Source organism: Solanum dulcamara, chromosome 1, assembly GCF_947179165.1.
Source record: "Solanum dulcamara chromosome 1, daSolDulc1.2, whole genome shotgun sequence".
Classification (NCBI taxonomy): Eukaryota; Viridiplantae; Streptophyta; class Magnoliopsida; order Solanales; family Solanaceae; genus Solanum; species Solanum dulcamara.
The window spans coordinates 6,291,079-6,351,322 of NC_077237.1; the positions used below are offsets into that span (position 1 = coordinate 6,291,079).

The following is a 60,244-nucleotide window of genomic DNA, read 5'->3' on the forward strand; positions in this document are numbered from 1 at the left end:
ACATGCTTAAGATACACAGTTTGGCACCCAAGGGTGTAGTCTAGTGTTCAGTGGATTGAGAACAATGATGTCTCGGGTTTAAATCTCAACAGAGACAAAAACAGTAGGTTTATTTCTTCCTATCTGTCCTAGTCTTTGTCTAGTGGAAGGATAAAGGTATCATGTAGAATTAATCGAGTTGCATGCAAGCTGGCCCAGACATCACGATTATTAAACAAAAAAATACAAAGTTTGACTCAACTAAGGAGAGAATCAGTCATTTAACATTAGTTGATTAGGAGAGAATCGCATACCAATGTCATACACAGTGATGTCACTAAGGAACTTTTTGTCAATTAATCCTCCGAACACCACAATTTTCGATTTCCCAATGTTAACAGCAGTGTGTCCACTGATAATTTGGTAACAAAATTAACGAAATTAGCTTCAAATCCAAATAATCCAGACAAAAATGAAAACAAATTGAACTAAAAAATCTCATCATACCTTCTAGGTTGAGGAATTGCACCGGCGAAATCTGCCGGAGTTGCTCGAACCCAGTAATGCATTTTCGCTTCTTCTTTTTGAGAACTTCAATCACCTGAATTCATATGAGCTGAAGATGTTCCCCTACTGGATCCGAATCCGACCTTTTTTCTTTTGTACCCGAATCCGACTCCGATTCCGACTTTGACTTGCTAATTGGATTCGGAGAGGGCGTGTGCAAAAATAGATTTAGAGCCCGTTTGGATTGGCCCCTTTTTAGCTTTTGGACGTGTTTGCCTAATGCTGACTTTAAGCCATAAAGTTCTTAAAGTCAGTCAAAAATGAAAAGTTAGGATTCCTAACTTTTTTTTTCCAAAGTGCTTAAAGTCATTTTCTTTGACCATGTAAATTACTTTTATATCCCTTGTATTTTAATTAAATTCCCAAACTACTTTTTTTTTATTCTTTTAACCTTAAAATTCACATCATAAGCACTTTTATCCAAACACTCAACTGCTTATTTATAAAAATAACTTTCAGCACTTCAAAATTCTAAAAGCACTTCAAACATAAAAGTTACTTTTTTAAGCCAATCCAAACGGGCTCTTAATTGATAAATGTTGCATATTAATGGATGTGGGTATCATCTTTATGTTGCCACTAGTTGTTATTTCTGAGCTGAAGACTCAACTTGTACATGATTTTGACAATAAAATGAGCCATCAGATATAGAAATTAATGAGATATATACGGAAATAAATTTTCTCTCAATCTCTCTCTTTCTCTTATTCTGTCTGTCTTAATTTGCTAAGTTAATTTATTTTATAACACGTTATTAGCATGAATCTCTAAATTTTTTTCAGAAAATTAACTTATGTATCAGGTATATCTACTGAAGAAATTTAATTTTATTTGTCTTTGTTATTTTTGAATTAATTTTCATCATGTCAAACTTGTTAAAATTGAATTTTGTGGCACTTGATATTTCTAGTAAAAATTATTTGTCATGGGTACTTGATGCTAAAATCCACCTTACCACTAAGGGTCTTGGTGATGCTATAATCAAAAAAAATAAAGCATCAAATCAGGATAAAGCGAATGCTATGATTTTCCTTCGTCATCATCCAGATGAAAGCCTGAAGGTTGAATACTTAACAGTGAAAGATCCACTTGAATTGTGTAAAGATTTAAAAGGGAGGTATGACCACCTCAGAGCAACGATATTGTCAAGGGCTCGTTATGAGTGGATGCACTTACGGTTTCAAGATTTTAAAACTGTAATTGAATATAATTCTGTTGTATTTAGAATAACTTTCCAATTAAAATTATGTGAAAAAACTATAAATGATGAGGACATGTTGGAAAGACACTAACAACTTTCCATTCCTCTAATGTGATATTACAGCAGCAATACCATGAAAAAGATTTTCAAAAATACTCTGAATTGATCTCATTCCTTCTGGTGGCTGAGCAACATAATACTCTTTTAATGAAAAATCATGAAGCTCGTCCCACTGGAACTGCTCCGTTATCGGAAGCAAATATGGTAGAAGCACATGACCAGCCTGAAAGAAGACAAAATAAAAATCAAGGCCACAATAATGTGCATGGACGTGACAATGGCAGAAGACGATATAAAAATCATCGTGGCGGTGGTCAACATAAAAGAGAGAACAATATAAGTTCTCAAATTGGCCCTTCAAGACTGTCATCGTTGTGGCATGAAAGGCCACTGGAAAAAAATGAATGTTAGACACTTGAGCATTTTGTAAGGCTTTATCAAAATTTCTTCAAAAGAAAGGCAAATAGAGGTGGTGCATCTTCTTCTAATGCTCGGATAGAGTCACACTTGGCCTTTGAAAATAATGTTCAGGCAAGACCTTCGCATAATGATAATATTAAAGCAAATCTGGCTTTGAAGAATGACGATTTTAATGATTTCAATGATATTACTCATTTGAAGGTTGAAGACTTCTTTAGGGATTATAATTGATGTTTAATTTCATTATATTATTTACAATATGTTGTCGGTTTTTTTATGTACTTTTGATTATCACGTTTTTACTTTTATCTATTTAAAAGAAAAGAAGAAAAAAAGGATTTATGTTTTTCTGGCAATATTGTTACTTATTTTATCTCTTATAATGTATTTTTATTTTATGAAGATAAATAAATTTCTCAGTCTTCAATTGGATCCAAAATGAGTAATGGAGATATGTGTCTTTTAGATAGTGTCACAGCTCATACGATATTAAAAGAAAAGAAATATTTTTATCTTTTGATTATGAAAAAGGCCTATGTGAGAGTACAATATCCGGTAGTACAAAATTAATTGAATGCTCTGGAAGAGCGGCCTTATTACTATCTGGAGGAACGATATTGGTAATTGATAATGCATTATATTGTAGTAAGTCTCAAAGAAACTTGATAAGTTTCAAGGTTATTCACCAAAATGGCTATCATATTGAGACTGTGAATGAAGGAAAGGTTGAATACATTTATATTATTACAATGAATATGGAGAAGAAAATTGTTCACGAAAAATTACTTGCACTTTTTTCTGGATTGTACCATATAAATATTGAGACTGTTAAATCGCATGCCATAGTAAATGTAACATCCCCTAAAAACGTTGTATACGATGTTTCAATTTTTGCCTAAACATGATACAGCCTCTGTATTTTGGTCATAACTTTTCATAGGAATATCCAAATTAAGTGATTCAAATTTCTGAGTAACCACAAGATCATTACCTACAACTTTTATGAAGACCATATTTTAATATTCGGAGGTTAAGTAGGTCAAATAAATTAATCTTTGTAAGGTAGGATGCTGTGACGGAAATGAGTGTTTATAGAAGAAAAATCATATCTCACTGTAGGTTTATCCAAATTGGTTGATTCTTGAACTATATGAAACTAGACTTCCATATCTACAATTCTTATGAAGACACCAAATCCTAATAAGGAATTTATCTTATTCAAACGTAGCTCCCAAAACGAGTATTCTGTCAAAGATAACTCATTTCACCTACCATAGAAAGATCTAGATACATTTGACATCACTCATGACATAAATTGTCCTCCATTTAACATCATCCATGACATCAATATATTCTACTAAATTTTCAGATTTTTATTTATAATTATTTTATTTATTGTTAGGTCCTCTTTCCCACCTATAAATACCCACCTTATTTCCTCATTTTATTCATCAAGCTTTCTCAAGCAAATCTTCTCTCTATACACTTCTTTACACATTCTCAAATATAGTTTTAGTTCTTAGTAGTGAAGAAATACTATTCCGGTAATTCATATATTCCGGGTAGTACACAAAACGTTCCGGCAAGGAGAAAAGCTAGGACTCAAGAGTGGTCATTAAGTCTTCCGGTACCAACTAAAGCTTCGGTTTCTAGGTATGTAAGGCTTTAATGAGAGTATTCCTTTCACTCTCATGTCTAAATTATTTTGATTATATGATAAATTATATTTATTCTCTTTAAGCTCTACTCTAAGTTATGTGTGTGTTTATCCATGGGTTCTTCCACCCATGTAGTCCAAAAACTCTTTCAATTAAATATTTTGATTTCAAGTAATATTTTCTTATGTTAATTCTTATTTTTACTTAATAGTATGAATCATGGTTAAACTAATGATTATTGCTCTATTTTGATGCAACATAATTTCATATGTATGAATTGATGATTTACAAGTAAACCCTCTAATTATCTATTTAAAGGTTCTTGAAATTCATGGTGGGTTGTTTAAAGCATGATTTTTAATTAATGGATTTCAAAGTATTTATGTATATTTATTTACATACATATTTGAAAGTTGAAGTGATTTGAACCCACCTAGTTTTACTATGTTTTTAATAAAGTTTGACTTGAAAGCTTTGACTCCAAATAAATATTTATGAAAGCAATATCTATGATAAAAAAGGGAGTCTTATGAAATGAAAGAATGATGAAATGATATATGGATTCTTTATGCAATAAGGACAATTCTTGCATATTTGAATTATCAAATGTTTTAATGAGCTATTCTACCGAATATGATGTTTAAATTCTCAAGTTATATGCTATGAATATTTTGAAGTATTAAACTATTCCGTGGGATTGACTTAGCACCGAATGAGACATTGAGGTGGGATTCGGTAAGGGAATCCTAGTAGCAACCCCTTGTCTCATTAACTATGTGCCAACATAGGAGCCCTTGTAGGCTTAGGCTAATGGATCCATAAATAGCCCTTAAAGTTAAAGTTAAAGAAACGAATGAAGTTGACGGAGTTCTACCCGGCAAGTAGTCTCCTCGGCCAACGTAGGGGGTTATGTTGGATTCCATGTAATAGCTCGCATGGTCTTAAATGTCGGTTATGGTTAATTTCCCACAAAATGAATGTTTTAAATGATATATATATGATTTATTATGCATACATTAAATTATGTTCCATATTACATAAATGTTTTAATGTTTCCTCAATGTTCATGCATCCTTACATACTTAGTACATTCAAAGTACTAATGCATACTCTTTTGCCTACATGATATCACCATGTAGGGATCAGTGCTCCTCCTCATTCTCCTCCACATGGCTAGTTGATATTCCATTGAAGACTACTTTTGGTGAGTTCCCATGTTCCGGGAACAATACTCCTTTATCTTTCTAGTTTATGATATGTTAAGATATTTTACTATGGAATTTCTTCTATTATGATTGAGGGTGAGCTAGGGACTTGTCTTAGCCCCGTTAAATCTAATAGTTAGAGGTATTGTTGGACATATGTAAGTTGAAGATTTATTATGATTTCCGCTTGTTTATTTATCATCATTACCTATGAAAGGCTAAAAGAATGCTAAGAGGCTTGTTTGAGGTACTTTCGGGTTCCTCATTCGCCATGTCACGTCTAGGCCCTAGGCTTGGGTCGTGACAGTAAACAAAAGGTTTACTGATTCTAATGATTTTATCATTTGGCATGACCGGTTGGGCCATCCCAATTATAATATGATGCGCAGAATTATTGAGAATTCACATGGACACACTTTGAAGAATCAGAAAATTCTTTAATCTAAGGAATTCTCTTGTGTTGCTTGTTCCCAAGGAAAACTGATTATTAAACCATCAGCAACTAAGGGTGTGATTGAATCCCCTGCGTTTTTGGAGCGTATACAGGGTGATATATGTGGACCAATTCACCCTTCATGTGGATCATTTAAATATTATATGGTCTTGATAGATGCATCTACAAGATGGTCACTTGTGTGCTTATTATCAACTCGCAACATGGCTTTTACGAGATTGTTAGCTCAAATTATAAGGATAAGAACACAATTTTTAGATTATGCAACAAAGACAATTCATCTTAATAATGCTGGTAAATTTATATCTCAATCCTTTAATGATTATTGTATGTCGATTGGAATAAAACTTGAGCATCCGATCGTTCATATTCATACTCAAAATGGTCTAGCAGAATCATTGATTAAACGTCTCTAATTGATAGTTAGACCGCTAATGAGGACAAAACTTTCTCTTTCGGTATGGGGGCATGCTATTTTGTATGCAGCAACGCTTGTGCACATAAGGCAAAAAAAATTCTTGAATTTTTCCCATTACAGTTAGCTTTTGGAAGAGAGCCAAATATATCCCATTTTAGAATATTTGAGTGTGTGGTATATGTCCCAATTGCTCCATCGCACCGTACAAAGATGGGTCTCCAAAGAATGTTGGAAATATATATTGGTTACGAATCTTCTTCTATTATAAAATATTTGGAACCTATGACTGGAGATTTATTTACGGCAAGATTCACTGATTGTCATTTTGATAAATCAGTATACCCAACATTAGGGGGAGAACATAAGCAATTGCATTATCACTATCTCATTTAGATCCTCGAACAAATCAATGTGAGCAAGAAGTTCAAAAGATGATTTCTTTGCAGAATATTGCAAATCAATTGTTGGATGCATTTACTAACCTTCCACGAGTTACTAAATCGCATATCCCAGTTGCTAATTCTTAAGTTCAAGTTGATGTACCGATAGGACAACTTGTTTAGGCAAATGATTCTATGGCACACCTAAAACGTGGAAAATCAATCGGTTCCAAAGATAAAAATCCTCAAAAAAAAGGAATAAATGATCAAGATAATCATAATTTGGGGACAATTGTTCAAGAAGAGTCAAGAGACACAACAAATGGTGATACCACCGAGGAGGCCCAAGTACCTGAAAATAATGAGAATGAAGAAATCTCAATAAGTTATATCTTGATAGGAAAATGTGGAATCGAAATGACATTGTGGTCGATAATATTTTTACTTATAATATTATCATTGAAATAATGCAACAAGATAAGGATTTTGAACCAAAATCTGTCGATGAATGTAGACAGAGAAATGATTGGCCAAAATGGAAGGATGCAATTCAAGCAGAGTTAACTTCACTTGAAAAATGTGAAGTTTTTGGATCAATAATCCGAACACCTGATGGTGTCAAGCCAATAGGGTACAAATGGTTTTTGTGCGTAAACGAAATAAAAAAGGTGAAGTCTTATTGAAACATATTCTCCTGTGGTGGATGCAATTACCTTCAGGTATCTAATGAATTTGGCAGTTCATGAAAAACTTAAAATGCACCTAATGGACGTGATCACAGTCTATTTATATGGCTCATTGGACCACAATATTTTTATGAAAATTTTCAAAGGATTCAAATTGCTTGAAGCATACAAGGATTCTCGAGAAGCTTGCTCAATAAAGCTTCAGAACTCCTTATACGAGTTGAAAAAAATCAGGGTGCATGTGTTACAATTGTCTTAGCGAATATTTGCTAAAAGAAGGATATAAAAATAATCCAATTTGCCTTTGTGTCTTTATGAAAAAGTTTGGATCTGAATTTGTCATAATAACAGTATATGTTGATGATTTGAATATTATTGGAACTCCGGAAGAACTTTAAAAGGCAGTAAAATGTCTGAAAAAGGAGTTTGAAATGAAAGACTTCGGAAAGACAAAATTTTGTCTTGGTCTACAAATTGAACATTTTACAAATGAGATATTTGTACATCAGTCAACATATACTGAAAATATTTTTAAAAGGTTTTATATGGATAAAGCACATCCATTGAGTATCCCAATGATTGTGAGATCTCTTGATATTAATATAAATCCGTTTCGACCTCTTGAAAATGATGAAGAGCTTATTGGTGCTGAAATACCATATCTTAGTGCAATTGTTACATTAATGTATCTTGCCAACAATTCTAGATCAGATATAGCTTTCTCTGTAAGCTTGTTATCAAGATTTAGTTCTTCTCCAACACGAAGACACTGAAATGAAATTAAGCATATATTCAAATACCTCTGATGAACCATTGATATGGGATTATTTTACTCAAATGAATCCATGTCATAATTGATTGGTTATGTAGATGCGGGATATTTGTCTGATCCCCATAAAGGTCGATCACAAATAAGCTATTTATTTACATGTGGTGGTACAACTATATCATGACGTTCAACAAAGCAAACTATAGTTGACACTTCCTCAAATCATGCAGAGATAATAGCCATCCATGAAGCAAGTCGAGAATGCGTTTGGTTAAAATCAATAACTCAACACATTCAAGAAACATGTGACCTTTCTTTGAAAAGAGACGTTCCAACAATATGTATGAAGACAATGCTGCATGTATAGCTCAATTGAAGGGAGGATGTATCAAAGGAGACATAACAAAACATGTTTCACCAAAATTTTTTTTTACTCATGATCTTCAAAACAAGGGTGAAATAGATGTCCAACAAGTTCATTCAAGTGACAATTTAGCAGATATGTTTACCAAGGCATTGCCGACTTTAACCTTTGAGAAAATGAGATACGAAATTGGAATGCATTGTCTTCGAGATTTCAAATGAAGTTTTCATCAAGGGGAGTAAAATACACGCTGCACTCTTTTTCTTTTAATCAAGGTTTTTTTCGACTGGATTTTACTGGTAAGTTTTTTAATGAGGCAGTACTCAAGGCGTATTACCAGATGTGTGTACTCTTTTTCCTTTACTAGGTTTTTTCTCATTGGGTTTTTTCTAGTAATGTTTTAACGAGGCACAACATCTATGGGTGTTCAGAGTAACTATATATATTATTTCTTGTTAAAAAAAAATTATTACACGTAGAGATCCAAGGGGGAGTGTTGCATATTAATGGATGTCACTATCATCCTTTATGTTACCACTAGTTGTTGTCTCCAAGTTGAAAACTCAACTTGAACATGATTTTGGCTATAAAAGGAGCCATCAGATATTGGAATTAAAGAGATATACACAGAAATAAATTTTCTCTCAGTCTCTCTTTCTCTTATTCTGTCCGCCTTAATTTGCTAAGTTAGTTTATTTTATAATAATAAATTGAATTTAAGAAAATGGAAAAAGGGTTAAATATACTCCTATATTATTGAAAATAATTTAAATATATCTCTCGTTATATTTTTGGGTTAAATATATTTCTCCTTTTATATTTGTGGTTCAAATATACCCCTTTCGTTATAATTTGGTACAAATTCTCCCTTAATTTTAACGGAAGAACGCTTGAAAAACTCAAAATTAAATACTTCATTCTCAATTTTAAATATCATATTTTTCTAGGAATAAATAAATTTTCAAGTACTAATTTCAGTTTTTTTTCATAAAATTGGAGATGAGGTATTTAATTTTGAATTTTTCAAGTGTTCTTCCGTTAAAATTATGGGTGAATTTGTACCAAAATATAATGAGAGGGGTATATTTGAAATGAAAATATAAATGAAGAGTATATTTAGCCTGAAAGTATAACAAAGGGTATATTAAAACTATTTTCAATAGTACATGAGTATATTTGACCATTTTCCATTTTCTTAAATCAATTTATCGGTTAAATAATTATAATAAAATAGATTTAACTGATAAATTGAATTTTAGAAAATGGAAAAGGGTTAAATATACTCCTATATTATTGAAAATAATTTAAATATACCCCTCGTTATATTTTCGGGTTAAAGATATCTCTCCTGTTATATTTTTGGTTCAAATATACCCCTTTCATTATAATTTGGTTCAAATTCGCTCTCAATTTTAACAGAAGAACACTTGAAACTAAAAATTAAATACTTCATTCCCAATTTTAAATATAATATTTTTTTTAGGAATAAATAAATTTTCAAGTACTAATTTGAGTTTTTTTAGAAATGGCAATGCAATACTACTACATGAATTTTCTAAGTACTAATTTGAGTCATTTTTCTTACAAAATGAAAATACAGAAAATGGTGTAAAATAATTTTATGGCATTTTTTGTCTTATCATTTTGCAAGAAAATAGACTCAAAATAGTATTTAGAAATTTCATGTATTAGTATTTTAAATTATGCAATACATTTAGTATTGTCATTTCTAAGGGAAAAAAACTCAAATTAGTACTAGAAAAATTTGTTTATTCCTAAGTAAATCAGATATTTAAAATTGAGAATGAATTATTTAATTTTGAGTTTTTCAAGTGTTATACCGTTAAAATTATGGGTGAATTTGTACTAAAATATAATGAGAGGGGTATATTTGAAATGAAAGTATAACAGGAGGGGTATATTTTATTCGAAAGTATAATAAGGGTATATTTAAACTATTTTCAATAGTACAGGGATATATTTGACCCTTTTTCGTTAAGAAAATTATTATTGATTTATGAGAAAAAGGGTCAAAAATGCCCTTAAACTATTTAAAATGAATAAAAATGTCCTCCGTTTATAGTTTAGTCCAAAAATGTCCTTGCCCTTTTTACTTTGGTCCAAAAATGCCCTTATTATTATTTAATGGGTCAAAAATATCCCTATTGTTATAAAATGGATCAAAAATATCATTTTTTGAAAAAATCTTGTTCCTTATAAAAATATTACTTTTAAGTAGGGGTGTTCATAGTCCGGTTTGACTCAGTTTTTGGCTAAAACTAAACCAAACCAATTAAGGCGGGTTTTTTTAATATTCAAACCAAACCATACCATTATAGTATAAATTCTATCGATTTCGGTTTTATCAATTTTGTCGGTTTGGTTTATTTTTTACGGGTTGAAATAATATATTTTATAATGCAAAAAAATTGACTAACTTATTTACTACCTTCATACTGCAAATCAATAAAATTTCAAAACAATTGTCATTAATCTTCAAAGATACCTGAATTCGTTCAGATCTAGTGAGGACAAATGAAAAGTATATAAGCTAAATAAGTTACCATAAAAAGTCGAGGCTGGAGCTATAAGAGAAAAGCAAATATGGTTTCAATAATATTAAACTTGAATATGTCGTGACTGGAACTATTTCTGATGTTCTTATAAAGTATATAAGCTAAAATGATAAGTTCTAAAAAGAAAAAAATATGAGCAACATAAATCCATAAGTTGGTGGATTTTTCAACTCCTACGGTCCACGAAGGAAATAACTTCAAAAATATAGGATTGACAGCCTGTTGTGACTGTCCAAGTTTGATACCGTATCTGAGAAGAGGAACCACCAGAACAAAAAGAAGTCCTTCAAGAAGCATAATTTTTTTCACTATTGCATGAAGTAATTGAAACATGATGTAATTGAAGCAATCCAGCCATGGCCAATAGAAAACTTGTTACTTTATCTTTCTCCAAGATGAAACTATTTGAAAGAAAACTGAAAGCACAGATCAACATAGAAGCATATGCCAAAATAGTCTCGAAAGAAATTAAAAAAATTTCACCACGAGGAAGATAGCAACTACTGCATAGTAGTACAATCTCCACAACAACAAAATTAAGAAGGCTAGCCCATAAAAGGTTAATATATACATTACTTTTTCATTAATCAAGTTGAGAAAAATAACAAGGTCTTTAAATAGTCCTCTGAATGATCAACATTCAACACAAAAGAACCATAAACCCAATTGTCACTAGAGAAAGATCACTTAATTGCTTGCATAAAAGTGTGATTAAATACAGAAAATAAGTCAATAGCATAATCCAAAAGTACTTCAGATGAAACAGCAGCAAAACCCTGAAAATTAACTATCAAAAAGCAAAATAGTTGTACTACGAATTTCAATTGCAACATCCAAACTAATCAATGCTCAAGGTTGTGCCAGCATATTCTGAAAAAAAAAAAGTTTAACAAAGTAGGCGTTAAAACTTTTTAAAACATAAAAGACATATTCATAGAGAGCTAAATGTGTAAATTTACCTTTTTCAACTATCTCAAGTTTCTGAATTTCTTCTAAAAGATCTTCAAGCTTGCATTCTTTGGAAGTTGATCTTAACCATTTTTGAGTGCAAATAAGAGTTTCTACTGTCTTTGGAGATAAAGAACTTTGATAAGAGTCAAGAATCCGACCACCGGTGCTAAAAGCTGATTCAGAAACAACAGTAGAAATAGGAATAGAAAGAACATCTCTTGCTATCCTAGAAATAATTGGATATCTAGCCGAAGAAACTTTCCACCAAGCCAAAATATCTAACTCTTTGGTATTTTCCAAATCATCTACCAAGTACTTCTCAAGTTCTGATTTATTTTCAATATTGTCTTCATCTGCCAAATATTTTATCACATTGTGATTGTCATATCTTGTCACTATGCATGGTATCAATTTCATCATTCAAGCTTGTTTGACCACCAATTTTATCGGTATGAGTCCCACAAAAAGAACTCATGTAGTAATCATACAAGCGACTTAAAGTATCCATCACCTTTTTGAATTTTTCGGCTCCCACCAAACAATCATAAGAGTTTTTAAACAGATATTCTACATATTTCAACTTGTATCGAGGATCCAAAACAACAACAATGAATAATAACTTGTTCATACTTTCAAAAGTATCCCAGTATTGATTAAATTTAAGCTCCATTTTTTTAGCCATGCCACTCAAACTAGAATCTTCACTACGAAAATATTTGCAAATTATCTTTTGAAGATTAAAGATCTCATGGAAGAAAGATTTAGAAGTAACATATGAAGTTCCTGAGAATTTCAAAGTTACCTGGTAGAAAATCTTAAGGAACTTAATGAAAACTTTAACATTCTTCCAATCATCTATCGATGGATGCCCTCCCACATTATTTGTTTCTAAACAATACTTGAGGTACTTGTGATCATCATCATATATTCTTGAAAATGCCCTTTCAAATTTTACAGCTGTATCTAGCATCATATATGTGGAGTTCCACCTAGTCTCAAATCTAAAGTCAAAAGACCATGAGTGTCAATCTTAACCTTCTCAACAAATGACTTAAAGGAATCAAACCTTCCAGCTGAGGACTTAACATATTTGATAGCATTTTTTACCCGAGAAATAGACTCATTTTGTTCACCGAGTCCTTCTTTCACGATCAAATTTAGAATATGAGCATTAAATCTATCATGTAAGAACTCATTTTCTAAGATGCCTCCTTTCCAATCCTCAATTCTTCCCTTCAAGTGTTTAATTGCAGAATCATTAGCAGTTGCATTATCTAAGGTCACCATAAATATGTTATCAATTTCCCAATCAAATAAGCATGCCTCAATCCCCTTAGTAATTGTTTCACCCTTATGATCTGATGTTTGGAAAAAGTTGAGAATTTTCTTTTTCAGATTTCACTCATCATCGATTCAATGGGTAGTGACAACCATATAAAATAGATTTTGAAGTGATGCCTATGTATCACTAGTAATACATACATGTTGATTATGAATAAGTTTTTTAAGCTTTTCTTTCTCTTCTTGATATATTTTCAAACATTGTCTAGCAACAGTCAAGCGAGAAGGTAATTGAAAATTAGGCAAAACAACTGCCATTAATCTCCTAAAACCTTCCCCTTCAACAACTTTAAAAGGTTGTTCGTCAATAATGACAAACTCAGCAATGACTCTCCTAATATCATTGACGTTAATCACAACCTTTTCTACAATACATGTATTATATGCTTGTTCCCCTTTTTTAATTATCTTGATTGATTTCTGTCAATAATTCTAAGAGGGGAATTAGGACAAACCTCATTTAAATGTCTTCATAGCGTTGATGTCCTATTCGTACTTTTACAAGCAAAATTACTAGAAGAGTAGTTACATTTCACCCTTTTCTTAGCCCATTTATCAAGATATTCAGTATAGTGTTTTCAAACGCCAGATGTTTTTCTGTCACTATTCACAAGGCTACGATCAGGGTCGCAAAGAGTTGTTTGTTTCTGCTTTTTAGCCTGATTGGAAGTAATAACACGAATTTTATCACCGTCAAGCTCAGGTTCCAACAAAGTAGTTGGAGATACTTTGTTGGTTACCTCTATTGGCTCCACCTCTTTTTGAGTAGTTGTAGTTTTCATCTGAAAAAAATATCTGAAAATCTAAATAAATAGAGAAATCCAAAATCATTAAATAAAAACTAAATCAACAGAAAAAACCTAAATCAGTGGAGAAAATCTAAAATAACAGAGAAATAAAATAAAAAACACATACAAGATGAAAGACTAGAGAAGCAATTCATTCAAGTAAAACTTTAAAGACACCAAAATAATTACACAAACAAAGAGTATGGAAAGTACAAAAAGTAACCAAAAAAGTAAAAGGAAGAAAAAGTTACAGACTTACAGGGATTAAAGCTTCTTGCACTCAATTGTTATCGTGAGAGACTGAGAGCAGGATAGAGGTCTACAGGGTTTGGGAGGAAATAAGAAGGAACTGAAAATCTAACAAGGAAAAAAATTATTTATGCTAACTATTCAGTAAGGCCTTTTTATTTTACTTTAAACGTAAATGGGCTTGGGGAACATGGACTTGATTTTTTTTCTTGGAATGACCCTAAATTATGAAGAAGTTAAAAAATAGATAAAGTTTAATAAACATATATAAATATATATAGTATTTTAAATATGTACATATTTATCGGTTCGGTTTGGTTTAGTTCAATTTTCTTTATGGGTAACACCAAACCAAACTAAATGTTATCGGGTTTTTAAAAATCTAAAACCAAATCAAACCGAGCTGGTTTTCGGTTTATTAAATCGATTTGACTTGGTTTATCGGTTCGGATAGATTTTTCGGTCTCGTTCGAATACTCCTGCTTTGAAGGAGCTTTATTCTTGTTTTTTTAAACCACTTTAAGTAATAAAATGTATGAAACTATTTTATTCTTCATATCTCATTTGATCAATTAAAAAGGAATAATTTCATATACTCTAAATTTTAACGGATAATATATGACATATAGATATGATCATAATAAATTCATCATTAATTTTATTCAAATAACCATAAAAAATAATTATAATAAAATAAAAAATATTTTTTAATTTTTTAATTTTTTCTAATTGAAGTAGAATAAACATTTGCTAATAAAAGAAATATTATTAGAAAAAAATATGTTCAAAAAGAAAAGAAATAATATGTTTATTTGAAAAAGGGCATTTTGACCCATTAAATAAGAATAAGGGCATATCTGAACCAAAGTATTGACGGCTAAGGCATTTTTGGATCAAACTATAAATGGAGGGCATTTTTGTTCATTTCAGATAGTTTAACCCTTGATTTATTAATATTGAATTATTAAATTAATGGTTATTAAATGATTTTGTTAATTTTCTTGCTGAGTTATTAGTTCAATTTTAAAGCTTTATTTAATGATTAAATTGATAATTCAATAATATTATATTAAAATTATTATTTCATTTCAAATTATATAATCGTGGCTATAGATTTTAAGTACTATTCTTATTTTCTTTTGTATTTTATAGTTGTTGGTGGCGTTTTACCCATCAATATGAATTGTGAACCGGTGTTGTTTTCTTTTTGAGAAGTTAATGTGATCCTACTTCGATCATCCAAGTTTTACTACTTAACAAGAAAGAAAATAAGTTTGTTTTAACAATAACTTATTTATATTTGTTTTTACTTATAATTTGTGTAGGCTTTTATGCATGAATAGAGTGTATATATGAACAAATGAACAAAATTAGATGAGCATTTTCATATATGTTAAATAGTAAATCAAACTGTTAAAAATTAAAAGTCAACTAACTGAATCGATAACAAATTATTGATTTAGTCATCAATATAGCATATTTACAAATCAAATGCTAATAAATCAAATTAATAATACACATAATCAGATCGAATCGATCAATAAGCATCCCTAATAGCCTATTCTAAATTCATATTGAAGTCAAGTAATAATCTTGACTCAATATTATTGAGTGGTAGGATCTCCGCAAAAAAATAAAATGTTGAAGAAGAGAAATTCATACTTTTATTTATGACGTTTTTATGTGTTCTCCTCTTTTAAACATAATATTAGATATATGCGATTGAAATTACAAAAAATTGTGTGTGAAGTTACCAACTAAAATTTAGCATATTGATTGTGCAAACAAATTTTCTATATACATATTTTAAATTCAATTTGTCAAGGTCAAACTTTTAACATTTTTATTTGAAATTTGATATGGCAATCCACAACATCCTTTAAATGAATTTTGGCCTAAAAATTAAAGATTTCTATTTTTTTTTTAAAAATGGCATGATAATTTCAATCTTCAAATAATCAAGTCTGTATATGTGAAGTTGAATTATCAAATTGCTTGGATTTGAATTCTAGCATCACACATGAAAATCTAAAAGTAAACTTGTCTAATGCCTTCGTGTACTTATCTTCTTCACATATTTTGCTTGAAATCCTACACAGAACCTTCATAGGGAAGGGCGTCTAGCCAGATCGAGTATCAAATGATAGACTAGAGTCGGGAGCCACATAGATAGGCACGATAGAATTCAAAAAAGTCCCGCATAGGCGCATCGTCGTAGAGGCGGTCAACCCATTTTTTATTTAGACTATCAATCATTCTCTTTCTGTTTTTGAGGTTTTTTCCTGTGATGTACCTCTGTCTTTGAAGAAAGAGAGGAGGGGGACTAGTTTTGGAGTCTTTCCTTTGCTTTTATATTCCCATGTTTTTAACTTTTAATTCACGTCTATTGTTGATATCATCGGAGTATATATTATTGAAGAGGAAGAAATAGTGCTTCAATGAAAACACTACTCAATTACTCCTTAATACCATTAGAGTACTACCAAATTACTGTTTGATACCATAAAAAAAAAATATACTCCGATGGTATCCAGTATGAAGAAAAATATTTCAGTGAATAGAACAAGGGGTAGTCGGATAAATAGTTTGGGCCGTGGGTCTAATCAGGATAAATAGTTTAAATTGAGTCTAATTTGGATAATATATTGCCTAATGAGTCCAATTTGTGTAGTTTAATTACTAAAAAAAAAGGGACAATTTGGAAACTTGTCTAATCTTTTTGAATGTGTATGGAGTTATAGCTGTGAATTCTTTTATTTCTTATTTAAATGACATGACAAATTATTCAAATGTCTTTTTTATTTTTGGGAAATTACATGAATGTACTACTAAATGAGTAAAATATTTTATAATCTATAATTATTAATTGAATTACAAAATTTACAATATATATTCTGCATATACAAGGTATATATGATTTTATACCATAAATCAAGAAATGTGTTATGAATGAAAGGTTAAACATAAAGATTTTTCTATATTAGTAATAACAAAATTTAATTAATATTAAAACATATTAATTATTTTTCTAAAAAGTTTCAACATATTTAGCTAACATTGTAATCCATAAACAAGTATACTACTGTTTATATGGAATATATTATATAGTTTTTTGAACAAATTTAATGAATTGGTTATGTATTAAGTCATTATTTTTCGAGCTCTTAGGGCTTTAGGGGACGTTTGGTTGATGGGATAGGCTAGACAAGGATCCATGAGATTATCTATTCCACATTTTATATAAACAGAGTTGTTCAAAACAAAACTAAACTTGATAACCCAAACTTTTTTTTAAAAAAAAGCAGTCGATTTATTGTAATGAATTATTGATTTAGTGGTTTGATAACAACTTCGTTTATTTTTCTATCGAGTTATCAATTTTATAATGATTTAAGATTTTTTCTTTACGAAGTAACCGATAATTCAATAATAAGCTAAGGATAAATAGGTTCATTATGTTTTACTACTCATGTTGTGCAAATAATTCAAAATCTGATGGTTCCTTTTGTATCAAGTGTTATTTTCTAGTTGCAATTATTATTATTTTTATTTCCCACTCGGTGTTCGTACCACATTGAAGTCTGACTAAATTCAGATTCGCGTCGAAAAATTCCACATTGGAGGGGAGGAGGGGGTAAAGTGCTTCCTAAGCAACTCCATACTCAAGGGACTCGCACCGAAAAGTCCACATTAGGAGATATAGTGCTCCCTCACAAAGACAACTCTGTACCATTGACTCAAATCCGAAACCTCTAATTAAGGATAAAGGGTACTTACCACTTTATCATAACCCTTGTTGGTACTTGCAATTAATCTTGCCCTAATATCTTACGCATGTGTTGTTAATACTTATTCTAAATTGGTAGATCATATTGAATTTAATAAATTGGTTTCATTGCAAATTACTTGATAATTTTTGGAATACCCTATTAGATTCAGTTCTGTCACATTGTCTGTAACTGATTTTGAATAATGAGGAAAAAATTTCATATTTAATCTTAACAACAGTTAATTTGATAATCAATAAATCAAATCGAGAATCTTCAAAATCAAACCAAATTGATCAATATGCAACCTTATACATGGGATAAAATAATTTTGAGGCTAAATAATATCCATTAATTAACTTAGAATAAAATAATCTCACGAGATATCTCGAAATTATTATCTGTATCCCTCTAATCAAATGACATCTTACAACTTGTCTGGATGGATATTACCTATTGTATTTGTATTGTGGTGTTGTTATAAATATCATATTTGTTTTGACTACTACTTAAAAATTATTGTATCATTTCGTTAAAAAAGTTTCATTTTGTATAACATTCGATTTGGTATGATCCTTTCGTTACCTCCCCCTTCTCATTTTCTCCTTACATTTTATTCAATAAGCTCATTTTATCATTTACCTCACCTTTTTATAATATAAACTACCTCACACTTCTACTTTTCTTGTAGATTTATACTTCAAATCGTTGATATGTGACATTATATAATGACAAAAATGATACAATTTTTCCAAATATTGGATTCATGCAGTAGGATACAAGATAATAAGAGAGTGTTATAAATTAAACATATAAACTCTCTCAGTTCATTTTTACTCGTTACGTTTCGCTTCTCGAGAGTCAACTGCATAAACTCTGATCAAAATTTTAAGATTAATATTTTCATCGTAATAATATTTAAAAAATTATAACTTATAATACTTTTCGTATAGTTTTTAAATATTTAAATTTAATTACTAAAATAATGTAATTCAATTTAAGTCTAAAAATGAGTTAAATTGACTTAATGTGAAAGTATAAGAGAGGAGGAAAGCAGAAAGACGAATATAATTTCCATTTTAAAGAGGCACAGAGTGAAAATGTTCCCAAATTCTATGGCATTGAGAGAGTTTTCCTCAAATCCTCAAAACAAATTCTCTGCATTACCAGTTTGATACACACAACTCAACTAGATCGTTCATGGCGGTCTCAGTTTTGCTCTTCCTCCTTGATTCGTGCATGAAGTAGTAAGAAAGCCAACGAAAATGGTAGTAGGGTTAGGGCTTGAATAAACAAACATCTTTTAGTATACAGCGATAACGATAACGACTACGTAGATTTGTAGTAGTACTAAGTTTCTATTTCCAGTGATTAAAGTTGAGGAAAAAAAGGGAAAGAAATGAACGGGCAATGCTGATGTCAGAGAAATTTGGGTGGTTAATGTTTGATTCTGTAGATTTTTTTTGTAATTGTGGTATTGAAGTTATGTACTAACCGAAGAGTATTTTGGGTGAGTCGTTTTAGGGTAGTACTGAAAGAAACAAAAAAGGGGAAAGAAGAAGAAGAAATGAGGCCGGTGGAGGATGATGTTAATGTAGAGCGAGTTTATAGGGATGAGAGATTAAGAGGGCATGGAGTTGAATTGGAGTCTGATCGTTGCTTTATGCGTGATAGTGGGGTAATGGAACAGTCTTCACATAGGCAGAGGAGTTTGAGCCCTCGGAGAGAGGGAGAGTCTCCGCGAGTTAGTTGGCAGAGGAGGGAGGTGATGGATAGAGATCAAGATTTTAGTGATAGAGGTGATATAAGGGAACCCCAGTTGAGGAGGGAGGTGATGGATAGATATCAAGATTTTAGTGATAGACCTGATAAAAGGGAACCCCAGTTGAGGAGGAGTGGGTTAATGGTGAGAGATGAAGAATTTAGTTATAGAGGTGATATAGTGCAGCGTCAGTTTAAGTCGAAGTCGCCTGTTTATCGACAAGTGCATAAAAAGCCTCAACATCATTATCAGGCTTCTTTGAGTAGGGATGAGAAAGAGAGGAGAAGATATGATTTATTTGATTACGAGTATAGATATGAAGCTGCACATCGCACTGGTGTGGATTATGATTATGAATATGTCAGTGCTAGAAGTGTTCAAAGCCATAATATGAATAAAGAGAGAGGTGGTGTGCATCAATACGGATCGGACAGACATAAACTGTTGGTTTTAGAAGATGGGTCAAGCCGAGGAGCTCATAGTTTGCCCTTTGATTCTCAATCTTCAAAGTATGTGGAGGCTGCAAGGAGTCCTTTATCAACCCATGTGCAACCTCGAGAGATTAGGTTTAGGGATGAGATTGCTCGTTACCCTGATCCTTTCCTTGTAGATAAATTGTCGGCAATTGAAATGCTTGAAAGAGAGGAAAGAACTAGATTTCATCCTAAAGATGTTTCGCGCTACATGGAGTCAGTGTCCCGGTCTAAGGATCTTGCTGCCCCCTCTCAGTATAAGGAATGTTCGGCCACATCCTCTGGAACCTCTAGGATGAATTATGCTCCTATGATTCAAGATGATATGCATTTGCTTGGGGATATTCATTCAAGGAGTTCCACGAAGCATAGACAACCATTATATCTCAATGAATATGGTGAAAATCAAATTTATAACACCTTGGAAGATTATGCAGCTGGGCATAAGGAACTGACAAGCTACCAGTATGATAAAGTTAGTTCTCCTAGGGCTGACAATATGGATTATGTATATCCGAAAGGGATACCGAGAGATACTAGTGATTATGTTCATTCATATGAAAAGATGCCTTTTCTTGAACAGGCAGTACTTGACAAAAGGCATGCTCGGGCACAAATTCTTTTGGTACCCCTTAGAGAGAATATCAGTGACGATGAGTTTGCTCGAAGAGATGTCATCAACAGTAGTTCATGGGATCACCATTCATTGAACAAACAACCAGTTTCAATGAGCTTTTCTGATGGCAGATCATTAATGAGATCAAGCCAAGGTCAGTTTTATGTGGATTCTAATGATACTAATGTTGATACACAAAATGTAAGAGAATCAGACAGAGAAAATTTGGATGTTCCCTGTCATGAAGAGATTCCTCTAAGGAGACTGGATTACCATAGAGAGAATATTAGTGACAATGAGTTTCGTCGAAGAGATGTCATCAACAGTAGTTCATGGGATCACCATTCTTTGAACAAACAACCACTTTCAATGAGCTTTTTTGATGGCAGATCATTAGTGAGATCAAGCCAAGGTCAGTTTTATGTGGATTCGAATGATACTAATGTTGATACACAAAATCTAAGAGAATCAGACATAGAAAATTTGGATGTTCCCTGTCGTGAAGAGATTCCTCTGAGGCGACTGGATTACCATAGCAGCAAGAACGAACATTCTAATTCCTATGCTGAAAGGTGGAGGAGATCACCCCGGCTTGAACATGAAATGGAAATGCTTGGAGATAGGATTCGACCAAGGAAGATTGAATCGGGTGTAATTGGAGGCTATGGTCATCTAATAAGGTCAGAGAAGAGGAAGTACATTTTAGATGAAGAAAAGATGGAGCACAGTTCTGGACGGATTGTGTTCAGTGAATGGAAGAAAAACATCAATAGAACTCAAGATATAGATTATAGGAACGAGGTGTGGGATGATCAAGATGCTAGTGGCTTACTGTCTCTGGAGAACTTTGAGGATGACGAATGGTTTGGAAAGGCAGAAAGGACATACAGCGGGGATCTTTATGGTAGAGTTGCTGCCACTGATGGCTTATTTTCATATCGTGGTTCAATAAATCAGGGGCAAAGGCACCTTGTTAGACCATATAATCCTGGTAAAAATCAAAAGGTGCATGAGAATTCCAGTTCACTGAGACAGTACGTTTCAACTCAATGTAACAAGAAACATCATCTTTCAAAAAATGTTTGGATAAGAGGCAATGATGATAAAGAAACAGAAGCATCTGACCATGTGGTCAAAGAATTAAAGGATCAGGTAGCTTGTGCAAAAACTGAGTTACCTGAAGATTCAATTGAATTTAAGCAACGGGTACATAATTTCTCCCTATCTTATACCAAAAAGTTGAATGAGAGTGTTGCAACTCAGAAAAGATACAAGGAGCAAGGCAGGGCTGGTGGCTTATACTGCATTGTTTGTGCCAAGAGGTCTGTCTTCTTATTTGTGTTTGAATGTTAACCATATAGCATGTTAGTTACATATTATCCGCTGCCACTTGGATGATATCACATTTTCTGAATTTCTTTTGGATTTACCCTTCTTTGACTAGCTTATAGTTGCTTCTCTGAAATAGTAATGCGTGCCGAATCAAGTATGGTTGTAGTTAGTGCCTGCAAAATGAGCCCATATTTTGGCAAAGTGGGTTGGGTGAGTAATTTTTTAAATGGGTAAAATTTGGGTTTAAACCCATAATCAACCCATAAAAATATGGGTACTTGTGTGTAAAATATGGGTTAGCGGTAATGGGTTTAGCACTATACTAGAACCGTTGGTTATTCCCCTCAACTTCTGCTTCGTGAATTATAAGTTCTCTTCTTAACTTAGGTATTGGTGTTTCTTGTCTATTCGTCATTAAAAGAAAATTATTAGTTGTAAAGCTCTAATAGTTCATAGTAATACTTTCACATATATCAATATTTGTTTTTCGATATATAGAACTTAATTTTCATTAATTAATGGGCACGAGTGGCATAACTGTTGGATCACATGTTTGATTCTTCTTGTTTGATCACAATATGATGCATATTTGCTTATATAATTCACCTGCTTCCGAGGTTTTTTTGGAAACAACTTCTCTATCTCCATGAGGTAGTGGTAAGGTCTGCGTACATCCTACCCTCCCCAGACCCCACTTGTGGGATTTCACTGGGTATGTTGTTGTTATTGTAATTCACTTGCTTTGTACAAGATCAAAGCTATGAATTATGTTTGTTTTGAATATTATTGTTTTCTTTTGCTATGTGCATAGATGGCATGAAGTGAGTAATATTGATGAGACTAAAATTTCAAATGAAAAAGTATCTGATATTCTATTTTAAGTGTTCTTCAAAGAAAAGAAAATCCATGAAACTAAGATCGGCTGCTTGACAATATTTTGGAAAATATTAAGCACGTTTTATTCTAATTTTTTTTTTTGTAAAGTTGTAGGATTTTTTTTATGACTTTATGATAAAATAAAAATAAACTAAGTATCTTCAACATTTCTCATCTAAAAAATAAAAAACTAAGTATTTTCCGGTTATTGAATTCTAAAGTAAAGTACTATTTACTCATGAAAATATGGGTCAGCATGTCTTTTACCCAACCCATTAGTTACCCAATCCACTTTTACCCATATGAAATATATGCAGGTTGAATTATTACCTATGTTATGTTGACCCATTTTACCCATTTTCAACCCACCCAAATTTGACCCACCTAGCCCTTTTGCTACCACTAGCTGTAGTTGAACCATTGTGTGGCATTCACTGTTCCAGAATAACGTGCCATAAGTTTATTTTGATTCTCCTTATTGTTTTTGCTATCTTTTTTTGTATCTTATTTGGATTTCTGTTAAATAGAAACACAAATGACATTGATACTTATGACATGTGTCCAAAATTGGAAATATTCATGTTGTGCTTGTCATTTATTGAGTTCTTGTTATGAAGAAAATAGAAAACATTTATTTGTAGTGTTCTCTGGTCAGATAAAGAGTACAAGGTTATGGAGATACAGTGCCGCCAAGGTACAATGAAGGAAATGAAATACAAACATCGTAGGAAATAGCAATAGAGTAAACAAAGTACTGAATATAGTTATAGGCCTCTGAGGAGATGGTTATTTAAAGCTGAACTTGTGTTGGTTAGAACATCCTCCAGAGTCCTCAATATGACTCCCATCTTAGTTTGACTTTGTAATGTTGGTATCACCTTGTCAATCTAAGGATGCTTGATAACCTGTTGTCCTCTTGACTTTTGAATGTTTCCTTCTTGTGCTGGAGTAGGTTGGTGATTTCACTTTCTGTTCTTCTTCACATGGACAGTTTTGCATGGCCCAACTAGTTATTTAAATTTATTTCTTGTGTATTTGTCCATATACTTGTGTTATCTTTGCAACTGCTAAATAATTTTACTTTTTCAGTCAATTGAAAGAGTTCAAAGATACTCGATCCTTGGCAGTACATTGTTTTATGTCGCAAAAGGTATGGTTGAAAGCAAAACACTTGGGTCTTCACAAGGCAATATGTTTCCTAATGGGGTGGAACAGTGATGCACCCCCCGAGGGCAAATTATGGGTTCCGGTGGCTGTTCCTGCCCCAAATGCGTTAGCGCAGAAGGAAGATCTTATTCTCTGGCCACCAGTGGTTGTTATACATAATTTCTCTGGATTGGTAACTGGCCTAGATGGGCAAAAAGTTACGACTACTGAAGCTGTTGAGAACTTTCTAAGAGGTGCGTGTGTTGTACCACCTTTTTGTTTATCTGGTTTTGAGTTCTATCCTTGGGAGGGGGATGTAACTATGAGGAGGACTGCCTTGCTTCCATCTACTGTCAGTAGCAGTTCATAAACATATCCTGCAGATAGAAAGTTTCTTTCATTTGTTTTCTTAGAGCGCTTGCCATTGTGTCTTGCTGTAATTGATGACAATATTCTTTTTTTTTCTCTGTAATCTTCAATGACAGGTAAAGGTTTTAGTGGTGGTAAAATGAAGGTTTGTATGGGGAAGCCTGGTAATGGCAGTGTATTACTGGTGAAGTTCTTGGGCACTATCCCTGGCATTCAGTATGCAGAAAAGCTTCATAACTACTTCATGGAAGAAGAGCGTGGAAGGAAGGACTTTAGAGTAGTAATTTCTACCAAGGGCAAAGGCATCGACAACAGAAATGTTAAGGGGGATAAAGTTGAGGAAATTTTGCTCTATGGTTACATGGGAATAGCGGAAGACTTGGATAAAGTTGATATTGACACCAAGAGGAGAAGTTTAATCAAGAGCAAAAAGGAGATTCGTGATTTTGTAGATGCTCCTGTCAAATCTGTAGAGGATGATTAAGGATTAAAGTTTTCATCGCAGCTGGATAGAACCCACGTCATCTTTTCAGAACACAAATTTAATCACACAGAGGGGAAAAAAAAGAGGAAAGCAATGTAGATAGTAGGGTGAAAGAAAGGTACAAAGCAAACTGAAGGATTGTGAATTGAGTAGAACTCAGTTCATATCCACAGCTTTGTATCAAACTTTAAAACCTATAAGCTAGCTTATGGTACCTCTCTTTTTTGCTCTATTATTCACTGTTCTTTTGCTACATTAGTGCTGTAGATTGCCTTTGTAAACTTTTGGTGCAAATCAAACACATTACATTTAGGGGTAATGGCCAAAGCTTCTTATTGCTTAATGATTGCTTGATGGATGGAGTTTGTCAGTTACCTCTCACTATTTTTCTGTGCTTATGTTGATTAACATCTATAAACAATCTTCAACTAGTCTCTTCTATATTCACCTTAGAATGACAGAAATATAGAGTAAATATTTATGTTTTCACTAGTCGAGGCTGAAGTTTATCAATAGCTAAAATAAGAGTTGATTAATTCATTTTCGAATAAAATTTGCATGTTAAGCTTGAACCATAAGTTCCGTCGTTCCCATCACTTCTTACTGAATGGTTAGATTAGAATTTTATAATGGAGCTTAGAATGAAATTGGTTCTTGAGTCAATCTTCTGAGTCTTTATTGGCTAGAAGCTCTTGTTCTTTTCGTCTATTACAATAATAAGATTATTTCTGTTATGGTATGAATGCGTATTGATACTTTATTACACTGCCTTTTATGAGATTACTCATATACAAATTTTATATCATTGATATTCTTTTTCTCTCATCCTTCTACTTATCCACATATTTTTTTAATTTTTTTTTTGTCTATTTTGCTTTTCAACTTAAAATCAGTTTTTTTTTTGTTTATGCAAAAGATTTCAGTTGCTACAAAGATATTATTTATATATCATATCTTTGCTGGTTCTTTAGATCCAACTAATGCAAAGTGTTGGATTGGTTATTAATTCTATAGTTTTTAGTTCATACTATGTGATCTGATCTCTTTTAATCCTAATTCTAAAAAAACCAATGAGTCACACACTAAGCATAGCAATTATATCAAATGGTCAATCGATATGATCGAACGTTATTTTATTTCATATAAAAACATCAATTGATACAAATTTGGAAGAATGAAACTATACAATTCTGGAGAAATAATGCTAGAGTACATACATTATTTTCCTTGAATTGTCCTAAAGAAAGTGAAGAAGAAAAAAGAAGAATAGAACATGTTGGATATTTTCTTGGCTTTTATCTCTTTTGGAAGTTGAGGACTCTGATGGCATAAACAAAGACAAAGAAGAAGAGAAGCACCCAAGCAAGATGGGCAGCAGCAACTGCTCCAAGAAAGTCATAATCATAATCCAAGTATTGTTTGAGGTAATCCTTCAGTTGAATATAACTAGGAGTACCATCATGACTAGGAACATGAACACGTTCTGTTTTGTCTCCCAATTGAGATGTAATGAGACCATAAATTGTCCATGCAACTGGTGAACCCCAGTAGTACCACCTCCACCATATTGGAATTTGCTGCAATACACATGTAAAAGCCCGTTTGAGTTAGCTCATAAGCATCAAGTGCTGAAAATCACTTTTTAGAATAAGCAGTTACATCTTTAGATAGAAGTGTTGAGGCTAATAAGCACTTTTTCAATGCCCTTGAAGATATTTACAATAGTATGTAAATTTGAAGTATTTTGTCATAAAAAGGGACGAATGACGAAAATAGAATAGAGAGATAATTAAAAGTTATGTTTAGGAAGAGTATTTCAGAGATCACAAAACATTTCAGGATAAAATCGTGAAAGGTTTGGTCAAGCCAAAATTGCTTATAAGCTATAAAATTATGAGTGGGAGGTGATCAACTTATGACCGCTTTTGGCTTATAAACACTTTTAGTGTTTACCAAATGCGTAGACAAGTCAAAAAGTGCTTATAAGCTTAACCAAAGACGTTCATAGTAAAAGATGTCATAAACAATATATTTAGTTTGTGAAAAGTAGAGTAATTGTGGGATATCAATATTTTCCTTACCATCCTAGGAATGAGGAAACCAGAGAAGAGGTTCCAGAAGCTGAGGAAGAAAGACATGACAATTGCTGCTATCTGGTAATTTGGAGTGAGGGCTACAAGCATCATTCCATAGAGTGTGAAGTAGACGAAGCACATGAACACGTAGTAGTAGAACCAGAAGAACTTGTCAGCTTGCCACTCGAATCCAATCATCGAGTAAAGGATTAGGCTGTAAAGGAAAGTTTGGATCCCGACATAGATTGTTTCCACAGTAACCTATCAAGGAACAAATAGTAATAAGTTTGATTTGTTGACAAAATTGATGATTTTACAATTCATTTGAACTTTATGTTCAGTTCATATACCTGAGCAAAAGCATATGGCAAGGCTGAAAACATCCCTGCTGCTCTTTCGCGGTAGAACACTGTTCTCTCGATAGCTACAACAGATTGTACAGCAGAAGTGTTTGTTCCTCCAAGAAATAGAACAGCAGCATACATTGCTCCCATAAGATTTGAAAGGTCCTGCTGTTTTTCGCTGATAGAAAGAATAGTTCAATTAAGAGTTGATCCACTTTCTGTCTAAAAATTGAAGCTCAGTATTCAAGTTTTAGGAGAGTGACTCACAATTTTCCTCCTTTGTCCCAGAAAATGACGCCAAATATAATTCCAATGACCGTTGTCATGAAAAATCTGATGACATTGTACTGTGGATTCCTCCAATAAGACCAATGCTGTTTCCAGAAACATGCCTTGAATTGAGTCATTAGAGGCTGAGAGTACTTGGTAGGGAAGTACAGGTCCTTGGACCCTGGTGCTGGAGTACTTAGCTCCTTATTTAGTTCTTCATTTCTCCTGCAAATTCAGGGAGTTTACGAAAGATTTAGTATGATCGACACATGGATGTAGGGAATAGAACAACGAATAATGGTAATTGATCAGTTTGATTGTTTCTCATACCTATACAGATCAGAGTTGGTATAAATTTCTGCAAAGTTTACACCGAACTGAGTCTCAATGGATGCAGCACTGACCTCAAGCATCCAAGTAGCAGGATTATATCCATCTTTGATCTTGTTAACCCCGGGAATAGACTGAAACAGTTGGTATATAAAAGATCATTTGCATGAATGTAGAGGACTTATAATAGAATGGTAACTGTTGTACAAAATGAATAATCATCTTACTTCAAAATACTCTGTCAAGTATTGAGAATTGCGACCGAGGGGTCCAGCATAAATGACTTGTCCTCCTCTTTTCATCAAGAATAACTGCATGGATAATGGCATTGTAGTAGTGAAAAATTCAAGTTCAAGTGAATGATTGTATGAACTAGTTGTAGATGTTGGACTAGATTCAAGAAGTTAGTACCTCATCAAATGATTCAAATATGTCGATACTTGGTTGATGAATTGTGCAAACTACAGTTCTTCCGGTATCCACAGTGTTCCTTACAGCTCTCATGACGATTGCAGCAGCTCGAGCATCCAGACCGGACGTAGGCTCATCCATGAAGATGATGGAAGGATTAGCAACCAACTCCACAGCTATAGTAAGCCGCTTTCTTTGTTCAGTAGATAATCCATCAACTCCTGGAAGGCCAACTAGAGAATCTCTCAATAATGTAAGCTCAACCAACTCCATCACTTCCTCCACAAACATCTGAATAAAACAACAGAACGATCAATACTTGTTCAGTAGATGAAAAGAAAATCTTGCTGGCAAAATAAGAGGAGAGTACTATACCATTCGAGTTCCCTTGACGACATCTGAAGGAAGACGCAGCCACGCTGAGTATAGAAGAGATTCATAAACAGTGACATGTGGAGAATGAATGTCATTTTGTTCACAGTAGCCACTAACTCGAGCGAAGGTCTCTTGGATCTTTGGATAGCCAGAAACACAGATACTCCCTTCAATGTATCCACCGGTTTTTCTTCCAGCTAAAACATCCATCAAAGTAGTCTTTCCAGCACCACTCACACCCATTAATGCTGTTAGCACACCTGGTCTAAAAGCACCACTCACTTCTCGTAGAAGCTGGAGTCGCGTTTCTTCAATTCCTTGGCTTTTCATTTCCTGATTCAGAGATCATTCATTGACCAGTAAGGATTTTGATTATATACAGGATTTATCGAAGAGGTGCCAAACAAAACTATACATGCAACATCTGACTCAGATATTCTTTTTACAATTATAGTAAACCATTAGAAGTAGGAAAAAGAACTTACAGCAGGCATATCAACATAGTAATTCACATGCTCAAATGAAAGGGACAAAGGATGGAAGGGCAGCACCATGCCCTTTTTGTTGGTTGCGCTGTCTGCACCGTTTGAATTTATATTTTCTGAAGTGTTCTTTCCTGATATATCAGAACAGATAAATAAGCAGCACATCAATGGCATTTATTGATATACAATTCAAATTCTCGAAAACAAAGAGATGTTCTTAATCTTGAACCTTCATCTGGCATTACTTTCATCTTCTTTTCCTTGTTTTGACTGCCTTCTTCATTGACCATAATAGATTTAGTATCTCCAAGAGCTGCAATCAAGTTTTAAAAGATGGTGAAAACTGAAGCTTGTGTCCAGCAAAGGAAGAAATTCACTATCAAGTAACATCTCTTACGTTTTAGGTATGTGAGTGCTGCAACAAAGCAGAGGTTGAAAAACAAGGAGAACGCAAACAGTGCAATAACACAAATCCAGTACCAAATGTCCTCAGTGAACATCCCTCTGGCTTTAAGAAGCTCTATTCCAACTGTTTTCCCTTGAAAGCTTGGATCCTCATTGGGCTGGAAGAGTGTAAGATATTATTAGAATATCAAAAGATAGAAATAAAAAATGAATGTCTAAGATGTAATTAAATACAAGCTCAGTTACCTTGTTCCATCTTTTATCAAGAAATTCAACAAGAACTATAGCGTTCTGTCCGTATGACATGGGGGAAAGGTAATATGCCCATTTCATCCAAGGTTGGAGGTCATCTGTTGGAACAACCAGTTACATATATCAGACTCACAGCTTGATGGAATTTCAATCTTGAAATGATTAATAAATCTCACTTCATGAGCTAATATATCTAGTTTCAGTTGCTAACCTTTGGCAATGATAAATCCACCAAGGACAAAAACTGACAACAATGTGAAGGTACCAAGAGTGTTGGCCACAACTTGTGTTCTTCCAAGGGCTGCAATGAAACGGAAGAGTCCCAACGCCATCTGGTGAATTCCCACATAGGCCAAATACTGACGGAAAAACCTATTAAAGGTGATTGACCAGTTAGCGAATTTTGAAAGTTTGCGATTGTCAGCTAGGATCTATTGCTGTATCATAAATTAGAATATTATAGGCTATAGTGGACATACCTATCAGCTGCAGGTGCAAATCCAACAGTGTAGTATGTGAGGAGGATCCATATTCCTGATTCCATCAATGAGATGGGGATCCTAAGGAGCCAAATTGGAAGGGCAAAAGCCCATGCTGGGTAAAATAAAGCATCTCTCTGTTTAAAGAAGACTGGTAGTCTGAAAATAGTCATTGCAAGCTCAGCCATGCCATTGAACATCACATTGAGAAGGCTGAAAAACAGTGCACCATAAAATTTTCCTCCATCTTCTGCTTCACCATGCTTCATTTTCGTTCTAAAGAATACAGTGAACGTAAAGATAGCCATGATGGTGATCTGAACAGTCTTGAAAATGTAGACGAAGGAGTTGCGTTTCATCAACAACCACTCCCTTGATAAGCATGCCTTGAAGAGTTCTTTGTTAGAGATACCATACTTCTCTTTCACCAATGCTGCAGGGTGGGTTCTACTTCTGTCATAAGGAACTTGAACTTCACCGAAAAGCTTTAGCCCGATATGGAAGGATTTGAAGTGCTCAACAAAATCATGTACTGACACAAATTGATAGGGAACGTTCTTCTTGTACCAGTATTGCTCTTGATCTTTCTTGGAAGTAACCTCTTGAAGAAAATCTGCAACTCCTTTCCTTTCAGGACATTTAAATCCAACACTCTCGAAGAACTCAAGAACGCTTTCACGTGGACCTTGGTAGACAACTTGCCCTTCTGAAAGCAAGATAATCTCATCAAATAGATCAAAGGTTTCAGGGGCTGGCTGAAGAAGGGAGATTATCATGGTCACATTCATAATATGAACCATCTGTCTCATATATTTGACTATTTGAAATGTTGTTGAACTGTCAAGACCAGTCGAGATTTCGTCCATCAAGAAAACTTTTGCAGGTCCAACCAACATTTCTCCTGCATTCATATCCATCAACAACCTTTAAGTATGTGTTATCACATTTGAATTTGGTAGTGATTTTTCTTGAGACTAGAAAACCAAAACAAACTTTAGAACTTGGCTAGTATAACTCATCATATACCTGTCGTTACACGCTTCTTCTGCCCACCAGAAATTCCCCTTCTCATTTCATCACCCACCATTGTATCAGAACAAATATCCAGTCCAAGTATCTGGTGCAAAAAAACTTGTTAGTCACCTTAACATATGTGGAAAATAAATGGAACTTCATATTTTAGGAGGGAAACCGGACCTTAAGAACAGAGTCAGTGACCAAATTGGTCTTTTGCCCAGCCACTGATATGGCTTTCATGAATGCATCTATCTCAGGGTCTGGTTTAATTCCTGAATCTTTCTCTCGTCTCGAGAGCTCAGCTAGCAGTTCATATCTGGAACCAACTCCAAAGCAGCGCCCTGAGAAATCCAAGGTCTCTCTTACTGTCATCTCACCATGATGAAGATCATGCTGGCAGATATAAGCACAAGTTCTCTGGGGAATGAACTCTTTGAGTTCATGACCACAGTGGGTGACCTTCCCCTTTACCTACATTAATTTGAAAGGAAAAAAGTCCAAGAATGTCAAGTTTTAACAAGATTATCAGTTTTTTCATTAAAAGAACACCAAGAATGATCAGACCGGAAAGAAAATGACAAACCCTAAGATCTTGCTCCAGCTTTCCTGCAAGTGCCTTCAACAATGTAGTTTTTCCTGAGGCTGGAGGTCCAAGAAGCAGCGTCATCCTAATAATAGGAGTCCAAATTTTTAACGGAAAACAATGATAACAACTGGTCAGAAACACAACAATGTGAAAAGATATTATAAAAGGAGGCCTAAATATTAGGACAAAGACTTCATACTTAGATGGTTTTACAATTCCAGAAATGTCATCCAGTATTTTGACAGATTTCTTCTTAGATGGTGAAAGCCTAAGAAGCCCAAGAAGTCCCTATTAAACATAAGAAAACAAAGAGTAATCCTCAAACTTAAGTATCAATACTTGAATAAATGTCTTAGATATACAAAAGATTCAGATAATGAAAATTTAACTACCTCTAATGAGTTGATGGTTGAATTCCATAGTGTTGGAAGAGCTCTGCTGCCAACGTACGCATCTCCTTCAATTGACAAGTGCTCAAACCTGATTTCGATTTTTGGAATATCGATTCCAACCCTGTTTGACAAAGTTTATTATCTCATACTTTTTACTCCAAAAAATAAGAACTTTGATTCTTTCAAAAGCTGTCAAAAGCAGTTCATATATTTTTTCACCTTTCGATACGATCTTTGAGCCTGAGAAGGAATCTCTCATTATCTTCATCAATACCATTTAGTATACTATCCATAAGTTTCTTCTTTTCTTGCATTCCCATATGCGCTACATCAACTTGTTCATGAACAACTCTTCCATTGTCCAAGACTTGCTTCAAGATTCCCTTCCTCATTCTGTCATAAGTAGGTAGCCTCTCAATTGCAGCCCATTTCAGCTCATCTTCATCATCTTGCCTCCCACTTTTCACGAAAACATCCCCTCCCGGTGCACCAAATGCCTCGCGAAGGCTTGCTGAAGCCCAAGAACCCCTCCTGCTAGCTGACGAAAAACTCCCCTTTTTGCTCATAGACCTCACCAGCTCATTTTCCCTCATTGATGAAGCCATCCTTATCCTCTACAGAGATTTTTCACCCTGTCCAGGACAAAGGTTTCTTGAATATTTCCCTCAAAGCTGTTCTACACAACAATGAAAAACACAATATTATTTTAATTAAGTTATGCTCAATGGCAATGGCGAAGCCAAAAATTTCACGAAGGGTGTTCAAGATTTAATATATATCTATCAAAAGTAATTTTTGAACTATATACACAATATTATTTTCTATATATAAATTATAATTTCTGACGAAGTGTGTGTGTGTGAATGTGCCACTCCTCAATGGAATATATCATAGTATAAGAAAGCACTAAATAATCAGGAACTTACATGAGTATATACAGTGAAGGAAATAGAATCAGTATGAATGAAAAGAATGTAACTTTATAATCTAAGGCTTTTTATTTTTTGGGCTTTTTTTATTTCCCTTTTTCTTATATTTTTGACTTTCAACAGTAGAGGAGAAAGGGGAAATCTTGGGTTGAATTGGAGGAACTTAGTTGGAAATTATATATAGTGGAGGTTTCTATGGCTGCAGGATTATAATAAAGCCAAGAATGAGTATATATTATTAGAGTTTACAGACAATCATACTTTTTTGTATACCATGTTTTGTCAGATTTTGGAGCTTCCAATAGATTCAAGTTTTTGTCTTTTCTTGATTGTGAATGAGAATTCAAATTTACAAATTTTCTACTGTTACAGACAGAGTTGAAGTCTCAAGATTTTAAATTGGTAAACTTATATAATTTATTTGTGTGTATGCTTCCTGCTTTAGTTACCGGTTAAATTTGGACTTGGAAAATGAATCTACTTGTGATCTTTTCGTTTGGCACAACACTCCAACTTTGAGGGTATACTTCTAGACACCTCAACTTCGTTTCAACTGACAACTAAACACTCCAACTCGTACCTACTGTGTCTCGTGGACATCCAATGCTAACGTGACACATAAATATTGGAGGTGTCTAGATGATCATTTTGTAAGTTGAATTGTTCAACTGACACAGTAGGCATGAGTTGAGGTACCTAGATGTGCATACTCAAAGTTGAAATACGTACTTGCCAACTTAAGCCAAGTTTGAGTGTCTTGTTCATGTATTATGACTTTTTTTAATCTACTTGTAATCATGATTCATGTTTTCTCAAAGAGAAATCTTGAAATTGGTCATTTTCTCAAAGAGAAATCTTGAAAAGTTGCAAGAGTTTTTAAAGCTAAACCACATGGAGCATACTCATCATATCTATCATGCTGGTATTCAAAACAAATTATCCCTCAATTCAAAATCCAAACTAATAACTATTGAGCTTTGTTAAATGAATCATCTATATCCATTCTGCCTCCCTCATTCACACTTGGGACTCGTTTTTATATTCTTTGTAAACGTCATGTGGAGAAGTTATACAATCACATCACAATGGTTCACGAAAATAATGCCTGGACTTTCCACAAAAAAAGAAAAGAAAATTCCACAAACAAAAAAGAGAATAATTTCTGTACAACAATTTTTTTTTTTGGTTAAATTTTGGTATTTTATTGATGAAGTAATGAGTATAAACACCACCTTACACCACCTCGGGCAAAGCTCATTCCCTACATTACCATGAAATGAGCTCAGTGAGCAAAAAATCTGAAATTTATTAGAGTAATAGCTATAATTCTCCAAAATTTTCCCTCTTTGCCTAGCTTATGCACATTTTATGTGTAGGTAAAACTTTACATTCTGACTCAAGTTTCACTTATCTCCTTTGGAAATTCAAGAACTTGATGGCATAAGCAAAAACAAAGCAGAAGAAAGCTGCCCATACAACATGCATTGCAGCAACAACTCCCAGGAAGTCATACTCAAAACCATAGCTTTCCTTCAGATACAACTTTAATGATACCTCACCGCCTCCTGGTATCTCAATGAGATTGCTTTTGCGCCTACTTGAGACGTTACAAGGCCATATATTGTCTGTGCCACTGGAGAGCCCCAATAATACCACCTCCACCATATTGGAATTTGCTGCATATGCAATTATGATTTCATCAGAAAGATGCACAATACTAAGATCTTTCATCTTAATATTTTGATCATGCAGTGCTTAGTTTACTTACCGTTCTTGAAATAACGAAACCAGAGAACAAGTTCCAACAGCTGAGGAAGAAAGACATTACGATTGCAGCAATGTGGTAGTTCGAAGTGAGTGCAACAAGCATCATTCCATACATTGTGAAGTAGATGAAGCACATGAAAACAAAAAAGTAGAACAAAAAGAACTTTCCATCCGTCCACTGGAATCCAATCATTGCGTACAGAATAAGGCTATAAATAAAAGTTTGAATCGCAATATAGATAGTCTCTATGACTACCTGCATATGGCACAAGTATGAATTACTTATCAATCACCAATTGATTTTCTAGAAATTTTACAGCATATGTTTTAATTGAAGTTACTCTTACCTGAGCAAATGCATGAGGGAGTTCTGAAAACATTCCTGCTGCTTTCTCTCGATAAAAGACTGTCCTTTCTACAGCAACAACAGACTGCACAGCTGAAGTATTAGTTCCACCTAGGAACATAACAGCAGCATATATAGCTCCAATTATATTTAACAGGTCTTGTTGTTTGGACCTGTTATCATAATTAGTCTATAAGAATAGAAGTGATGACAGAAGTAGAAAGATTGTTATTACGCAATGTTAATTTTGGGACACAAGGAAGAAGATTACTCACAGTTGGTTCCCCTTATTTCAAAAAATGATTCCGAATATTACTCCTATCATTGTTGTCATAGCAAACCGAATGGCATTATACTGTGGATACCTCCAATAGGACAAGTGTTGCTTCCAAAAGCAAGCCTTGCACTGTTCAAAAAACGGTTGGGAGAATTCCGTGGGGAAGTGAAGATTTTGGGATCCTGGTGAGGGAATGCTTAGTTCTTTGACAAGTTCTTGATTCCTCCTGCAAAAACCGAGTAAGGCCGGTTGAAGGTTTAGTAATATCAAACCAGAAGAAAAAACAAAAATACAACAATTCAATCTTCTAAATTACCTATACAGCTCAGAGTTGGCATAAATGTCGGCAAAATCTACTTGTAGTTGAGCCTCAACAGCAGTAGCCGAGACATCCAACATCCAGCATCCAGGTAGCAGGATTGATTCCCTCTTTGATTTCAGGAACCCCTGGAACAGACTGAGAAAAAACCAGCTCTTTAGTTGCTGACTTGTTCTAATAGAGAGACTCCCACCCTCATAATTTGATAAAGATATGATCCTCACTTGAAAATACTCGATCAGCAGGTGAGAATGATGACCAAGAGGCCCTGCATATATGACATGTCCTCCTCTTTTCATCAATAACAGCTGCAAGAAATCATTAGGCATGATTATGAGGAGAACAGTTGCATCAAAACAGTCAACAAATGAGTATCCACAAGTTATGAAATCCAACATTGCTTGCACTAACTACCTCATCAAATGCTTCGAAGATATCTATGCTTAGCTGGTGTATAGTGCAGACAACAGTTCTTCATTATTTACTTACATTACAAATTTGAGATTAGCATATTATTTGGTAAATATTGCAATCGATAAAGGAGTGTGTAACTACCATGATTTCAGTAGTTTAGAAGTAGCAGGAAGAAAGATCATTAACAGTGATAAACTACAATATCTCTATTTGAGAGTAACTCTAGTAAAGAGATAGAGGGGACAGGGAGGTTCAAAGTGTTGGTGTTTTATTTTTGGGTTTTTGTTTATTTCTTTCCTAATCGATTGGGCCATGTAGAGAATGGGCTTTGTCCGAGGTGGTGTAAGGTGGTGTTTATACTCATTACGTCATCAATAAAATACCCAAATTTAACCAAAAACAAAGGTTTCAAAGGCATTGTTGAACATTCTGCATATCCTTCCACGTAGAAAGTTTGATCTTGCTCTAAACGCGCAATTTTTTTGAAATTTGTATCAAAAATGTCTAGAAATATATTTTTTTAAACAATATGTGTATTTTTTTAAAAATATCTACTAATTGACATAAAATGCAACACACGAGATGTATGTGTGGCGCACAAGATGTATATGTGGCGCATGCGTGTACTAATTTTATTCAATGTACTTGCGGCATTTACTTAGAGGTTGGCTTGAGGCCACCAATTTCATCAAGCTGCTCTAGGGAGGATGATGCCAGGGGCAGCTCAACATACTTGGAGACCTAAAATAAATTTTAATTAGAGGCCTAAAATCTAAACAAACTTCATACGTAAAATTTAAAATCTATTGTTCTAACTTTTTAGATGAAAAATTATTACTTCTATAATTGATTTCTTTGAATACTTTTTTAAATTATTAGTTTTAGGTAAGATTTTATCAATTTCAATATTGAAAAACATCCTTTCACCGATACAATTATTATAGGCACAATTAACATAATTCTATAAGTCGACAAATTTTAGATAAAAATAAAAGTTAGAATCATAGAATATGATTCAAGAAGTTGATAACTTGATATAACTCACTTAAATATGCATGTTGTAATGTTTGAAAATCTAAGAAACAAATTTGCAATTCACTATGTTCAACATTTTTCGACTAGTGATTCTTATTTTTGATTAAGTATTACTCTAACTTATCAATGATTTGAAGAAAGAAAGTACAAAAAAAAGAAGTAAAAATGAACAAAATAATGTGAGTATTAGATGGAATGTAAGAACACAAAATATATTGTTGGGATTTCAGAAACTTGCAGCTAGTCAATAGTAGCTATAATTCTCTTAAAAAATTCTATTTGCTTAGCTTATACATATTTTCTGTGTAGGCTAAATTTTCTATTCTAACTCAAGTTTCACTTATCTCCTCTGGAAATTCAAGAACTTGATGGCATAAGCAAAAACAAAGCAGAAGAAAATTGCCCATACAACATGCATGGCAGCAACAACTCCCAGGAAGTCATAATCAAAACCAAAGCTATCCTTCAGATATAACTTTATTGATAACTCGCCGCCTCCTGGAATCTCAATGGGGTTGTTCTTGTCGCCTATTTGAGACGTTACAAGGCCATATATTGTCCATGCCACGGGAGAAGCCCAATAATACCACCTCCACCATATAGGAATTTGCTGCATATGTAGTTATTATTTTCATCAGTAAAATGTGCAATAACACGATATTAAGCAGTGCTTGTGGTATACTTACTGTTCTTGGAATGAGGAAACCAGAGAACAAGTTCCAAAAGCTGAGGAAGAAAGACATTACGATTGCAGCAATGTGGTAGTTTGGAGTGAGTGCAACAAGCATCATTCCATACATCGTGAAGTAGACGAAGCACATGAAAACAAAAAAGTAGAACAACAAGAACTTTCCAGCTGTCCAGTGGAATCCAATCATCGCGTACAGAATAAGGCTGTAAATAAAAGTTTGAATCGAAATATAGATAGTCTCTATTGCAACCTGCATATGGCATAATTATGAATTACTTCTTAATTAACGACAAATTGATTTTCCAGAATATATTATAGTAAATATTTAACTGATGTTACTCTTACCTGAGCAAATGCATAAGGAAGTGCGGAATACATTCCTGCTGCTTTTTCCCGATAAAAGACAGTCCTTTCTACAGCAACAATAGACTGTACGGCTGAAGTATTAGTTCCACCTAGGAACATGACAGCAGCATACATAGCTCCAACTATATTAAACAGGTCCTGTAGTTTGGACCTGTTGTCATAATTAGCCTATAAGATAAAAAGTGACGACAGAAAAAGGTATATTGTTATTGCGCAATGTTAATTTTGGGACTCAAGGAAGAAGATTACTCACAGTTGCTTCCCCTTATTCCAAAAAATGACTCCAAATATTACTCCTACCATTGTTGTCATAGCAAACCGAATGGCATTATACTGTGGATGCCTCCAATAGGACAAGTGTTGTTTCCAAAAGCAAGCCTTGCACTGTTCAAAAAACGGTTGGGAGTATTCCGTGGGGAAGTGAAGATCTTTGGATCCTGGTGCAGGAATGCTTAGTTCTTTGATAAGTTCTTGATTCCTCCTGCAAAAACCAAGTAAGGTACTAAACCAGAAGTAAAAATAAAAATACAACTACTCAATCTTCTAAATTACCTATACGACTCAGAGTTGGCATAAATGTCAGCAAAGTCTACTTGAAGTTGAGCCTCAACAGCCGGTGCCGAGATGTCCAGCATCCAAGTAGCAGGATTATATCCCTCTTTGATTTCAGGAACCCCTGGAATAGACTGAGAAAAAAACAGCTCTATAGTTGTTAATTTGTTCTAATAGACCCCACTCGCATAATCTGATAATGATATGATCCTCACTTGAAAATACTCGATCAGTAGGTGAGAATGATGACCAAGAGGCCCTGCATATATGACTTGTCCTCCTCTTTTCATCAATAACAGCTGCAAGAAATTATTTGGCATGATTATGAGAAGAACAGTTGCATCCACAAAGTTACGAAATCCAACATTGCTCGTACAAACTACCTCATCAAATGCTTCGAAGATATCAATGCTTGGCTGGTGGATAGTGCAGACAACAGTTCTCCCCGTATCCACAGTGTTTCTCACAGTTCGCATCACAATTGCTGCAGCTCTAGCATCAAGCCCTGATGTTGGTTCATCCATGAAAATAATAGATGGATTTGCTACCAGCTCTACAGCTATAGTCAGCCTCTTCCTCTGTTCAGTTGAGAGACCATCTACCCCTGGAAGGCCTACTAGGGAGTCCCTCAGTGGATTCAACTCGACTAGATCCATTATTTCCTCAACAAAATTCTAAACAAGACCAAAAACTGAAGTTAGTCCTTAACCTCCTTTTTTACAGAAAATAAAGTTTTCTCCATGGAGATGAAGATGTGCATGAGGATATATATTGGGAAGCACAAAGTAAGACGTCGTTGATAATACGAAGTAAAAGGATAAGACAAGAGAGAATACCTTCCGTGTATACTCTTTTACATCTGGAGAGAGACGCAACCAAGCTGAGTATACCAATGACTCATAAACAGTAACATGTGGAGAATGAATGTCATTCTGTTCACAATAACCACTTATACGAGCAAAAGTTGATTGATTCTTTGGATAACCAGAAATGTTGATGCTTCCTTCAATGTAGCCTTCTGTTTTCCTTCCTGCTAAGACATCCATTAACGTGGTCTTTCCAGCACCACTCACACCAACTAAGGCCGTAAGAACTCCAGGCCTGAAAGCACCACTAACATCTCGTAACAATTGGAGACGAGTCTCGTCAACTCCTTGGGCTTTCATTTCCTGATAAAGTATTAGAACCGTATTAAGCCACAGAAGGTCATATCCATTCCTCCCCTGCCTATACGACAGATGTTTGGTAACTCAAGAAAGCTTATTCTTTTAGGAACTTTGATGGGAATTTCTAGAAAATTGTCTCTGAAACATTTCCCACTAGTTAGCATAATCATTAGAATACAAGACTAATCATGGAAATCAATATAGAAAGTTCCAAATAGCCCCAGCAGTCAGTTCTTTGCAAACATGACATGTTATTGCTGTATCACAGTTTTCATTCAGACTGAAGAAGTTGGCTTTCAACATTAAGCTTTGAAACATGTATACATTCACAAAGTCCAGCTTCCATAAGATTGTTAAAAATTCCTTGGGAAGTATCTATTCTTGATTACTAGAAAATTAGTAAAAACTGAATCATAACATAGATAATGTTTAAATAACAAGAGACTTACAGCTGGCATATCAACATAATAATTGATATGATTAAATGCAAGGGACAGTGGCTGGAAAGGAAGCACCATTCCTCTTTTCTTGGCTTCTTCAATACTTGAGTTGTTAGTGTTCCTTACGTCCATAACTATACCTGTAATAATCATTCAGGTATTCAGAATATTTACAAAGAGTAAGAGTAGAGAAAGGATTCAACATCTCCTATATCATGACATTGTCTAAACGTTGATTGCATTTTATGAGTAACTAGAAAAATACAAGAGTCTCGACCTTCGGTCATTGGAACTGAAGATGCTGAACTCCATTCTGTTCGCTTCTTCTTCTTACTTTTGCCATCATCTGAAATAACTGATCTAGAATCTCCAAATGCTGCATTTTTCCTATAAGAATTGATCAGAACCAAAAGCTGATTTGAAAACTTTAAATATTGTAGAAAATCTAGGACTTACGGTTTAGGTATGTCAGTGCCAAGATAAAGCAAACGTTGAACAAAAACGAGAATGCAAATAGGGCAACAACACAGAGCCAGAAAACATTATCTTCTGTATACATGCTCCTTGCCTTGAGAAGAACCTTGCCGATTGTTGGCTCAGAAAATCTTGTGTCATTGTTGGGCTGCAAAGACCAACGGATAGGATGTGTCAAGATAATTAATGTTGATGGAAAATGTCAAATCAATATATGGTGCCTTTTTGATGAACCAATAATAATAGAGCTTACAGTATTCCATCTCTCGTCCAGAAACTCATTGATGGCAATTGCATTCTGTCCATATGTCATAGGAGATATGTAGCAGCCCCATCTCATCCATGGTTCCAGGTCATCTACACCAGTACATAAAAATGCATTCAAGATATTGGGACATGCCATGTGAAATTGTCAATTTTTTATGACAAGTGAAACTGCAGTCACTACCCTTAAGGTGCGCGTAGGGTAAGCCCCGCTACAGTGTAATGGCCCGCAAATCACACAATAGAGGTAAATAGTACTAGGCAAACCCCGTGCGACGAGCTCGACCGAGAAAGCATGCAAGGGGTTTCGAACCAAAGACCCCCCATTTGGGAGATCCCCTGCTCAACCAACTCGGTCACTCTTAGGGTCATGTGAAATTGTCAATTTTGTAGATCTCCCTGGACTTATAGTCCAAGACTATAAGCTACTCCTGTAACAGAACAGAGAAGTTTCCAATTCCCAAGAGTGTAATAGAAAACAAACCTTTTGCAACGACGAAACCACCAAGCACAAAGACTATCAGTATCGTGAAAGTTGCAAAGGTGCTAGCAACTACTTGTGTCCTTCCAAGTGCAGCAACAAAACGGAATAGAGATAGAGCCGACTGATGCAAAGCAAAAAATACCAAGAATTGGCGCAAAAACCTGAAAATTTTGTAGGTACAAGAATGTAAGTTTGAATTCATATAGTCTAATTTAATTGTATATGTGCACCATAAATTCACATAGACTGATCAGCCTAGCAAATAAGACACATTTCTCCACAAGATATTTTGATTGTTAGGAGTAAACTGAGAACATACCTAGTCACATCAGGAGCAAACCCGATGGTGTAATAAGTAAGTGTGATCCATATCAGTGATTCGATAAACGAAATGGGAATCCTTAAAAGCCAAATCGGAAGAGCGAAAGCCCAAGCTGGGTAAAACAAAGAATCTCTCTGTTTAAAGAATACAGGAAGTCTGAAAATGGTAAGTGCAAGCTCTGCTGTACCATTAAACATTATATTGACGAGGCTGAAAAACAAGGCACCATAAAATTTGCCTCCATCTGCAATCTGACCAGTTTTCATCTCTGTCCTAAAGAATACTGTGAAGGCAATTATTGACATCACAGTGATCTGGAATGTCTTAAATATGTATAGGAAGGAATTCCGCTTCATCAATAACCATTCCCTTGATAAGCATGCCTTGAGGAGTTCCATGTTGGAGATACCATACTTCTCCGTAACCAGTGCAGCAGGATGGGTTTTGCTTTTGTCATAAGGAACTCCAAGGTCATCAAAAAGCTGTTGCCCAACATGAAAATTGCTAAAGAGTTCTGCAAATTCAGCCACTGAAATATATTTGTAAGGTTCATTTCTTCTGAACCAATACTGTTCTTGGTCCTTTAGAGAAGTAACCTCTTGCAGAAAGTCAGCAACTCCTTTCCTTTCTGGGCATTTGAATCCAACACTCTCAAAAAACTCCAGGACATTCTCACGTGGACCTTGGTAGATAATATTTCCCTCAGAAAGCAATATAATGTCATCGAAAAGATCATAGGTTTCTGGTGCAGGTTGAAGCAGAGAGATTATCATCGATACATCCATGATATGGACCATCTGCCTCATGTATTTCACAATTTGAAATGTTGTTGAACTGTCGAGGCCAGTTGATATTTCATCCATGTAGAAAACTTTAGCAGGGCCAACCAGCATTTCTCCTGCACATTAAATGTTGTGACTAGGCGCATGCACCAAAAGAAACATAGCAAGCTGGATAGATGGTGCGGGGGACAAAAAAACCAAATGTTATACGACGATCTTCCTTTGATTGACGTGATATTTTACATACCTGTTGTGAGCCGCTTCTTCTGTCCACCTGAGATACCCCTTCTCATATCATCACCGACCAATATATCAGCACATATATCCATCCCAAGTATCTGTTATTCACTTCAATAATCAGTTCTAGGTGGTTTGTACATGCAGAAATAATTACGAGTGCAATCAGAAGTCTAACCTTAAGAACATAGTCTGTGACCAGACTAGATTCTTGGCCTGCAACAGCTGTAGCTTTCATAAATGCATCTATTTCAGGATCAGGTTTTATTCCTGCATCCTTCTCGCGCCTTGACAATTCAGTAAGGAGCTCATATCTTGTCCCAACTCCTAAACAACGTCCTGCGAAATCCAACGTCTCTCTAACTGTCATCTCTCCATGATGAATGTCATGCTGACTAATATATGCACATGTCCTTTGAGGGATGAAATCTGACAGCTCATGACCACAGTAACTGATTCTTCCGTTCACCTAAAAGAACACATTTCACGCGACTGAAATAAAACTTTCAGGCCACATATTGAAAGTTCAAAGGTCACTCACTCTTAGGTCCTTGTCTAGCACCCCAGCAAGTGCTTTTAGCAATGTAGTTTTTCCAGAACCAGGAGGCCCCAGAAGTAATGTCATCCTATAAAACACAAGAACCGTAGAATCAATATAGGAGTTCCAATCTCCATAATGCCCCTCACAACAATACTAAACAAAGTGGTATATTGTTATTTTACCTAATCGTAAGCTAATTGAACCAGACCCCTCTTTGTGGGACTACATTATTGGGTATGTTGTTGGTAAGTTAATTGAGATATACCTAGAATTCTTCCGTGTCCATAATTTAGATTCATAAGTTAACTCTAGATAAATGCAACTGCAGTTTGATGAGCATACCTTGAGGGTCTTACGATTCCATTCACATCATGCAGTATGTTCACAACCCTTTTCTTTGAAGGGACAATATTGATCTTTTGAAGAAACCCCTGTGAAATTTGAATACAAAAACAAAAATGAATTCAACAGTTTAACAAGTACAACGAAGAATAAAGAGAAAACAAAAAAAAAGAACTTTAACAAGCAACAAAACTAAAGGAAACAAAGGCATTGTTGTCAATATACAACAACATACCCAGTGAAATCCATAAGTGGAGTCTGAGGAGGTTAGAGTGTATGCAAGCCTTACCACTACCTCGTGGAGGTAGATGAGCTATTTTTGTAAGACCCTCGGCTCAAGTGCAGTAATTTCAGGTATAAAGAAGTAGAAAACATTACAACTAATAAGAGAAGCAGTGCAAAGCCTACAAGAAAGAATATGAAGAACAACATAATAGTAGCCGAAACACAATAAACAGATGATGATTATATTAAAAACTAGAACAACAAGAATACGGCTAGTCTAATGACAGACACAAACAAGCTTGAACCCTTGAAACCAAGGCAACACTCCACTACTTACTCATCTTCTACCCTAATACGCGACCTCCATACCATCCTATCTAAGGTCATGTCCTCGGTAATCTAAAGATGCGCCATGTCCTGTCTAATATACTATCGATCTAAATTATTATAGATTAAATTGAAATTGAAATGTCATAGTACCTCTACAAAATTGATTGAAGCATTCCATAGAGTAGGCAATGCTCTAGATCCAACATATGCATCTCCATCAATACAAAGATGCTCAAACCGAACTTCAACTTTCGGAGTCTCAATTCCAACCCTGTTCCATACAAAAGTTGATCAACACATACTTAACTAAGATCAATGAAATTTGTTACTACCTTTTTAAAAAAAATTTCACACTCACCTATCAGTCCTGCCTCTGAGTCTTCTAAGAAACCTCTCATTATCTTCCTCAACAACTTCAAGAATATTTTCTAAAATCTGTTTCTTGTCTTGTAATCCAAGATGGACAACATCAACTTCATGATAATTAATCTTTCCATCATCCAATGTTTGTCTCAAAATCCCTTTCCTTAGCCTATCATATGTAGGAAGTCTCTCAATAGCAGCCCATTTTAGCTCTTGTTCGTCATCGTTTTCCCTTGTACTTCTTTGAAAAACATCACCTCCTGGTGCAGTAAACATCACTTCTCTAACACTAGCTGATGCCCAACTCCTTGAACTTACTGATCGAAAACTCGTCCTCCTTTCACTCTTACTCATGGACCGACGACTCAGTGACTTGGCCAGCCCATCCTGGCCTAATGTTACCTCCATTTTTACACTCTATAATAAACTCAAAAACAAAAATATACCCTTTAAATCCTCTGCTTCAATGATCAAACCTGTAAACAGAGAAAAACAATTTTGTTAACATATACATTACTCCAACTCTCTTAACTTCCCACACAAATCCAAGTAACATACATAAGAAACAAACTCAAGATGGAAAAATTCAAGATCTCATGAAAATAATGGACGTGAATCCATAATTTATACTCTATCATTCAACCTTTTACATATAAATCTATGTTACGCTTAACGGGTGTCAAGGTTCAACATTTATGGTATATACAAAAAAAAAATCCAATCATATATAAACTATTTAATTTTTCACTTAAAGGTTGTTCGAATGAACCCCTTGACCCTACCTACTTCAGATGAACCCGATATTGCAACTCTACAAGTAACCAATAATAATGAAACACATAAAATTGGGGAGAAAATAATAAAGAATGAATTGAAGATTATACCCTAAAACACAGAAATGTACCAGTTAAAAAGAATTTAAGGATTTTTCTCAGACTTTATGGTATAAACAACTTTGATACACAATTCTATGCAATTAAAATTTATAATACGATGTGAAAACGTGTGTATCTATATATAGGATTGGCATAGTTAATTTGGTAAATAGTTAATGCATGAAAAGTTTTGAATTTTCAATAGAAATAACTTATTTGATACGGGTTGTTTTTTTCTACCTAAATTTGGGGCCTTTTTCCTTGAAGATAGGTGTGAAATAATTATTATTTTTTAGCTAAATATGTTATCTTTTCTACTGTTTTGACTGTTATTAGGAATATCTAAATTTTTTATATTTATAGAAATTTAATAAATTATTTAAATTTTGTATAAATTTGGGGGGAAAATTATTAACTTTACATATAAACCTATACGTTACATGTTAAATTCACCTGTTAAGTGGAATGAATCAGAAATTCTATTAAAAAGATTTTTAAAAATTGTCATAATGAAGTCAATTTTATTGCCTAAGCAATTTTTTAGGCAAATTTGTTATTATTTTAAAGTTAACAAGGGTCCATATACGGTTAATCTGGAATTGTTACTTATCAAAAAAGGTGTTCCATTTGTTAATATATATTTTTTGAAGGAATTAACATATCTGGTCATTTATAACATAAATCGAAAAAAAATAACATTTTTAGATCTCATACGTGTAAAAATAAAAATTTCTAGTAAAAATGCTATAAAACTTTTAAAAAAAATTGTAAGTGGCCTAGAAAATCAAGTATCTGTATTATTATTTTTACATGTAAATTCATTTCACAAACAATTTATGCACATAATAAAAAGTTATTTTTTGCACCATATACTTATTTGACGAAAGAGAATTTTAAATTTACGAATATAACTTACTTACGAAATAGCTATATAATATTGAATTTGTATCTAGAACTCTAGTTCAACTCCGTCTTTGAGTAGGGGGTGGGGTTGAAGAAGGTACAAAGGAGGCAGAAAGACCAATTCTTTTTTGTTTGGTTTGTGCAAATATTTTGATAGAGTTCTAATGGGTGCAAAATTAGAAGAGAAGAAGTAGAATACATATATAATTCTTCAAATCATAATATTAAAGCAACAAATCCAACAAAAAAGGAAAATGATTGAATAGCATGGCTAATGAGGTTTTGGTTATATAGTAAACAAAAATTACGTAGCAAATCAATAAATAATAGTAATGTCTTAATAATTCAATTTTGCTTCTTTAATTGCCCTTTCCATCTTGATATCTCTCATTTTGATTCTCCAAATTCTCAAAATCCTCACTATTGTACCCTACTACACTTGTTAAAAATAAATAAATTAAAGGTCTAAAAATCATAAAATATGAAATACCCAAAGAAATATATACTTATCGAATAGCATTCAAGGGTGTGTCTTAGTGATTAATGAAGTGAATTGAGAATCATGAAGTCTCAATTTAAACCGGGAGAGATAAAACACTAATAGGTTATTACGCCTCCATCGGGACAAACAAAGATAAACAAAGATATCTGTTGCCGGTGGGATATGACAAGTATCCCGTATTTCCCGAACACTATAGTTATATATACGCACATTTGTAAAAATATTCATATTTAATGAATATCTTAAATATATTATACATACACATATAGTTGTGATTCAATAACTATTATATGTACAAAAAGTTAGTAGAAAGATATATCAACAAGTTATGTAAGTTTGTATTTCTCCATCTTGTCTGATGTATTTGTCTTTTCATTGTTTTGTCTTCTTTTAGTTTCTTGTTTACTCTATAAGCCAAGTATTTGAATCAAATATATATATATATATATATATATATATATATATATATATATATATATTAGTTCAGAAATTAAATATATTATTATGTCTCACATAAGTTAAATATCAATCGCTTTCTTGCCATTACAACTATGGACATGGTTGATTCATCTTTATATTTTCTTGAGCCTGCAACATGAATTCATGGTTAATTGTCATTTTAAATTACTCCCTACTTGCATATCGATCAAATATGCTATAAAGTACAAATAAAGAAGTATGTGACATTTAAATTATGACAAATATGTATGATAGTTCATGTTAATATATATTTAACATAACTGTCTTATTGGACGTCTCACAAATTTTATAGTACAATCATTATTTCAAAGGTTACAAACAAAAGAAAAGGAAAAGCTACATTTCCAAATTGCGATTGACAAGCAATGATAGATCTATATGACTTGATACTAGCTTTATTCCATTATTTGGTAAAATTATTCACTAAGTCATACCGAATTTGTATGAACTTGTATTTTATCTTTAATATTCTTCCTATATCTTTTATATATATGTCAGATTGGTATGATGTGCCAATTTGGTATTATCTTTCATTCCACTATCTTATTAATTTTACTCATGCCAAATTAGTATAACTTGATATTATATTCTTTCTATCATATCACGTGGACACAACCTTAGATAAAAAGGAGTGGAGGTCGCGGATTAGGGTAGAAGGCTAATAGGGATAGAATGATGTTTGGCCGTGTGCCGATTTAGAATGGTCGTAGGTCTAGACATGTCTTTATAGTTGTGTTGTTATTGCCTTTGATTATCACTTTATCATATTATTTTTCTATCATTATTGTTCTTGTCCCGTAAAATTTGCATTGTTTTTCATTTTTTTTGTGTCATTATGCTATATATATTGTTTTTCTCTTTTACTTGGGACTGTGACTTTTGAGCCAAGTGCTCTCGAAAACAGTCTATCTATCTCCATGAGGTAGTGGTAAGGTCTGCGTACATCTTACCCTCCCCAGATCCCACTTATGAGATTTCACTGGATATGTTGTTGTTGTTGCTGCCACCTATCTTGTTAAATTATTCACAAGTCATACTAAATTTGTATTACTTGATTCTATTTGTATTTTACCTATTTTGTTCAATAATTCACAAATTATGTTGGATTAAGCACCCCATAAGGAGAGGGGGGAGGGTGAAATTTGACTAGTTCAAAATATTATGTTATATAGAGCCGGCTTAATTAATCAAATTTAGGATAACTAACACACACACATATACACAAAATAATCAAACAAATTTTTTTTCTAATTAGACCAAGACCATGTTGATTACTTGCAGTCACAATCATCTCGTGCAACTGTGCAGCAAATATAATATGTAACTGTAAGAAATGTTTATTTCAGATTATATCACTTTATCATGATTAAATAATTCAATGAGATAACTATATATATATATATATATATATTACAATATTTATTAATTTGGTTATCCGGATTTGGAGTTCAATGTCCGGATTGGGGAACTTACATAAATCCCACTTGTTTATGAGCTAATTATTTAAATATACTCTACTTTGCAATATTACGTATCTTACCATATTTTTGTGCTTCCAGATACGTCTAGATACATGTATCTATAGATATATGGGGTCAAAATTAGGTGTAACTTATTCAAGATATATTGTATCCAAGTGGATTCTCATTTATTTGGGATACATAATAAATCTCGTTCACCTTCCTCTCCTCTCTCCCATCTGTCTCGCCACCTCCCTCCCCAATCTCATTGGCCTCTCTCCTTATTTTAGTTTATCTGGTAGCAAACATACATATATCTAAGTGCATCTTCCTCAATATATGATAGGAAACTCTTAATTATTTACTGGTAAGATACGTAACAACAACAACAACCCAGTGAAATCCCACAACGTGGGGTCTGGAGAGGGTAAAATGTATACAGACCTTACTCCTACCAAGGTAGGACGGCTGTTTTGAGAGACCCTCGGCTCAATAGAAGCATAAAAAGAGGTCAGATAAGGCTAAGAAGTTCAAAGCGATATGGGAAAACAAATAACGAAAGCGACACAGATAAAATAGAGTAATCAAAGTATAGAAAGTAATAGATAATAATAGAAATCAGAGCACAAGAAATTATAGTGCGCTAATGCGCCTACTAATACGGAAGAATAACGAGACTATGTACTAGCCTTCTACCCTAATATGGGTCCTCCACACCCTCCTATCTAAGGTCATGTCCTCGGTAAGCTCTAACTGCGCCATGTCCTGTCTAATCACCTCTCCCCAATATTTTTTCGGCCTACCCCTACCTCTTCTGAAACCATTCATGGCCAACCTCTCACTCCTCCGCACTGGGTCATCTGTGTCTCTCTTCTTCACAAGCCCAAACCATCTCAGTCGCATTTTTCGCATCTTGTCTTCTACTGAGGTCACTCCTACCTTGTCCCGAATAGCCTCATTTCTAATCATGTCGCTCCTGGTATGCCCACACATCCATATCAATATTCTCATCTCGGAAACTTTCCTCTTTTGAATGTGAGAGACCTTAACTGGCCAACACTCTACCCCATATAACATAGCCGGTCTAACCACCACTTTGTAGAACTTTCCCTTAAGTTGTGGTGGCACCTTCTAGTCACATAGCACACCGGAAGCGAGCCTCCATTTCATCCATCCTGCCCCCAATACAATGTGTGACATCATCGTCAATTTTCCCGCTGCCTTGTATGATAGATCCAAGGTACTTGAAACTACTTTTCTTTTTGATGGCCTAGTCACCAAGCCTAACTTCCGCGCCAACCCCCTGAGGTGTCTCACTGAACTTGCACTCTAAGTACTCTGTCTTGATCCTACTCAGCTTAAACCCTTTAGACTCCAAGGTATGTCTCCAATCCTCCAGCTTAGCGTTAACTCCGCTATGAGTCTCATCGATCAGGATTATGTCATCCACAAAAAGCATACACCATGACACCTCACCTTGAATTTGTCGCGTCAATCCATCCATCACTAAGGCAAATAAAAATGGACTAAGAGTTGATTCTTGATGCAACCCCATCACAACTGGAAATTGCTTTGAGTCCCCTCCTACTGTCCTTACCCTGGTTTTGGTACCCTCATACATGTCCTTGATCACCCTAATGTACGCCACAGGTATATCTTTAGCCTCAAACATCTCCATAGTATCTCTCGTGGAACTTTATCGTAAGCCTTTTCTAGATCGATGAATACCATATGCAAGTCCCTCTTCCTCTCCCTATACTTCTCCACTAGTCTCCTCATAAGATGGATAGCTTCTGTAGTTGAGCATCCCGGTATAAATTTGAACTGGTTCTCTGAAATAGACACGCTTTTCCTCACCCTCATCACCATCACTCTTTCCCATACTTTTATAGTACGGCTTCGAAGCTTGATACCTCTATAGTAGTTGCAGCTCTAGATATCCCCCTTGTTTTTGTATAGAGGGATCATTACTCTCGATCTCCATTCTTCGGGCATCGTTGCCGTCTTAAAGATGACATTAAATAACCTAGTCAGTCACTCCAAACCTACCGAGCTCGCGCTCTTCCAAAATTCTCCAAGAATCTCTTCAGGTGCAATAGCTCTTCCCCAGCGCATCCTATGCACAACACCCTTAACCTTTCCGACCATAATACTCTTGCAACACCCAAAATTGTGATGCCACCCTATATGTTTCAAATCTCCCAACACAATTTTTCTGTCTCCATCTTCATTCAAGAGTTTATAGAAGTATGACTGTCATCTCTGTTTAATAAAAATATAGGTAATAGCAGTAAATATGATAGCGAAATATATTGGGGGAGAAAATACCACAATTAAAACCACAACTAAAGTTTGATATGATAATAAATAAATAAATTGGATAAGAGAATTTTATGTGAAAACCCCTCAAACAGATAGAGGGGGGAAAATACGGAGTAGAAGGATTTTACTATGATAATATAGGAGTACACTGCTCTCAAATACAAGGAGAAAACAACAATTAACACTTCTCTCTTCTAAAAGGAACAACTCACTAAAGTGGACACTCAAGACTACAATATTTATCTTGGTGTATTAACTCTCTTTTGTGTTCTTACTCTTTTGAATTGAATTTTTGTGGGATGATATAAATGAGGGCAAAATGCCCTCTATTTATAGGAAAAGGATTTTACGCGTTTTCGTGTTTTATTTTTACGCGTAAAAGGAGGCTGCTGGTTGGCAATAATTTTTCAAAAATTGTTGTTGGCTACCTTTTACTTTTCCTTCCTTTTTACTTTTCTTTTTTTTGACTTTTCTTGCATTCTTCCACTTGAAGATTTAATTGAGAATCAATTAAGTCTTCACACCATTGTTTCTACTCAATTACTGCAATATTATATTTCTGCTAGGCCAACAGAAGATTTACACCATAGAAACTTATTACTGTTGATCGGCTTCGTCAACATATCTGCTAGGTTGTCATTAGTGTAAATTTTCTGAATATCCACACTGTCTTCTACCACCTTCTCACGAACAAAGTGATACTGAACTCTTATGTGCTTTGTCCTTGAATGAAATGTCGGATTCTTTACAAGATGCAAAACGCTTTGACTGTCACAAAATAGAGAAACCTTCTCTTATTTGTGCCCGAGCTCCTCCAGTAACATCTGCATTCATATTGCCTCTTTGCTAGCTTGTGTAACTGCTACATATTTTGCTTACACCGTAGATGTAGCGATGATATATTGCAGTTTTGAAACCCATCTTAGAGCTCCTCCAGCAAGAGTAAACACATAACTTGTGGTGGACTTGCTTTTATCAAGATCACATGCATAATCTGAATCAATATAACCTTTAATAGTAAAGTCTGATCCTCCATAATACATTGCAACATCTGAGTTACCCCTGACATATTTCAGGACCCTCTTAACAGTATTCCAATGCTTTCTACTAGGATTAGTCATGTATCGACTAACCACTCCCACTGCTTGTGCAATGTTAGGTCCTGTACATATCATGACGAATATTAAACTTTCCACTGCTGATGCATATGGTACTCGAGACATCTCCATTCTCTCTACTTCATTGCTATGACTCATACTTGAGGATAACTTGAAATTAATAGGAAATGGGGTATAAATTGACTTATAATCTTGCATCTTGAAGCTCGCAAGATTTTTTTAAAGTAGTTCTTTTGAGAAAGCCAAATCTTCGTATTATTTCTGTCTCGATGAATTTTCATCCCTAGAATCTTGTTTGCTGGTCTCAAGTCCTTCATTTCAAACTCCCTAGCCAACTGTGCCTTTAAATTTATGAGACGATCTTTGTTGGGGCCTGCTACCAACATGTCATCAACATACAATAGAAAAATAATAAAATCGTCATCACTAAATCTCTTGTAATAAACACAAGGATCTAAACTATGTCTGTTGTATCCAAGGCTTATAATGAAGGAATCAAATCTCTTATACCAACACCTCATTGCTTGTTTGAGACCATATAAAGATTTATTTAACCTGCAAACCAAGTTCTCTTTTCCCTATTCTTCAAAGCCTTATGATTGGAGCATGTAAATTTCTTCTTCAAGTTCTCCATGAAGAAATGCAGTTTTGACAACTAACTGCTCCAAGTACAAGTCAAATGTAGCACACATCCCCAGGACCACTCGAATTATTGTGAGTCGAACCACCGGAGGAAATATCTCATTGAAGTTTATACCTTCTTTCTGAGCGAATTCTTTTACCACCAATCTTACACGATACTTATCCACTTGATCATTAACATTTTGTTTGATCTTGTAGACCCATTTGTTTCCAATGGACTTCCTTTCTTGTGGTAATTGAATAAGATCTCATGTTTTATTTTTATGAAGAGCTTTAATTTCTTCTTGCATTGCTGCCATCCAAAGTGATGATTCTTGACTTTTCATAACCTCGTGAAAAGTTGAAGGCTCTCCATTTTCTGTTAATAGACAGTATGCAATATTGCCCTCCATAGAATAATCTGAGTGCCAAGCTGGTTCTCTTCTCTCCCTAGTTGACCGTCGAACTTGTGGAGTTTCGATCTCAGCTTGCTCATGTTCTTCATGCTTTCATGCTGCTTCAGAAGAAACTAGAACTTCTTTTATTTCTTCAACTTCAATTGTAGTAGTCTCTGATTTTTCTTTTGAGGTGCTACATTCTTTTGTTTGTATCTTATTTTCAACAAATACAACATCCCTACTGATTACCACTTTGCGGGTAGTGGGATCCCACAAGCGATATCCCTTGACTCGATCAGCATCTTCTAAGAAAATGCATTTCCTGGATTTTGGATCCAACTTTAATTTTTTTCGGGTGTTGTACATAACATAAGTAGGACTTTCGAATATATGTAAGCGAGAATAATCAGTTGGTTTTCCTGTCCACATCTCCATTGGCATTTTCAGATCAATTGCGGTTGATGGTGACCTATTGATCACATAATAGGAGGTTTTGACTCCTGCCCAAAATGGTTTTTCCAACCCTACAGTTGCTTACATAGCTCTTGTCCGTTCCAACAAGGTTCTGTTCATCCGCTCTGCTACTCCATTTTGTTGTGAAGTATATGCTATCGTGAACTGCCTTTTAATACTTTTTTGTTTACAGAAGTTATCAAATTCATCACCAGTGTATTCTCCTTCATTATCTGTCCTCAAACACTTGATCTTTTTCTCAGATTCAAGTTCCACTCGCGCTTTGAACTCTTTGAAGACTAGAAAAATATTTGTATTTCTCTTGATTGGATACACCCAACTTCTCCTGTAGTAATTATCGATAAATGACACAAAATATTTCACTCCTCCTAGGGACTCCATCGGTGCTTGTCAGATATCAGAGTGGACCAGATCTCATAGTTTCTTGCTTTTAGAAGAGGAACTGTTAAACTTCAGTCTATTTTGCTTACTGGTAACACAATGCTCACAAAAGGGTAGTGAAACCTTTTTGAGACCTGAAAGAAGCTTTTGCTCAGCAAGAATCTTCAAACCTTATTTCGACATATGGCCAAGTTTATGATGTCACATCATCATTAATTCTTCAAATGAACTTGCTGACGCGGTTGATGTTTCTCCTTCTTGGTGTGTTTCACCTTTAAGAACATGTAGATTTGCAGCAAGTTTTTCCGTTTTCATCACTACAAGCGCTCCTTTTGATATTTTCATGACTCCACCATGAGTCTTATATGAACATCCATTATCATTTAATTGTCCTAGAGACAATAGATTCTTTCTCAAGTCATTTACATATCATACCTCCTAGAGGGTTCGTACTGTGTCATCATATATTTTTATTTTGATGAACCCAACACCAATAACATCCAAAGCATGATCGTCTCACATGAACACAGATCCTCTAGAGATAGGTTTATATTGATGGAATCATTCTCTCCTGGAAGTCATTTGCCATGTTGCTCCTGTGTCCATGATCCAGACATTAGTGAAACGTTTTCTACCTTCATTATTTGATATTGCTTCACTACATTATATATTGCCATCATCCGAGGTACTTGTAACATTCCCTTGAGAATTTGATGACCCAGGGTGTTCACTCTTCTTCTTAAACCGACAATCTTTCTTGAAGTGCCCTTTCTTGCCACAGTTGTAACACTTGATATTCTTCTTACTTCTCTATTGAGATCTACCATGATTTTGACTCCCACTGGGGCCATATTCCGTTGTTCTTCCTCTCACCATCATCAAAGCTTCAGCTTGCTGCGAACTTGCTTGTCTGTCTTCTTTATTTTTGCGTCGATTTTTTTCTTTTAAGACGGCGGCTGCAATTTCAACAAAAATTAGATTGTCTATATTATTCGTCAGGTTGATGATAAGTTGATCATACGAGTCAGGCAGACTTTGAAGTAGAAGCTCTGCACGTTCAGTTTCCTCTATTTTACAACCCATTATTGTAAGTTGCGAAAACAGAGTATTCAAAGTATTGATGTGTTCAGTAACCGACATGGACTCTGCCATTCGAAGAGTATACAATCTTCTTTTTAAGAATATTTTATTATGCAAAGACTTGGCCTCATATAATCCCATAAGAGTAACTCATATTTCCTTCCCCGTCCATTTTTCAGCCACACTAGACAACACTTGATCAGCTAGTGTCAAGTGTAGATCAGCAACTGCATTGCTGTCTATGTCGTTCCACTTGCTGTCATCAGTAAATTCTGTGAGTCTGCCTTCAATTGCAGCTAAGCAATTGTCCTTTCTCAATATCGTTCTTATTTTTATTTTTTCCACAATGAGAAATTAGTCACATTGAATTTCTCAACGTCAAACTTTGGTGTACTCGATATTATTATTTGCTTCACACCCTTCTAGATCATTTCTGAATATTTTGCGAACAATCGTGACAAACTGTATCATCACCAAAATTTACTATTCACGTGAATAGTACTTTTCACTAAATTTTACTTCACAAAAATTTACTATTCACAGATAGTATCTTGGCATAAAACAGACAGAATAACTGAGGGCTCTGATACTACTGTTGGGGAAGGAAGTACCACAACTAAAACCACAATTAAAGTTTGATATGATAATAAATAAATAAATTGGACACGAGAATTTTATGTGAAAACCCCTCAAACAGATAGAGGGGGAAAAATATGGGTTAGAAGAATTTTACTATGATAATATGGGAGTACATTGCTCTCAAATACAAGGAGAAAACAACAATTAACACTTCTCTCTTGTAAGAGGAACAACTCACTAAAGAGGATACTCAAGAGTACAATGTTTATCTTGGTGTATAACTCTCTTTTGTGTTCTTACTTTTTTGAATTGAATTTTTGTGGGATAATATAAATGAGGGCAAGAGGCCCTCTATTTATAAGAGAATTAAAACACGTAAAAGGATTTTACGTATTTTCGTATTTTATTTTTATGCGTAAAAGGAGGCTGCTGACTGGCAATAATTTTTCAAAAATTACTGTTGCCTACCTTTTAGTTTCCTTCCTATTTTTGACTTTTCTTGCAAAATATGTGTAATTATATAATTTTTCCATCCGGATTTGCTCGTTATAGAACTCATTTAAGAGGGCAACGCTCTCAATGTTATTTTTTCTATCCTCAAATTAATTTAACTAACTAAAATTAGTATTGTAATTTAAGTCAATGCCATGACTGGTAGGGTAGGTAGATCAGAGTCCCCCTAGAGATTAGCATCAATAATAAAACTACAGTTGATAAGCATCAACTTTTATTTGATTATTTTGCTAAAAATATGTGTTTTAAAGTGAATTTTAAAGCTATCTAAAACATAATCTTAATGATTTTATTAAGTTATATAGTACTATTATATGTTGTTTTGCTCGGCTTCCAAAAAAAATAACGGGACTCCTATGTTAGATGACACGAGTTTAACAACATTTTTAAAGAATTCAAACTATATAAATAATATGTTATTGAACTATTAAAAAGAAAAATAATATAATACATCCTATACTTAAAATATTACCGATCGAGGTAGCTTATTTATGATGGCAATTTCACCATATATATATTATAAGGGTGGGTTCGGTATGATGAAAATATTTTCTAGGAAAGTAAATAGTTTTTTTTTTGTGTGTGTTTGTTATATAATTAACAAATATTATTCTAATTTTTTTTGTATATAATCTAAACAAATACTATAGGAGGTGAAGATGAGGATAGAATATATATATGACTTAATTATGATTAAATACATATATATTCTCATTTTAATTTTACATACTAGATAAAATTGTTATATTTGATATAAATATCAGATAAGTATTTATATGTCGATCATTATTATTTTACCATGTTTGAAACAATTGTATTCAATGTTTTTTGGTTATTTGTTATGGTGACTTCCTTTGGTAACAAACATTTATCATAACGTTGTATAGTACCACCATCACTCCATAACAGGAAGAAAAAAAATCACACTATCTTTTACATATTTATGATTTAATCACGATTCACGATTACGTCATATATACTATATTCTTATTTTATTTTTAAAGAATAGATTAAATTGTTGTATAACTTACATAAATCTCATAATGTTAAAAGTTAATTACATTCTTTCTCTATTCTTTTTCAAATTACAAAAATCTCTTATTTTTTGAGAAACTCGGATACATAAGTCATCTTTTCTGATACATAGTGATACGTTTAATGCTGTTGCGGTAAAAAAGAAAAAGTAATGGAAGATTTGTTAATTAAATATTTTGTTACGTTTAAAAAGGAAAAACGTAAATAAAGAAAGCATATATTATGGGAAAACTTTATTGGCAATAGGATTTAAACCCTGGCAAATTGAAACATGCTAGTACAATTCAAAATTTAAAATTCTTCTTCCCATTCTTTCAAAAAAAATCTCAATTTTTGAATCAAAATTGTCGATAAATTGTACTGATACAATATGAACCTGTCGATTTTGTTGAGACATTCCGAAATCTGAAAAAGTGAGGTGAGGTATGAACGAAACAAAAGTGATGGAATTGTTGTTGGTCAAAATACGGGAGTTGGTGGTGACTCCGATAAGGGCTTTTAGTCAAGATCCATGGATGTCGCTATTGTTGAAAGTGAAAAAAATTATGACAGTTGGTACAAAGTAAAGAAGAATGTGTAGAAGGATTTCGTCATCACGTTTTTTTATTTTCAACAAATCATATTGTTGATTTTTTTCTATTTTTTGTTGTTTATCTTTTTGTGATATATATAGGTTCAAATTTTTAATGTATCTAATTGTTTTTCTTTCTTAAATTAATGTATCATTCCTTCGTTTCAATATTATGATACATTACATTTTTATCATGCACAATATATTGTGTTCAAATATTAGTTATGATACATAACATTAATTTATTAAAACACAAATTAGTATGTATTATGTTCATAATTTATTTTGATACATAACTATTACAAACTTTGTTATTTTTTACTACCAGATATATCTACCTTAACTTATTCATCTAGAAGGTTATGTATTTGTAGACATTATCAAATATAATTATTGATATATAAACACTAATGTTTTTATAACAATATCAGTTTATATCATATTCATAGTTATGTATATGACACAACATTGATAGAACAACTGGTCGATTTTTTATTTTTTTTGATATTTTGTTGTTAATCTTTTTCTGATACATATGAGTTATGTACATGATACATAAATTTGAATTTATAATAAATGTATTTGATACATAACGATTATATCTATCTCAAATATAACATCTTATGGGTAACAATTACCTATTTAATGTATATAGTAGAAATAATGTACTTAACAATTCAAACAAGGTACATAAATAGTAATGTATCATGATAAATTTATCCATCTCAAAAAATACAATTCAAATATAATGTATCATAATATTGAAACGAAAGCATTATACATTAATTTAAGAAATAAAAACAATTAGATACATTAAAAATGTGAACCTATATGTATCACAAAAAGATGAACAACAAAAATTGACCTTCATCCATATGTATCAACAATTTTTTAAAATGAAAAAAGTAAAAAAAATAATTAAAAACAAAATTAAGTGATGGAAAGAAATCTACCTCTTGAATAACTTGAATCATTAATTGGAAAGAGAAATATTTGAAATTCAAAAATAGATTAATGGATGTAACTGTGAAGAGATTTGTGAAGTGAAAAAAGAAAGGAATTCATGGGTATGATATTTTGAATTGATGTATCTGAAAAAGGGAATGGTGAGAGCAAAAGAAGGAATTTTTGATATTTTTTGAAATAGTAGAGAAAATAAGAAAATATGATAAAAAGGGGGTGTGTAGTTACTTAATTTTTCCTAAATTGTTATATTAGATGTACATTTTAGGGAGTAAGTATTTACACGTCACTCATTATTTTTTCATGTTTGCAATAATTGTATTCAATGTTTTTTGGTTGTTTGTTTTGGTGACTTTCTTTTAGTAACAAACATTTATCATAACGTTATAGTGTCATTATCACTCTATAACAGCAAAATTGAAGGCTAATAACTAATACGTAGTACTGTCTTAGTCGAAAAAATTTATTATGCATATAAAAATATATATTATTTTAAATATCTTTAATAAAAATCTTAGTTTTGGCATTGTAACGCCAAGTCCACCAATGTTTTTGAAAAAAAAGTTAGAATATAAATAAGAATCTATAATACTCAAGATATCTTTGACGCTTAAAAGTTTTCAAAGTAAAAAAATTACTATTTCACACTTCAAAATAAATTCAAAAAAAGCACAAAATTGATTATTATTTCTAGTATTCTTAATTTAGGACTACCACTTTCATTGGAAAATAATATCTTTAACTTAAAAATATAAATTTCAATTCGGGCAATAATATAATTGTTGTCCTGAATATAATCTGATGTTCTTAAATGAATATTTGTTGTATAGATAAAATTTCCAAAATCTAAGCCAACCATATAGTAATGTTTGGGCTCCATGATCTTATGGGCCTGTAAAAAGATCCCAATTCTAGCACCTACAAAACCGGCTATATGGGCTTTTGGCCCACAACACTAGGGCCCAAGGTGGTTAAAAATTCACGGGTCAAT

At 33.8% G+C, this 60,244-nt stretch overlaps 4 protein-coding genes and 1 pseudogene across 8 annotated transcripts in view; 1 reads left to right on the forward strand and 4 right to left on the reverse strand.

Moving 5' to 3' along the window:
• Nucleotides 1–706, reverse strand: part of LOC129899819 (protein GLUTELIN PRECURSOR ACCUMULATION 3) — an 18,237-nt gene extending 17,531 nt beyond the window's left edge. For all 3 annotated transcript variants that reach the window (XM_055974833.1, XM_055974843.1, XM_055974836.1), the window contains exons 1-2: nucleotides 487–706; nucleotides 294–391 (exon numbers count right to left, since the gene is read on the reverse strand). In XM_055974833.1, coding sequence (XP_055830808.1) covers nucleotides 294–391; nucleotides 487–548 — 160 coding nt within the window. In that variant the 5' untranslated portion in view covers nucleotides 549–706. The remainder of the gene's footprint in view (nucleotides 1–293; nucleotides 392–486) is intronic.
• An 18,210-nt stretch (nucleotides 707–18,916) lies between these two features.
• LOC129899848 (uncharacterized) lies at nucleotides 18,917–25,210 on the forward strand. Its single transcript, XM_055974859.1, has 3 exons — nucleotides 18,917–22,006; nucleotides 23,982–24,292; nucleotides 24,524–25,210. Exons 1-3 carry the CDS (start codon nucleotides 19,401–19,403, stop codon nucleotides 24,889–24,891), a joined length of 3,285 nt encoding a protein of 1,094 aa, XP_055830834.1. The 5' UTR covers nucleotides 18,917–19,400; the 3' UTR covers nucleotides 24,892–25,210.
• Nucleotides 25,211–26,186: 976 nt separating this feature from the next.
• On the reverse strand, nucleotides 26,187–32,963 carry LOC129886467 (pleiotropic drug resistance protein 2-like). 3 transcript variants are annotated; one of them, XM_055961164.1, is made up of 20 exons: nucleotides 32,532–32,963; nucleotides 32,313–32,433; nucleotides 32,120–32,208; nucleotides 31,918–32,002; nucleotides 31,515–31,805; nucleotides 31,344–31,434; nucleotides 30,318–31,218; nucleotides 30,050–30,210; nucleotides 29,833–29,936; nucleotides 29,579–29,744; nucleotides 29,459–29,494; nucleotides 29,182–29,327; nucleotides 28,697–29,029; nucleotides 28,322–28,612; nucleotides 28,138–28,221; nucleotides 27,911–28,044; nucleotides 27,578–27,805; nucleotides 27,317–27,488; nucleotides 26,973–27,227; nucleotides 26,187–26,468 (listed from the first exon to the last, which is right to left on the reverse strand). In XM_055961164.1, the coding sequence occupies exons 1-20, from the start codon at nucleotides 32,915–32,917 to the stop codon at nucleotides 26,187–26,189; spliced, it is 4,356 nt and encodes a 1,451-aa protein (XP_055817139.1). In that variant the 5' UTR covers nucleotides 32,918–32,963. The 3 variants fall into 3 exon arrangements, with proteins under 3 accessions (XP_055817139.1, XP_055817146.1, XP_055817155.1); XM_055961171.1 differs by having other exon boundaries at nucleotides 29,182–29,312; nucleotides 29,453–29,494; XM_055961180.1 differs by having other exon boundaries at nucleotides 29,182–29,312; nucleotides 29,456–29,494; nucleotides 29,579–29,727; nucleotides 29,825–29,936.
• Nucleotides 32,964–34,648: 1,685 nt separating this feature from the next.
• Nucleotides 34,649–36,782, reverse strand: LOC129885407 (pleiotropic drug resistance protein 2-like; annotated as a pseudogene).
• An 815-nt stretch (nucleotides 36,783–37,597) lies between these two features.
• LOC129899853 (pleiotropic drug resistance protein 2-like) lies at nucleotides 37,598–45,947 on the reverse strand. The gene is made up of 21 exons (XM_055974864.1): nucleotides 45,863–45,947; nucleotides 44,974–45,454; nucleotides 44,766–44,886; nucleotides 44,061–44,149; nucleotides 43,719–43,803; nucleotides 43,356–43,646; nucleotides 43,188–43,278; nucleotides 42,156–43,056; nucleotides 41,837–41,997; nucleotides 41,342–41,445; nucleotides 41,071–41,236; nucleotides 40,892–40,990; nucleotides 40,624–40,754; nucleotides 39,845–40,177; nucleotides 39,392–39,682; nucleotides 39,224–39,307; nucleotides 39,009–39,142; nucleotides 38,710–38,937; nucleotides 38,436–38,607; nucleotides 38,086–38,340; nucleotides 37,598–38,009 (listed from the first exon to the last, which is right to left on the reverse strand). The coding sequence occupies exons 2-21, from the start codon at nucleotides 45,384–45,386 to the stop codon at nucleotides 37,740–37,742; spliced, it is 4,419 nt and encodes a 1,472-aa protein (XP_055830839.1). The 5' UTR covers nucleotides 45,387–45,454; nucleotides 45,863–45,947; the 3' UTR covers nucleotides 37,598–37,739.
• Between the last annotated feature and the right edge of the window lie 14,297 nt (nucleotides 45,948–60,244).

Excerpts from the sequence above, each read along its gene's own strand:
- LOC129886467 (XM_055961164.1), bottom strand. The coding sequence starts at position 32,917 with ATGGCTTCATCAATGAGGGAAAATGAGCTGGTGAGGTCTATGAGCAAA. Across the intron at positions 31,806-31,917 it reads AGCTGGAGCAAGATCTTAGG|GTAAAGGGGAAGGTCACCCA; the intron begins GTTTGTCATTTT and ends AAATTAATGTAG. Across the intron at positions 31,219-31,343 it reads GAAGAAGCGTGTAACGACAG|GAGAAATGTTGGTTGGACCT; the intron begins GTATATGATGAG and ends ATATGAATGCAG.
- LOC129899848 (XM_055974859.1), top strand. The coding sequence starts at position 19,401 with ATGAGGCCGGTGGAGGATGATGTTAATGTAGAGCGAGTTTATAGGGAT. Across the intron at positions 22,007-23,981 it reads TGCATTGTTTGTGCCAAGAG|TCAATTGAAAGAGTTCAAAG; the intron begins GTCTGTCTTCTT and ends TTACTTTTTCAG. Across the intron at positions 24,293-24,523 it reads TGTTGAGAACTTTCTAAGAG|GTAAAGGTTTTAGTGGTGGT; the intron begins GTGCGTGTGTTG and ends CTTCAATGACAG.
- LOC129899853 (XM_055974864.1), bottom strand. The coding sequence starts at position 45,386 with ATGGAGGTAACATTAGGCCAGGATGGGCTGGCCAAGTCACTGAGTCGT. Across the intron at positions 43,279-43,355 it reads TCACAGACTATGTTCTTAAG|ATACTTGGGATGGATATATG; the intron begins GTTAGACTTCTG and ends AGTGAATAACAG. Across the intron at positions 43,057-43,187 it reads GAAGAAGCGGCTCACAACAG|GAGAAATGCTGGTTGGCCCT; the intron begins GTATGTAAAATA and ends TTTAATGTGCAG.